We start from the raw sequence: 72,089 nt of genomic DNA on the forward strand, positions 1-72,089 counted from the left end.
CAATCTGATGATAACTCATTATAACTCTCAGAGAGGAGGTCTCACAATCCTGAAGAGGACTGGTCTGGTCCCATATCAATCTGATGATAACTCATTATAACTCTCAGAGAGGAGACCTCACAATCCTGAAGAGGACTGGTCTGGTCCCATATCAATCTGATGATAACTCATTATAACTCTCAGAGAGGAGACCTCACAATCCTGAAGAGGACTGGTCTGGTCCCATATCAATCTGATGATAACTCATTATAACTCTCAGAGAGGAGGTCTCACAATCCTGAAGAGGACTGGTCTGGTCCCATATCAATCTGTAAATAAGAAGAGGAAACACCATTATATTAAAACGTTTAAACACAAAAGCAGAGTAGAACTACTGTTGACCTGCAGTGCTGGGGATTTAAATTGACAATATAATGACATTCTGTAAGGCATTTTGTACCGAATGCAATTGTGAAAAACACAGAATGTATTTATTTATTTATTATTATGTAAAAAAATAATAATAATAACCCAGCAATGTGGCATAATTCTAGTGATCATGTAATCAGGTTATTTCAATGTCTTTTTCGTATCGGTCTTCTTTCAGGATATTGTATTATGCCTAGGCTGGACACGCCCCAACCTGGTCATCGCTAGACGAGATACAGTTTATGCCAATTTGACATCAAAAGCACATTTTTCCATTTTTGTTACCCCTAACCCTTTTCTTAACGTTAACCTAATTTTCCCAAACTACTACGCCAATTATACTAACCTGCGAAGTAATTTCTCCTATCCTGCTAGGAAAAGTAAATCCTGTGGTCAATTCTGACATAAACTGTATCCCTTCTAACCAAAAGGCCTCAACGTGCCCCAACCATAGAGAACGTTAGAGGCCAAAAGGCTGTATCAGTATGGGCAGCGCTTCGACCAACTGGGTGGGACTTCCAACTTCATTGGCTTACCCTTCCTGGTGACCGTGTTGGAGTCATGTCCAGCCGGGTCATTAGGAGGGATCAGCCAGTCCCGAAGAAGAAAATGTACTACTTTAAAAAAGAGAGACAGCAGGGGCAGCGCCAGTGATGCTATCTCTATGGCCCAACGCAAAACAAAAGTGGCTGCCTTTTTAGGAATCCATTTTGTCATGGTTGGATGGGAGTCATAGGCTCTGTCCAAAATCTGTATTGCCTACTACTTACTAAAACGACATAATGTGTGTATATACTATTTAGAAACGTACTATTTGCTAAAAATGTATGCCGTAAGCACCAAATATCAACTACTAGACTCACCTTTAATTTGGGCACAGTGCGTCCTTCCTCAAAAGTGTGCAGCGAATTATAGCCGAAATTTGTACAACATCATTGCATTTAAAGCATACTCGATTTCCACATTTCACATATAAAACGTTATATTTTCGCATACCTAAAATGCCTAATATTTAGAATGCAAGTATGGGTATTCGGGCATAACAAATAAAAAACATTTAACGGGACTCAATTAGGCCTTTGACCGCCTATCAGAGTTCGGGAAGAAAAACATGTATAGAATACACACGATTGTCTATTGTTTCTTTCCTCATAAGCATCTCTTATTTTAGGATACATATATGAATATATCTGCTAAATAGCTTAAATCTCAGCGTCTGGTAGCTGTGTAAAAAGAGAACACGTTTCGTGGTCTTCCTTGTGCGCACTCCGCCATTATGCCAGTGGGCCAAGTGGGGTACTAGATTTATTTACTTGCCATTTATTAGAAAAAAATGAAAAATCGGGCCTGTATTAAATATGTTTCGTTGGATAATAATGGACGCACAAAGAATCTTACACCTGACTTTAATAATAAAAACATGAACCTACCATTTCTCCTGCTGTCTTGCAAGTCGAAAACCCTGGGCTGAAGCCACAGAAAGAGAGAAAAGTGGTCGAATTTACTTTCAGTTTCTAACAGGAAAGAATTTCAGGAATCGGAATAGGCACAAAGAAACAGAATAAAAATATAGCATTTAGTTATAAAAGAACCGTCATTTGTCATAAATTAATATTCAATTGTTGAGGTTGATTTACTTCGTATAATCTGTGTAAATCATTAGAATGTGTCCACAGATAATCCTTAGACGAACTGTGAATCAAACACCAAGCAACCAACCAGCAACCCAGCAACAAACCAGCCAACCAGTCAAAATAATGACAGATGGTAATGTTACAGACTCAGTGTACACAGCATCCCCTTGTTTTACTACTTCCCTCTCTCTCGAACATATAATTGGTGTCGTGGCTTGTTCTCCAGCAGTAAACAGGAACAGGCAAAGCAGAGACACTAAGTAAAGTCAGAATATTGACTGATATATTAATATAGACTAAATATCAGCACTGTTAATTATTGACTCTCATTGAGTCCTGCATCTATTCACTACATCTTCCACTGTAGTTCCCTCCACTGCCATCAAAACTGTACTTTCAACACCAAATTATGCGATTATTTTGGAGACAGGTTTATAGCAGTGATCGTCATCTATTCATTTACTCGTATAGTATTTCTATGTAGAAACCATATCAACCAGGGAAACTAATAGTTTTCACTTTATGATAGAACATTCAGATTTGTCTGCCTGCCTTGTGATCACAACTAGGTATTTTGCTCAAATAGAGATATAATTCAATTGTATTTTCTTTGAAAAGATGTTCCTGGCTGAGAATATAACATTCAGTGTGACCCTGTTTACTGTAATTTTCTGGATTATCTTGTGTCCAGAACAAAATTACTTATTTTCCTCAACTAGAGATTGAAATAAATGATGTTTCAGAAAAGTAACATAATTAGGCCTACAGTAACACAGAGAGGTCAAACAGGTGTAGCCTGAGGGCCATGGACCGTGACTGAGTACACCCTGGCTTTAGACCTGGACGTGCCTGGCCCAACCCCACCCAGCCCCACTCTACCTGATACCTGCCTGTTGCTTCCCCTCGAGAGAGCATGACTAAGACTAAGATAGTACACCATATGCACTGGGGGTAGAGAGTAAACAGTAGTGTTGTTGTGGACACTGGATAACATGACTAACACACACCTGTTTGACCTCTGTGATGCTGTATTCCTACTTATGTTACTTTTCTGAGTTAGTTCAGGTATCATTCAATGTCCTGTGTTACATTTTTTTAAAGAAACACCATTTATTTCAATGTCTAGTTGAGTAAAATAAGAAGTTTTGCAGTAAACAGCGTCACACTCAGGCAGAAAAGTGAGAACAATCAGTTTCCCTGGCTCATATGGCTTCTACATAGAAATACTATATGAGTAAATGAATAGATGACATTCACTGCCATAACCCCGTCTCCAATATAATCACATCATTTACCCACTGCAGACCTTGGTCTGAAAAGACGTTCCATGGTCTGTTTTGTCAACGAGCTCAATGTATTCCAAACCCTAGTGGTGACCAGATGATCGCAATAATGTAGGTAGCCTTGTAAACTATGACCTCCTCTGGTATGTTCTATTGTGAACTGGGACTTGTTGTTTCCCTGCAAAACGAGGCTTTTCATCATATTAAAACTTGTCCCAGTCCAACATGCCTAGCTCTGCCCACTAGGGGCGTGGCTTACGGAGAGCTCTCTGAAATCAGAGCTTCTATCATCGTTTCCATCGGATTGAGTTCTCTTCACACCGGAGTCTGCGGCTTAAACATCTCCCATCCACAACACCCTACCTGGTTATGTTTTCATTGGTTCTCAGAGCAGCTCTTATCCACCGGGTGATGACCTGAGGAATACTGACTAATCAGCTGTTATTCATGGTATGCAGCCAGGTGATACAATCACAAATCACATTAGTTCTGCCCTAATCAGATTGACTAAAGATAAACTCCACTGAGCAAGAAAAATGTGATGGGGGACTAATGATTCATTAAGCATCCGACCCATTTCAGTTGAGAGGAAGGTAATGTTCCAGGTCATCTGTTTTTTGCAGTCTTGTTGAGCACATTATCTGATGTCACAACACCTGGAGAAGTGTTTTCAGCAACCCCATTCATGTGATATAACACTCTTCTGAGACATTCACGTGACTCCAAAAAAGATTATCAGGAAAGCCACCAATGCCTTGTACTGTTAATAGAGTCTCACACATGGCTAAACAGTTGCAAGTGAAATCAAATCATCATCTTTTATTATTATTTTTTGCTAGTCAGCTTGTAGGCACCCGGCCCTGTCACAAGGAGTAGCTAGACCATGGTGAGCCAAGGAAACCCCACCTGCCAAACCCTCCCTTACCTGGACGGGCCGCTGGTCCGAACCCCAGGCTGTAGTGGTGCCTCAGCACTGTGGTGCAGTGCTTTTGATCGTTGAGCCACCCGGGACTCAGCCCAAATCATCTATTAGATTAAAACCAATTCATTGAATAACACAATCCATTTGAGATGATTTGGGTATGACATTTAAAACACGCTCAACAGAGGAGATTGACTTGCAAAGGAATTGATCCTAAAATACAGTTTTGTTTTTTAGTTTAACAAAACCAGTGTGAATTGTAGTCGCTCATTCTCCATAGACTGCTTTATGGGTAAGAAAACACATTTCTAAATATAAAAAACATCTGGCCTACTCTATAAAGGGTGCATGAAGGGTGAAATAACAGCCCCCTCTGAAGGTTGCACTGACAAATGTGACATAACCCACTATGTACATTTTCAAAAAGCTGTGCTTTACAAAGGGTGACTTAACACACGTTAACTAATGCCTTGAGTATTTATTTTACAAGTACACAACCCATAAAGTACGCAACGTACAAAAGCTTTCATTTTGTGTTGCACACTTGCATATTTTTGTGATGCAACTACACTAGACAACCATGCATAGCTAATTGGATTCTGGCAACACACACCTGCATAATAGTGGAGGTGCATAAAGATGGCGACCCCATGCACTTACCACAACTTCCTTGTTTCCTAAATTCTCTGTATTGTATATTGCTCTCCGTTACTCTTTATTTTCTATGGTCATTAGCAGAGTATACATGATCCCAAGTTTAGCTCCAAGAGGGCTGCAATTTGAAAAAGACGAGAGATTATGCTGCTTTATTAGCACATTGAACCATGTCGCACGCCATAGTTTAAAAACTCTATGAACAGAGCTAAAACAATGACTTCATATCTGAATTCTGCCATCTTTATGCACGTTCACCATTGGTCTAAAAGCTTTGCTTGCAGAGCCTATTGCTTCTTCAACAGGTTCCATTTGGAGCCTCCATTTGCTTTACTAGTGTGTCTCCAGCCCTCTTCTCTGGTCCCTGCTGAATGAAGCTCATTTACCCTTTAGACTATGGAATCTAGATCACAGTGTCTAAGAATGAGTCAGCACAGCATCAGCCTTTATATACAGACATTATTATTGCTGACATGAAAAGTACAGTACCTGATAACATGTTCAGTGTATGTCATCATAGCTGCCCATATAATCATGAAGCCATCTGAACACATGATAACTTTACCATGTCTTCTATGATTCCGATTAGGTAAAGCAATGATATGTCAAAAGTATTTTAACATATTAAGAAATATTATTTCTAAATATAAGGCTTTGACCAATAGTTTTATTTATGAGGGAATAAAGTAAAAATGAACTTAATGTCAAAACAGTTTTTATTCATAAAGTCCTTCAATGATGTGTTATACATATTTGTTCATATGACGATAAGTAGAAAAATCATAGAATTGTGTTACAAGCATTTTTCGTCAATAAAATAATGCTGAGATTTGTAAATTAAAATATAGGTGTATACATTCTTACATTTGACAACGTTAACATGAAAGACTATACTCCAGTCCAGGTGATATAGTGTGATCATATCTTCTAACGTTAACATGAAAGACTATACTCCCGTCCAGGTGATATAGTGATCTACAGCAGTTATGACAACTTCACCTTCCCTTCTATGTCAGCCTGCTGGTAGCTGTCAGACAGTGATGTCACTATCCTTACAGCCATCACGGATTGTCACAGGTGGCTGTGACTGATTTTCACAGTTCCTTTCTTTAAAGCTACAGTTTGATATTTGGGAAGCTGTTAATGGTCATTTCAGATTTGTATATTTACCCAGTGATTGAATATAAATGCCTCATGACCAGAACTGTCTGTCTTAATCACAACCCAAAATGTAATGTTTTATTAGTCATTTCCATAGCCCCATCCATCAGCTGAATACCAACAAGTAATGTTTTATTAGTCATTTCCATAGCCCCATCCATCAGCTGAATACCAACATGTAATGTTTTACTAGTCATTTCCATAGCCCCATCCATCAGCTGAATACCAACAAGTAATGTTTTATTCGTCATTTCCATAGCCCCATCCATCAGCTGAATGTCAAAACTAGTGTCGGGGGCCCCTTTTTGTTGTTTTTCAAATCACTAATTGTTTTGGAAGTGCTATTTATTTCAAAAGTTCTTGATTGATTGAATGGCTCTTGGCTTTGTGTTGCCATGTTCATGCTCGGTGAGTTATTTCTGGTTGCCATGTTTGATATCTTTGATTGGCCAATTTTATGTTGGCCAATTTTATGTTTAGGTCAAATAAAATTTGATTTGATTTGAAGAAGAGTCATGCTATCATTTTCCACTTTATTTCATGTTGAATATGTTTTTCAAGCTCTTCATTGCATCATCATGTGTTAATACCTTCCAGTCCTCTGGGATGTCTGCAGGGAGTGCATCTGTGTCTTTAGCAATTGTCTCATTGAATGTGGCCATCACATACTTCCAGTAGTCTGAAGCCTCAATGCTGGAATCTCCAGTTATGATCCAGTCAGGGTAATATGTCTGGTAGTCCTTGTAGGGGTGAAGTTTGTCTCCTGTCAGGGAGGTCCTGAATGTGGCATCACTAATTACATCAGAGGAACATATATTAGTCCATAACACGTTTGTCTTTAAATTCCTCCAACCACTGACACCTTGTGGACGGTGAATGGAGGTGAAGTGTTTGGCATGCTCCTTACCTCCTGCTTCACAGGGTGCACTGCAGAAAGGACATACCTCACCACAGCCAAACTGGCTGGTGAACATATTGTCCTGAGGCTTGAATGGCAGAGATCTGAGCCTCTCTTTGATGTCAGTCCTCTGTTCATACTCTGATGTCACGGTCTGCTTCATTTCCCCCACAAACTCGGTGAGGTAGTCAGCAAACTGATCTGTGTTTGCAGAGTTCAGAATCATAACGGAATCCAGAGCATCCTTTGGAAAGACAAGCTTCTCTCCAAGAGCACTGCAGATGTTTTGAATGAAAGTCTTGATGCATTCTATAGTGCTGTGTGTTTTTCTGATAGAAATGGCATCAGTGATTATCTTGACTATCTCTGAAAGATGTTTCTTCTCTGATTTCTCCAGTCTGCTGTCCTTTGAGAGTTGTTGGACAATCTGGTCAAACAGCCAGTCCTTCACAAACTTTTCATAATTCCTTATGTACTTTCTATATTTCTCATATTCTCCATCAGTCAGGAGCTGTTTCAGAACAGAGAACTGGAAGGACGTCCGTGTGCTGTAATCCTCTGACCCTTTACCAGTCTTCATTTCATCAACTACATCAGGACCAATCATTTTGGTCACATAGTCCTGTACAGCTGGCTGTACGAGCTTTGAGAACTCCTCAGCTTTCTTTAGGCACTGGTCTCGGTTATGAAATAAGTCTTTGAAATCAGTAAGGTACTTGTTCTTAGACTGTTCCAGACACATTCGGGGGTCGTTGGATACAATGAATTGATTATGCATCTTCTGGAACTCTCTGGCTGCTATGCCACAGATGTGTAGCTTCAGATGGATCTCACACTCTTCATTAACTTTACGTTTCTTGTATTGTTTAATTGTTTCATCAATCCTGTTCAGCAGCTCTTTGATGTCAGTGTCATGGTAATCTGTTTTACTTTCCACCTTCTGGGTTATCAACTCATGACACTGTGTTATGATGTCATCACAGAAGACTTGTAGTTTTTTCCTGTGATGGTAATGATCCATGTGCTTTGCCAAGCCTTCAGCATTCTGCCACCAATGAACTGATTTCACAACAAAGTCTGTCTTCCCACAATCCACCAAATTGTTTCTTACCAATATACTATTTACATGACTCCCCCTTCGTGAAAGATTTCCACTTAACATGAGGAAGGCATCCTGAGCCACATCTCTCCTTGGCAGTCCACTAAAGTTGATCTCAGACAGAGTTTCCTCCCACATACTTTCAAACTCTTCTTGGAGTTTCTTATCTGATAAATCAGTTTTTTTCTGTCTACAGGTTTGCAGCAAAGCCAGCACCTTTCTCTCCATTGTTTTTGCCTGAGAACTCTTGATGTTGTTCAGTTCTGTCATTCCCTCTTTGATCTCAACAGCTCCATGCAGGTTGTTCCTCACGGTGTTTTGTGTCTCTCGTCTCAGTGTTTTGGCACTGGACATAAAGTCCTCCCTGTATTTTTCCACCAGACTAACATGGCCATCTTGCTTTTCAAAGTATTTTACTAGATTGTCTTGGATTTCCTTTTCTCCCAATGACAGTTTCTCAGATGCCTCTATCATCAAGTATTTTAGCACATCTCTTATGGACCTCTGGGGATTTAGATCTGTTATACCAAAGTTTGACATTTTGGTTTCAGAACTTACAATCCAGGAATACATCTCCTTCTGGAAGTTCCATTCCCAACCATTGTATTCAGAGCATAATCTGGAGTATGCATCTGCAACCAAGCTGTTTCTGAAACTGAAGATGAATTTCTCAAATTTCACGGACTCCCACAAGCTTTGTGTCCACTTCAGGAAATGTGTAATGTCATCATTACTCTGGCATTTGATGAAATCTTGCATCAAGCTCTTTTTGAAATCACACACAGCCTCACTGTATCCAGCATTGACTGGAGCCATAGGGGGAGTCCCATGCCAGAGTCCTGGAATATACCAGCTGCTTGTGTCTGGATCATACTCCATCACATCAGTGAACTTGGTGATATTCTCCTTCTTCTCCATTCTGGCTGCTGCCTGGGTCATTTCATTCAACTGTTCCAACAACTTCTTTCTGTCCCTCATGTTGTTGTCATGAGCAGACATGTCTGACACATTCTGGTGCACAAAATGACATATCGGCTTCTTCCCCACTTCCTGCATCCTGATAAAAGCATGAACAGCAATCTGAAGAATGTCTTTCATCTCTGTGGAGTTCTCCATGGACATGTTGATGATAGTGACATCACTGAGTCCTATCACCAGTGTGGCCAGTTCATTGTCATGTTCATGACTATCATCTAGTTGAGCCAACTCTGGTGATTTCAACCCCTCTGTGTCAATCACCATGATGAAGTCACATTTCAGCTCCTCCTTGAGGTCTTTGTTGACTTTAATCAGCAGCATGAAGGCCCCTCTGGTGCATCTTCCACTGCTGACAGCAAACTGGACCCCAAACATGGTGTTGAGGAGAGTGGACTTCCCTGTGCTTTGGACCCCTAAAACTGTGACGACCCGGATTTTGCTGTTAGAGTCCACAAGAGTATGAAGCTCAGTCAGAACAGCTGATATCCATTTCAGAGGGATATTTGATGCATCTCCATCCACAAGCTCAATGGGGAAACCATCCAACAGCATCTGAGCACATAATCCAGGGAGATGCTCCATCTGTTTCCTTTGAGGACTGTCTTCAGGGAGGGAGCAGGCAGCTTCATATAACTGGCCCAACTCACGCAGGAAGTGTTCAAGTCCCAGGGAACAGTCACACATTTGCCTATCCAAATCGGCAATGTCTTTTTTCTCTGGATGATTTTGGCAAAGCTCTTTGTACTGCTTCCGCAAATCAGATAAGTTCTGCCGAGACAGATTGTCCAAATTAATCTGCATCCATTTGAGGAAATAGGATCGCTCCACTTTTGAGCTTGACATGCCAGTTATGTTTTTTATTGCTTTTGTCATCTCAAATCTTTGTTGCTCCTCTCTCAGTTCTATTTCCCTTTTCTTCAGAGAGCTCTTGTAGTGTTCAATTTCCTGACCCCCTGCTTTTCTCAGTCTACATCTCTCTTTCTCCAACTGGGAAAGCTCTTTCCAGATTTGCCCTTGTAAGGGTAGCTGTTCATCTTTGAATTTAATTGTGTCTTTGATGTTCCTGGTGATTTCATTTGCTGTCTTCCTGGCACTCTGACACTCATCACTGTCTTCATCAACCAGAATCCCACTCTGACGAGCCACGTCAGCCATGTTTTCAATTGGCAGTTTGTTTGGACTTGTTTCGGTGATGTCACCGACAGATGACTGCAAGGTTTTTACAAATTCTGCATCATTTTCATTTTCCTTAACAATCACATTTGTTGGCTTGATACTGAATTCTGTGGTGAGTTTTCTCAATGTGTTTTCTGTGATTTTATTTTTCTGAGAGTCAACAACCTGAAATAACTCTGCTTTTCCAGTTCTGCGTTCCAAAATCTCAGAATATGCATCTAATTCATTACAAAAAATGTAAACTGCAGCTGATGTTTGACACAGAAAGGAGAACTTTGTTTCAAAGGACCTGATGTCTCCTCTGAGATTGGCCACCGCCACAGGCTTAGTGAAGATGTCTATGTTTCTGTTCCCACATGGAAAGTACCAGCTGATTTCAACCAGACCATCTGAGATTTGCCGAGGGACATCTCCACATTCCATATCATGATGAACAAATGTGTCATTGTACTGTTGAGGGTTACTAAGCAACTTGTTCAAAATCTGAGACTTGGACAAGCTGCTCTCTCCTAACCTAACAAAGGACACCATAGGAATATCAGAGACAACAATTCTCTCCTCTATGATGGACTTTGAGTCAGCTTGTGAAGACGGCCTGAACTTCTTCACTATGTCCCTCAAGGCCCACAGCATCAAAGTGGTTTGTTCTGTGTCACAGTTGGGCAGCAGAAGAGGAACAGCAAACTGACACATGGACATTTTCTGGACCATCTCCTGCTGCAGGAAACCATCTGAGCACAGAAACAGGGCTGTGATCAGGTCTAGGGGGTTTACCTTCATATGATCCTTCTTATCAGTGGGGGTGTACTTTACATCCCTTGCTGAGACGTTCATCCTCATCAGTTCTTTCAGAAAACACCACGGTAGAGATTGAGGAGTTACCGTATGGTTCTTTCCTAACGTTAGGCCATCGATTGAAAGCACGGCATTCAACGACAGTTTCTCCTCAAAATGTTGTGTCAGTCCCAACTTCTGCATAAAAAGTTTCAAAGTGAGCTCTGCAATAACAAAGGAAGATGTTTGAGTTTACTAAAATATTCAAGTTTATTTCATCTTGAAGCTGCAGTTGATTACTTACTTGTATGTAGGGTAGTACAGACTGGGTCACTCTCCATATTTCTCTTGTCAATGGTGCAGACAGTGATGGTGTACTCCGTCCCTGGCGTCAGACCAGTGACAATTCCACAGCTTTCTTTGATAGCGAAGGACTCACTTGGACTGGTATTGTCAGACCATGTCACCCTGAAGTGGTGCAGGATGTCCTCCATGCCATCAGGATGATCCCAGATCAGTTTAGCAGAGGTCGCACTATAGGACCATATAACAAGATTTCCTGGAGGCGAAGGGTCTGTGTAACAGAAATAACACAAAACAGAGTTGTATTAGATTATTAAAAACATGGTGATTTGTAACATACAGTGGTGTTTGAAATGATTGACCCTCTTGATAAAGATGAGCAATAATGACTGTATAAAATACATCCAATACTGGCCTATATTGCAAACAAATGTGGATATTATTTTATACTAATACAACTGCTCATAGAAATATACATATTATTTTCTCAAAAAAGTTAGGGGTCCAACTTATTGACACCCCTAAAGATTCTTATAAAGTGGTCAAAGGTTTAGCATTTGGTCCCATATTCCTAGCACCCAATGACTACATCAAGCTTTTGACTACAAACTTGCTGGATTGTTTGGTTGTTTCAGAATATCTTGTGCCTAATAGAAATGAATGGTAAATAATGTATTGTGTCATTTTGGAGTAACTTTTATTATAAATAAGAATATAATAACATATCTACATTAATGTGGATGCTACCATGATTACAAATAGTCCTGAATGAATCATGAATAATGATGAGTGAGAAAGTTACAGAGGGTCAAACATCATACCCCCAAGATATGCTAATCTCTCAACATTACCTATAACAGGGGAGATTAGCTTGCCTTGGGGGTATTTAAAAACAAGTACCCTTGTACTGGGTCACTACACCACTCATCTCTTTAGCCTTTTACAACACTAGGCTCTAACAATTAGAATTCTAAACTTCTTAGACTACCAAAATAATACTTTTTGGACAGCTAAAACAAGCACACAATTCCTCTTCAGAAAAATGGTTCAGTCTAGTTCAGATTTGTCCAATTCCACCCCCAAGAAGTGAAGTGAGTCGGTATGAGGCTTACTTGTGCAGATGGTTGTAGAGAGACGTTTGCTCTGTTCCCCATTGTTCAACACAGTTGAGACACTGATGGTGTACTGAGTACCAGGTTGCAGGCCAGAGAGAGTTCTGTAGGAGTCCTCAGTATTGGCAGAGCGGGTCTCTGTTCCCAGGCTGCAGTAGGATATGAGAAAGCATTGTGGGACTTTCTCCAATTCTTCAGCCTTGGACCAACTGACAGTGAAGGAGGTCGCTCCAGACTGTTTTATGTGTAAGTCCATGGGTGCTGGGACCACTAGAAAGAAATATAATTTGTTTGACAAAATATAAGATGTCTTGTTTGTTAATGTCTTGTTTGGACATCACATGAAAACAACAACATCCCTAGAAGCACATAACCAAAGACCAACTCAAGTTACTGTACCAGTGAATACAGATGCTGAGATCCATCTGCTTTGTCTGCCATCTTCTCCCTCTGTAGCCACGTTGAACTGGTACTTTTCACCAGGCTGGAGTCCATCTATTTCAACATTACACCCATCTTCCACCCTCAGGCTCCTCTCTTCTCCATCACATCCCCAAGTCACTCTGAACTTCTGTGGTCCTGTCAGTCCCTCAGGAGAACCCCAGCTCAGAGACACAGAGCCTGATGTCACTGACGAGAACTGGATCTCACCAGGAAGGGGGAGCACTTAAAGAAATAATGGAAGAGAAAAATTATTACTTTAATTGCATCGAAACAAAAAATAAAAATACATATTAATCAAACAATCATTATGGAATAAGAATTATTAATCTAAACAAATTCATCTTCCTCTTTTAATGGTCTTAAAATTGTATGTATGTTGTTGAACACCATGTAAAGGTCTGAAAATACAATGTTTGGGAAATGTATTTCTTGATTGTACAAACACCTACCGTCAATTGAGGCCAGCTTTAGTCCTCGACATTGATCTCTATCAAAAGTCTTGAAAACAGAGTAAGAATCCATTATTTTGATGAAAAACACTTGTTTTACAGAACATACGATGAAAAAGCTTGTATGACTGAACATCATTATTATCAAATTCAATATCTTCTTTAAAGAACATCATCAGGTACAAGAAAAGAGAACAGAACCTACCTGTTTTCCAGCTTGTTTTATCTCTTCAATGATTGTGTCATGACCTTTGTGCTTTGTCACTGAACACTCCAAGCAGATCAGCTTCTGGTCTGTCCTGCAGAACACCTCCAGAGCTCTGTGGTGTTCCTGACAGAGTCTCTCCTCCAGGTCTCCAGTCACCTCCACCAGGGTGTGTCTCTGTAGTTTAGGTAGTGTGTAGTGCTTCTTAACGTGGGTCTCACAGTAGTACTGGTTACAGGTCAGACAGGATTTCACAGCTTGGACCTCACATACATCACAGACCACCTCTCCTGGCCTGAAGTGTAAGACAATTACACACATTAAAATGTAAACACTAAAACATAACAAAATACATGAATTTATTAGATTGGCCAAGCAACTTTAAATTTCACAAGAAAAATGTACTTTATATACATGTCAATCATGTACACTATATATACAAAAGTGTGTAGACACCCCTTCAAATGATATTTCAGTCACACCCGTTGCTGACAGGTGTATAAACCTGAGCACACAGCCATGCAATCGCCATAGACAAACATTGGGAAAGGATGGCCTTACTGCAGAGCTAAGTGACTTTCAACGTGGCACCATCATAGGATGGCTTTCCAACAAGTCAGTTTGTCTGTGGTAGGTCTGTGGAGGCTCGGCCTCTTAGTTCCAGTGTTAGGGATGGGGCCCCGTTTTCTCAATTTCCGCCTAAATGACATACCCAAAGCAAACTGCCTGTAGCTCAGGCCCTGAAGCCATGATATGCATATTCTTGGTACCATTTGGAAGGAAACACTTTGACGTTTGTAGAAATGTTGTTAAACTATTGTAGGATAATATAACACAATAGATATGGTAGAAGAAAATCCAAAGAAAAAAACTATTGCTTTTTGTTTATGTTGAGAGACCATCTTTGAAATGCAAGAGAAAGGTCAAACAGCAAGATACAATCTGAATTGCATCCAGGAGGCTGTCCACGGGGTGGCAGCAGTGTATGTGCAAAGTTTCAGACTTGTAACTTCAAGAACAAGCAAGAAATATGACATTTTGTATAAAGACAGTCTTCAAAAATCGGTGTCCTTGCGCGCCATGATGCAGTTGCAATCGGTGTCCTATTGAACATACTTCTTTCCGAAAGATATATTCAAGTTTGATAATATTTTAGGGTGTCTGAGGAACAAATACAAACACATTTTGACTTGTTGAAACAAAGTTTAGGGGTAGATTTTCAGATTCCTTTCTTTGTAAGTTGAACGAGTGGATTTCCCAAATCGATGGAGCCAACTATAGGGACTTTTTGGGATATGAAAAATGATTTTATCTAACAAAAGCGAGACAACATGTCTCTGGGACCCTTTAGAAACAAATCAGAGCAAGATTTCAGAATTTAAGTAAATATGTGGAGGTGAAAAATAATATATATTTTGTTGTTGCATGCTCTCCTCAAACAATAACATGACATGTTTTCGCTGTAATAGCTACTGTAAATCAGACAGTGCAGCAATCATTTCAGCTTTCAGCCGATATAAGACACTTATGTACCTAAACGTTTAACCACAAAAAAAAATACTCGAATTACGTGTCATGCTGCTTGGGTAGAAATTGTACAGTTAGCGGTACACCCATCCCCAACAGGTTTCACTACAGCATACAGTGGAATTCTAGACAATTCTGGGGAAATCCCAACCTGTTTCAGCATGACAACGCCCCCGTGCACATAGCGAGGTTCATACAGAAATGGTTTGTCGAAGTCAGTGTGGAAGAACTTGACCCCATCAAACACCTTTGGGATGAACTATTAAAAAATTAAATATCACATTACTCAGTACTTTGTTTAAGCACCTTTGGTAGCGGTTACAGCATTGATTATTCTTGGGTATGACGCTACAAGCTTGGCACACCTGTATTTGGGGAGTTTCTCCCATTCTTCTCTGTAGATCCTCTCAAGCTCTGTCAGGTGTAATGGGGAGTGTTGCTGTACAGCTATTTTCAGGTCTCTCCAGAGATGTTCGATCGGGCTCAAGTCCGGGCTCTGGCTGGGACACTCAAGGATATTCAGAGACTTATTACAAAGCCACTCCTGCGTTGTCTTGGCTGTGTGCTTCGGGTTATTGTTCTGTTGGAAGGTGAACCTTCGCCCCAGTCTGAAGTCCTGAGCACTCTGGAGCAGGTTTTCATCTAGATGATCTCTCTGTACTTTGCTCCGTTCAACTTTGCCTCGATCCTGACTAGTCTCCCAGTCCCTGCCGCTGAAAAACATCCCCACAGCATGATGCTGCCACCACCATGCTTCACTGTAGGGATGGTGCCAGGGTTTGTCCAGACGTGACCCTTGGCATTCAGGCCAAAGTGTTCAATCTTGTTTTAATCAGACCATAGAATCTTGTTTCTCACGGTCTGAGAGTCCTTTAGGTGCCTTTAGGCAAACTCCAAGTGGGCTTCTGTCTAGCCACTCTTCCATAAATGCCTGATTGGTTAAGTGCTGCAGAGATGGTTGTCCTTCTGTAAGTTTCTCCCGTCTCCACAGAGGAACTCTGGAGCTGACCATTGGGTTCTTGGTTACCTCCCTGACCAAGGCCCTTCTCCCCTGATTGCTTAGTTTGGCCAGGCGGCCAGCTCTCGGAAGAGTCTTGGTGTTTCCAAGCTTCTTCAATTTAAGAATGATGGAGGCCACTGTGTTCTTGAGAACCTTGACTGCTGCAGAAATGTTTTGGTAGCCTTCCACAGATCTGTGCCTTGACACAATCTTGTCTCAAAGCTCTATGGACAATTCCTTCGACCTCGTGGCTTGGTTTTGGCTCTGACATGAACTGTCAACGATGGGACCTTACATAGACAGGTGTGTGCCTTTACAAATAATGTCCAATCAATTGTATTTACCACAGGTGAACTCCAATCAAGTTGTAGAACATCTCAAGATGATCAATGGAAACAGGATACACCTGAGCTCAATTTCGAGTCTCATAGCAAAGGGTCTGAATACTTAAGTAAATAAGGTATTCCTATATTTATTTATTTTTTAATTTACATTTGCTAAAAATTTTACTTTGCCATTATGGGGTATTGGTCAGTACAGGTGCATCAAAGCTGGGACCGAGAGACTGAAAAACAGCTTCTATCTCAAGGCCATCAGACTGTTAAACAGCCACCACTAACATTGAGTGGCTGCTGCCAACACACTGACTCAACTCCAGCCACTTTAATAATGGGAATTGATGGGAAATGTAAAATATATCACTAGCCACTTTAAACAATGCTACCTTATATAATGTTACATACCCTACATTATTCATCTCATATGCATACGTATATACTGTACTCTATATCATCGACTGCATCCTTATGTAATACATGTATCACTAGCCACTTTAACTATGCCACTTTGTTTACATACTCATCTCATATGTATATACTGTACTCGAAACCATCTACTGTATCTTGCCTATGCCGCTCTGTACCATCACTCATTCATATATCTTTATGTACATATTCTTTATCCCCTTATACTGTGTATAAGACAGTAGTTTTGGAATTGTTAGTTAGATTACTTGTTGGTTATTACTGCATTGTCGGAACTAGAAGCACAAGCATTTCGCCACGCTCGCATTAACATCTGCTAACCATGTGTATGTGACAAATAAATGATTTGATTGTGTATAGATTGATGAGGAAATTGTTTTATTTAATACATTTTAGAATACGGCTGTTCTGTAACAAAATGTGGAAAAAGTCTGTTTTGAATACTTTACGAATGCACTGTATCACACTGACAAGGCATATGAACTAACGGGTTATAGAGCAAGCAACACAATTATTACAACACATAGATTGTAATTGTAATATGGCTTTTTTTTTCATGGCTGGTCTTCCCCAGTGATTTTATCCACGTACCGCTACTGCTCGAGCAGTTCAAGAATTGCCTTCACGAAAGGCGTGCCACTGCTACTGTTGAGGGAGGTTAAGAAACAAGCAGAAGGCTCATTTTCTTGTTTGCTAATTTAATAAAATGCACTTACATAAAACAAATTATCTTATGTGGAGTGGTGAACAAATATGGATACTTAAAGCTACAATGTTTACCTTTTTGGGCAACCCAACCAAAATTCACCAAGAAATGTGAGGTACAGATATTTTATTCCCATTGAAAGCAAGTCTAAGAAGCAGTATATCTATTATATTTCTATGCTTTGCGTTCTGAAGTTTCATTTTTGTATCCTTTACTTTCGGTTTTGTACACCAGCTTCAAACAGCTGGATATCCAATAGTTATCGTTATGGAAAAGTTATTTCACAGTGGTACAATGATTCTCCACATTATGACTGCTTGTTTTGTCACAAACTGAAAGTAGGCAAACTATTAGAGTTTTAGCAACCAGGAAATGGCAGAGCGATTTCTGCATAGTGCATCTTTAATGTGGTGATGCCATTTGGCACCCCTGGTTCTTTAATAAGAGACACCTGCTGATCAATTGACAGTTTTCTCAACCAATGAGAAGTTACAAAAGGTTTAGAGAAAAGAGGTGTATCTAGTGGATAACAAAGGAAGACGAAATGAGAAGACATGCATGTAAGACTATTTAACAAGAGCTGCAGAGTTAAGAAGTGTATTTTGAGCTGAGAAAGTAACTACATTATAAAGGTAAATTAAAGGTGTACTGACAGCATTTTAGCATGAAATTAATTTAACATGAAATCTCATTCCAATCTGTTTTCTGAGCGTTTTGCTCTCTGAGCGTTCAGAGCACATACTGAACTATTGACACTGGACACTCTGGCCGTGGAGTAGGGTTGATCCGAGCGTTCAGACCTCACAACAGCAGTCAAGCACCCAAACTAACTGACTTCCATCCAGACACAAAAAGAGAACACCTCACTCTGACCATTTTATTCGCTCTAGCAAAGCTGGTTAGGCTGTTTTAATGTTATCTAGAGCATTTGTAACTGTGCTGCTGGCAACTATTTAACTGTTTTTTTGAAAACTGTTTACTGACACCGGGCATATTCAACGAGTATTGCGCATTTATAAATCCATCAGTTATGTAGTCTGCCTCAATTTAAGCAGCACACAATGTACCAGACCAGATGTGATTTACATCCTGACTGCAATCAATATTTTTGGGACTACCAAAAAATGTATTTGTGAATTATATTAATCATGCATTGAACTGCATCCATCTACTCTGCCAACAATCATCGTGACCATCGTTAAGTTTGGAGGAAAAAGGGGAAGGCTTGCAAGCCAAAGAAGACCATCCCAACCGTGAAGCACGGAGGTGGCAGCATCATGTTATGCGGGTGCTTTGCTGCAGGAGGGACTGGTGAACTTCACAAAAAAGATGGCATCATGAGGCAGGGAAATTATGTGGATATATTGAAGCAACATCTCAAGACATCAGTCAGGAAGTTAAAGCTTGGTCGCAAATGGGTCTTCCAAATGGACAATGACCCACAAGCATACTTCCAAAGTTGTGGCAAAATAGCACTGTATACAGCAACTCCTCCCTTTTAAGCATTCCGGTGAGAGAGCCAAGCCTTTTGGTTCGTAGCTTCAAGCCTGCAGCGCGCGCACACACACACACACACCAACTGATTAATGGACTGAAAATAGCCCATATTAATATATGTAGCCTTAGAAGTAAAGTTCATGATGTCAATAACTTGCTAACATCAGATAACATTCATATATTAGCAATTTGAGACTCACTTAGATAATTCCTTTGATACAGCAGTAGCAATACAAGGATATAAGATCTATAGACGAGACTGGAATGCGTTCCTGGGTAGCTTGTCAGAGATAGACATAATATGGAAAAGAACAGACTAAACAAGAGAAACAAATATTCAGCAGTCCATTAATCAGTTGGTGTGTGTGTGTGTGCGCGCGCTGCAGGCTTGAAACTACGAACCAAAAGGCTTGGCTCTCTCATCCCTTCCAGGCTTTTGGGAGGGAGGGTGGACAATGAGCCTTTCATAGCTGAAGTAAGCAATGTCCCCACGCGCTCTTGCAGCTTTCATGGCTGGGATAACTTCTTTCCTCTTTTGGCGCACAGCTTCAGGATAGTCCTCGTTGAGGAAGACGTATGTTCCTCTCAAGGTCTTGGCTCTTTCCACAACAGCTACCTTTTCATTGAAACTCAGAAATTTGACCACTATCGGGCTTTTCACCTAGGACTGTGGTGGGTTTTCCACTCCTGTTGGCACGCTCCACCTCAATCTTCCTGTGGTTCATCTTCAGTTTCTCTGAGATTCTCTCTCTCACTTTGTCCTAAGACTCCAGGTCTCATGGAGATTCTGCAATTTCATCCACAACAAACGATGTTCCGCCTTGATTGTCCCTCGATTATCTGATTTCTCCATCATTGTTATCATGGATTAACATAAAGAACTGATGTCCTCTCTAAATGACTTACATATTGCTGTCATCTTGCAGTTTTCCTGATTAAACTCATTGAGCTGACCCTGGGAGAACTGCAAATTGTGGTCCTGGACCTCTCTGGTCCTGGACCTCTTTGTAGCAACTGATACTGTAATAACAGTGAATTATGTAATACCTGAAAATAACGTAATAACTTTTGCATTTATAATGTAATAAATGCTGATAATGTAATATTCTGACCGCATAACTTAATACCGTTTTTGTGCTTAATGTAATAATTATTATAATTATATTACATTTCCGTTGATTACATTATAAAGTGGTAACTTTTTTCATCAATAGTGTTATAACTTAAACCAATAATGTAATAACCTAAAAACACAATTTCTTTAATATCATGGATACTAAGTGTCACACACTTGAGAAACACTTTGCATTTGTATCCATTGCCACAACAGACCTGCACCATTACAGATTGTAGATGGAACCAGACTCATGTCCAGATCTCCCTCTCTCTTTTACACATACAGACAGACTCACTGGGTGTGTATTGGGGGGGGTGATATTACTATTAGAGTCAGGTTTAGAGCTAGGATTCAGGAATATGGTTTGGTGCACAGTCAGTTATTACGGAAGCATGACACTTGCTAAGCATTCAAATCAAATAAAATGTTGTTTTAGATTGTTATTACATTATTGGTTAAAGTTACTACACTATTCATGAAAAAAATGTTACCCACTTCATAATGTAATAATCAACCCGTAATGTAATAATATAATAATTATTACATTATGCACAAAAATGTTGCCTGGTTGCCATTGTATTACATTATCAGTTGCCAGTGGTGTAAAGTACCTAAGTAAAACACTTTAAAATACTACTTAAGATATTTTTGTGGGTATCTGTACTTTACTATATATATACGTTTTACAACTTCTACTTCACTATGCACTTTTTACTATTGACTCCATACATTTTCCCTGACACCCAAAAGTACAGTCGTGGCCAAAAGTTTTGAGAATGACACAAATATTAATTTCCAAAGTTTGCTGCTTCAGTGTCTTTAGATATTTTTGTCAGATGTTACTATGGAATACTGAAGTATAATTACAAGCATTTCAATAGTGTCAAAGGCTTTTATTGACAATTACATGACGTTGATGCAAAGAGTCAATATTTGCAGTGTTGACCCTTCTTTTTCAAGACCTCTGCAATCCGCCATGGCAGGCTGTCAATTAACTTCTGGACCACATCCTGACTGATGGCATCCCATTCTTGCATAATCAATGCTTGGAGTTTGTCAGAATTTGTGGGGTTTTGTTTGTCCACCCACCTCTTGAGGATTGACCACTAGTTCTCAATGGGATTAAGGTCTGGAGAGTTTCCTGGCCATGGACCCAAAATATCAATGTTTTGTTCCCAGAGCCACTTAGTTATCACTTTTGCCTTATGGCAAGGTGCTCCATCATGCTGGAAAAGGCATTGTTCGTCACCAAACTGTTCCTGGATGGTTGGGAGAAGTTGCACTCGGGGGATTATTCATGGCTGTGTTCTTAGGCAAAATTGTGAGTGAGCCCACTCCCTTGGCTGAGAAGCAACCCCACACATGAATGGTCTCAGGATGCTTTACTGTTGGCTTGACACAGGACTGATGGTAGGGCTCACCTTGTCTTCTCTGGACAAGCTTTTTTCCGGAATCCCCAAACAATGGGAAAGGGGATTCATCAGAGAAAATTACTTTACCCCAGTCCTCAGCAGTCCAATCCCTGTACCTTTTGCAGAATATCAGCCTGTCCCTGATGTTTTTCCTGGAGAGAAGTGGCTTCTTTGTTGCCCTTCTTGATATCAGTCCATCCTCCAAAAGTCTTTACCTCACTGTACGTGCAGATGCACTCACACCTGCCTGCTGCTATTCTTGAACAAGCTCTGTACTGGTGGTGCCCCGATCCCGCAGCTGAATCAACTTTAGGAGAGGGTCCTGGCGCTTGCTGGACTTTCGTGGGCGCCCTGAAGCCTTCACAACAATTGAACCGCTCTCCTTGAAGTTTTGATGATCCGATAAATGGTTGATTTAGGTGCAATCTTACTGGCAGCAATATCCTGGCCTGTGAAGCCCATTTTGTGCAAAGCACAAGTATATGCAAATTGCCATCATACAAGCGGAGGCAGCAGACTTTGAAAATGAATATTTGTGTCATTCTCAAAACTTTTGGCCACGACTGTTACATTTGCAATGCTTAGCAGGACAGAAAAATTGTCCAATTCACACACTTATCAAGAGAACATCCCTGGTCATCTCTACTGCCTCTGATCTGGCAGACTCACTAAACACAAATGCTTTGCTTTGTTTGTAAATTATGTCTGAGTGTTGGAGTGTGCCGCTGGCTATCCGTAATTTTAAAAAACATAAATCGTGAAAATTTGGTTCCCTTAATACAAGGAATTTGAAAGTATTTATACTTTCGATACTTATTTGAGTATATTTATATTTGAGCAATTACATGTACTTTTTCCACCACTGTCAGTTGCTACAAGGTCATTTTTATTAGTTGACTCCACCAGTATTTGGACACAACACTTGAAGCTATTTTCTTGTTGTTGTAACAACTGCTTGTAGAACTATTTTTGTTTGTTTAAAAGATCCTTCCCCTGTGATAGACACCACCGTCCTCAATGGTACTCACAGCCAGTCAGTGGTACTCACAGCCAGTCAGTGGTACTCACAGCCAGTCAGTGGTACTCACAGCAAGTCAGTGGTACTCACAGCAAGTCAGTGGTACTCACAGCAAGTCAGTGGTACTCACAGCAAGTCAGTGGTACTCACAGCAAGTCAGTGGTACTCACAGCAAGTCAGTGGTTGTAAGCTTGTAACGCTAATGTTATGTTGCATGCAAACAACTCGCTTGTGAAAATACACTCATTGAAAATATTCAATGCGAGTTGCATCTAGCTACCGGAAATATTTATTGCAGGACATGAACGGATAAGGCTCTGGAAGGATGTGTCTACAGAGACTACTCCGCTTGTGTCAAGTCATTTTGAATGAAAGTTAACCCGTAACTGGTTTGGTTCTGGTATATTAACTGGAAAGTGTTAACTCCAAACTTGTCCGCCACGAGTGGGTGGGAGTTTTAATGTTGAATCCAAATTATTCATGGCCCATAATGAAGACACTCCCAAAGAGCTTGTTTTATAAGTCTGATTACCAAAAACTGCCATGTGCTTCATTCCAAAAACACTTAGGGAACGTGTAGGCCTCTTTCTTAAAGGGATAGTACAATATTTGGGCATTTTGACGAGTTGCTAACTAGTATTAGCGCAATTGTAAGTTGTCTGCACACTTCCAGTCATTGCGCTAATGCTAGTTAGCAATGGCTCACAAAACAGCCTTCAATTTCCTTCCAACTGCACTCAAGAGACATAGCAATGCTATCCTGGAGTTCATATTGAAGTGTAAATGGATCCTTAGTTGAATGAAATACCCTGAAAATAAGATGGAGTGGCAGGGTTGCTAAAAACATTGTGTATCTCTTCCCAATAGCATGAAAAACTAACCTTCTGCACATGTGCAGGATTCTCTACTTTTTTTGCTCCCAACTCTGCCAATTCCCTCTCCTGTGTGTGTGTGTGTGTGTGTGTGTGTGTGTGTGTGTGTGTGTGTGTGTGTGTCCTTGTGTTACATTGGGAGAGTTAGTTAAGTGTTCAAGTGTAATTTATTGACCATTTTGGGATACAATGTTAATGCCATATTTCCTGTGAAATATCACCACAACCTAGCAACCACTGTTGCTTGTACTTTAGCTATTGCCTTGATTAAGTGGCTACAATAGCTAGCTAGCACTTTCCTTGCCATGATGTTAACAGAACTATTCAACGGTGGATAAACCCCCACAAAGGACACTGTGAGCCGACTTGCCGTGCATGCTCTCCCCACTGAATAGACTGTATCCCGGTGACATCCAGATGGTTACCAATACCCATATTAGAATATTTCTCATGAAGAGATCCTACTTGGAATAAATAAATAAAAGAAGAGGAAAACAGTTAGCCAAGACACTACTGACAGTGACACTGTCTCTGATCCTGTCTCAGCTCGCATGTCTCACAGCCTCTGTAACACATGCACAGAACGTGATTTGTTTCTTGGGCTCTGGGTAAGAAAAGCCTGATTTGGTCATGCAGCCTCTGCTTAAATAAAATGTATGACCTTACTTCTCTTTTGGAGCCGAGTTCTCCTCCTCGTCTTCCTCATCCGTATCCATTGACTGGTGACTGTTTGCTGATGCATAACTCAGAGTCGGAGACTCTGCTCTCTCCAGAAGGACTCTGAAAGTACAATAATTCATAACTTCGAGGAGTAGAAGCGTCAAAAGTCCACTAATTAGTATTGCTATCAACTTCAACAAAATCCCATAAAGTGGGTGAATATTTTACCTGCCGATTCAAAAGGTTATTATTAGGCCTTAGGGATCAAAATGGTTTAAGTTTAGGATTAAGGTTAGGTTTAGATTTAAGGTCAGGGTTGGGGCCGTGAGATCGGGGGTCAAATCTTTTTGAGAAAAGTCTTCTTTGAAAAGAATAGTAAAACAACACTATGAGAGGTGGATATAACAAAACAAAAAATGAATTGACGTCAAACTGAATAAAGTCAATCTCTTACCCCTTGAATTTCTAAAAACCTGTTTTCGCTTTGTCATTATGGGGTATTGTGTGTAGATTGATTAAATAAATGTTTTTCCTCATCAATTACATTTTTGGTCTGGATACTGTCCGAAAGTGTTCAGACCCCTTGAATTTTTCCACATTTTGTTACGTTACAGCCTTATTCTAAAATGTATTAAATTGTATTTTTTCCTCATCAATCTACACACAATACCCCATAATGAAAAACTGGTTATTAGAAATGTTTGCTAATTTATTAAAAATTAAAAACTGAGGTATCACATTTACAATTTTTCGGTTACTACATGATTCCAATTGTGTTATTTCATAGATTTGATGTCATCACTATTATTCTACTATGTAGAAAATAGTCAAAATAAAGAAAAACCCTGGAATATATACAGTGGGACAAAAAAGTATTTAGTCAAGACACCAATTGTGCAAGTTCTCCCACTTAAAAAGATGAGAGGCCTGTAATTTTCATCATAGGTACACTTCAACTATGACAGACAAAATGAGAAAAAAAAATCCAGAAAATCACATTGTAGGATTTTAATGAATTTATTTGCAAATTATGGTGGAAAATAAGTATTTGGTCACTTACAAACAAGCAATATTTCTGGCTCTCACAGACCTGTAACTTCTTCTTTAAGACGCTCCTCTGTCCTCCACTCGTTACCTGTATTAATGGCACCTGTTTGAACTTGTTATCAGTATAAAAGACACCTGTCCACAACCTCAAACAGTCACACTCCAAACTCCACTATGGCCAAGACCAAAGAGCTGTCAAAGGACAGCAGAAACAAAATTGTAGACCTGCACCAGGCTGGGAAGACTGAATCTGCAATAGGTAAGCAGCTTGGTTTGAAGAAATCAACTGTGGGAGCAATTATTAGGAAATGGAAGACATACAAGACCACTAATAATCTCCACGCAAGATCTCACCCCGTGGGGTCAAAATGATCACAAGAACGGTGAGCAAAAATTCCAGAACTACACGGGGGGTCCTAGTGAATGACCTGCAGAGAGCTGGGACCAAAGTAACAAAGCCTACCATCAGCAAGGGCATTGAAGATGAAACGTGGATGGGTCTTTCAGCATGACAATGATCCCAAAGACACCGCCCGGGCAACGAAGGAGTGGCTTCGTAAGAAGCATTTCAAGGTCCTGGAGTGGCCTAGCCAGTCTCCAGATCTCAGCCCCATAGAAAATCTTTGGAGGGAGTTGAAAGTCCGCGTTGCCCAGCAACAGCCCCAAAACATCACTGCTCTTGAGATCTGCATGGAGGAATGGGCCAAAATACCAGCAACAGTGTGTGAAAACCTTGTGAAGACTTACAGAAAACGTTTGACCTCTGTCATTGCCAACAAGGGATATATAACAAAGTATTGAGAAAAACTTTTGTTATTGACCAAATACTTATTTTCCACCATAATTTGCAAATAAATTCATAAAAAATCCTACAATGTGATTTTCCCTCATTTTGTCTGTTATAGTTGAAGTGTACCTATGATGAAAATTACAGGCCTCTCTCATCTTTTTAAGTGGGAGAACTTGCACAATTGGTGGCTGACTAAATACTTTTTTGCCCCACTGTATATATAAAAATATATATCTTAATTTCCATAATTAACTAATAATATGCGTAATAATGTAGGCAGTTCATGAGAAGGATTATTACCAAAAACCAAGACTGCCATTACAAAAATAAAAATTGGCACAATTATTATTTTATCATACAATTATTGTGATTTTTTAAATTGAACCTTTATTTAACTAGGCAAGTCAGTTAAGAAAAAAATCTTATTTACAATGACGGCCTACCTACAGGGTCAGCCCCTGGAGCAAATTAGGATTAAGTGCCAAGGACACCGACAGGTTTTTCACCTTGTCGGCTCGGGTATTCAAACCAGCGACCTTTCGGTGACTGGTCCAACGCTCTAACCGCTAGGCTACCTGCTGTCCGTCACCGAACACACACACACACACACACACACACACACACACACACACGAGGTCGACCGATTAATCGGAATGGCCGATTAATTAGGGCCGATTTCAAGTTTTCATAACAATCGGAAATCGGTATTTTTGGACACCGATTTGACCGATTAAAAAAAAATGTACACCTTTATTTAATATTTATTTAACTAGGCAAGTCAGTTAAGAACACATTCTTATTTTCAATGACGGCCTAGGAATGGTGGGTTAACTGCCTCGTTCAGGGGCAGAAAGACAGATTTTCACCTTGTCAGCTCGGAGGATCCAATCTTGCAGCCTTACAGTTAACTAGTCCAACGCAATAACAACCTGCCTCTCCTTGCACTCCACAAGGAGACTGCCTGTTACGCGAATGCAGTAAGCCAAGGTAAATTGCTAGCTAGCATTAATTTTGCACGCCCAATTTTTCAGTTTTTGATTTGTTAAAAAAGTTTGAAATATCCAATAAATGTCGTTCCACTTCATGATTGTGTCCAACTTGTTGTTGATTCTTCACAAAAAAATACAGTTTTATATCTTTATGTTTGAAGCCTGAAATGTGGCAAAAGGTCGCAAAGTTCAAGGGGGCCGAATACTTTCGCAAGGCACTGTAAAAAACAATCAATCATAATCACTAGTTAACTACATATGGTTGATGATATTACTAGTTTATCTAGCGTGTCCTGCGTTGCATATAATCTGACTGAGCATACAAGTATCTGACTGAGCGGTGGTAGGCAGCAGCAGGCTCGTAAGCATTCATTCAAACAGCACTTTTGTGCGTTTTGCACTAAGTACAGAGCGTTGTACGAGATCTTCCGTTTCTTGGCAATTTCTCACATGGAATAGCCTTTAATTCTCAGAACAAGAATAGACTGACGAGTTTCAGAAGAAAGGTCTTTGTTTCTGGCCATTTTAAGCCTGTAATCAAACCCACAAATGCTGATGCTCCAGATACTCAACTAGTCTAAAAAGAAGGCCTGTTTAATTGCTTCTTTAAATCAGGACAACAGTTTTCAGCTGTGATAACATAATTGCAAAAGGGTTTTCTAATGATCAATTAGCCTTTTTAAATGATACACTTGGATTAGCTAACACAACGTGCCAATGGAACACAGGAGTGATGGTTGCTGATAATGTAGATATTCCATTTTTAAAAATCAAGTTTCCAGCTACAAGTAATTTACAACGTTGACTCTGTATTTCTGAACAATTTTATGTTATTTTAAATGGACAAAAAAATGCTTCTTTCAAAAACAAGGACATTTCTAAGTGACTCCAAACTTTTGAACGGTAGTGTATATCTATAATTGATTTTAAAATGTATATCCCATATCTACACAAAATTGAAAGCTCTCACAACCCCTGCTCGCAGACACACATTCAATTGTTTCCATACACAGCTGGCGAGTCTGTTGCTAGGTAACTAGATAACGTTAGCTAATTGTTTGCTAGCTGGTTAAAACTAACAAGCATTGTATGCTAGATTAAAAATGTTTTAATTCAAATGAAAACTTCACAAAAAGTCAGAACATTGAACTATTATTAGTTTGAGGTCAATGGTAACTTGCTTATCTTGAAATAAAGCTCACATTTTTGTTAATTAGGAGTTTTGCAATTGTGTCTTCATAGTTAAACTTTGCTTGCTGTTCTCAACTGCCTGAAATCTCTAGCGTGATCTTACAGAAGACACAACCTTTAGTCCTTCCAGGATTTAGTGATTCTGCGTTTACAATCAACGCAATTCAAAAAGAGGGCTCTCAATTTTAACCAATCACCACACGTTTGCTGCATAAACTGGTTCAATCAAGCAACACGTCAACAAACGTTTTCCCTTGTCAGCGCATTTTCGTGACAAATTACACAAAATCATTGCAAATTGCAATGCAAAGTGTTATTATTGCCAAAGCAGAATCAAGCATTTTGGCCTGAAACTATGACAAAAACAAACTGTGATATCCTGGGTGGACTGTCATAACAAGGCAAGTGGGGACCTCTTGTGGCGGACACACAATGAACAAAACCCTTTTCTACAGACTTGAATAGGATAATAACAATATAATTGGTTACTCTTCTATATACTACTGCATATAACCAATTATAGCCTCCTACAAGCGACAAAGGTAAATAGATTCATTAGTGACAGCAAATTGGATAAAATGCCATAAATAAAATGTGTGATCTTACTCCTCTTTTTGAGATAAGTTTCCCTCTTTGAATCCAAGAGGGATAACCATAGATTGATCACTTTTCATGGATATATAACTGGGGGCTGGTGACACTGGTCTCCGCAGATGGACCCTGCAAGCAACAAAAGACAGTCCCACAATTCAATTGAACCTACAATAAACATGTACATCACATGATACATGTATATGTCACACAGCTATACTACTCTGTATAGGCTGTACTGGTTTACCTTTCATCGATGATTTGGTCTCCATCATCACTTGGGTCTCTGCTTGAAGTCACTGACTGGTCACTCATAGACAAATGACTAGCTGGAAGTAGCTGGAGATGCTTCAAATTGTTTCTGTGAACATAAAACAAAGTAACTGTGAGGTAATCAATAAAAACGATCAGACAAGCAACAAATAATAATTAGAACACCTTAGTTCTCCGTCACTCTCCAGTGTTCTAGTGGACTCACAGCTGGGTGTAGAAATGTCTGTTTTATGCACATGGACACTGAACAGAGTAGAATTTTATTGCAGCTTTTGCGTTTGAGAACCTTCTGATAGTGAACCAGGGATTGGAACGGTTCAGGGAACCGAACTGAAAACCGTAATGGAACAAAAACATTTTTGAGGAACGTAAACAAAACCGTGGACGAAAGTGGCTTCTACTGTTCCGGAACAGAACCATTATTTTATGGGAACCTATTAATAACGTTCTTTTAAATTTGGGGAAATGGCATGAAAGCGCCTATGAAAAGCACTTACTCTGTCACACAGAAACCTCTCCTTCCAGTGTCTGCCTGCCTGCTAGTTTTCTAGGCTAGTTACGGATACTATAGTCATCACATTTCACCATTGGATTTAACAGAAAGGAAATACTTATTTTGAATTCTGGTGCCGCTGCACAAACAAGCTTGTTAGCTAGCTCTGGTCCAGGGCGTTGAGCCTCAGTGTTCAGCCAACTCTTGGACATTCAAAGTTCCTCCATTTTAGCCGCTCCTCCGTAGCTAGGTACAGTGCCTTAAAAAATAATTCACATCCCTTTACTTTTCATGCATTGTGTTACATCCTGAATTTAAAATGTCAAAGTGGAATTTGTTTGACATTTTTACAAATGTATTAAAATGAAAAGCTGAAAGGTCTTGAGTCAATAAGTACTCAACCCCTTTGTTTAGGCAAGCCTAAATAAGTTCAGGAGTACATATTACAAATGAAATAAAATAAAATAGTTTTAGTCACATGCGCCGAATACAACAGGTGTAGTAGACCTTACAGTGAAATGCTTACTTATGAGCCCCTAACCAACAGTGCAGTTTCAAACAATACAGATAAGAATAAGAGTATAAAGTAACAAGTAATTAAAGAGCAGCAGTAAAAAAATAACAATACAGGGTGGTGCCGGGACAGATTCAATGTGCACCGATTATTTGAGGTAGTATGTACATGAAGGTAGAGTTAATTAAAGTGACTATGCATAGATGACAACAGAGAGTGGCAGTGGTGTGGAGAGCAGACAGGGGCAATGCAAACAGTCTGGGTAGCCATTTGACTAGATGTTCAAGAGTCTTATGGCTTGGGGGTAGAAGCTGTTTATAAGCCTCTTGGACCTAGACTTGGCGCTCCGGTACCGCTTACCGTGCGGTAGCAGAGAGAACAGTCTATGACTAGGGTGGCTGGAGTCTGTGACAATTTTTAGGGCCTTCCTCTGACACCGCCTGGTATTGAGGTCCTGGATGGCAGGAAGCTTGGGCCTAGTGATGTACTGGGCTGTTCGCACTAACCTCTGTAGTGCCTTGTGGTCGGAGGCCGAGCAGTTGCCATATCAGGCAGTGATGCAACCAGTCAGGATGCTCTCGATGGTGCAACTGTAGAACCTTTAGAGGATCTGAGGACCCATGACAAATCTTTTCAGTCTCCTGGGGGGGTATAGATTTTGTTGTGCCTGCTTCACGAGTGACATTGTGTGCTTGGACCATGTTAGTTTGTTGGTGATGTGGACACCAAGGAACTTAAAGCCATCAATCTGCTCCACTGCAGCCCCGTCAATGAGAATGGGGGCATGCTCTGTATTATTTTTCCTGTGGTCCACAATCATCTCCTTTGTCTTGATCACGTTGAGGGAGAGGTTGTTGTCCAGGCATCCACACGTCCATGTCTCCGACCTCCTCCCTATAGGCTGTCTCGTTGTTGTTGGTGATCAGGCCTACCACTGTTGTGTCATCGGCAAATTGAATGATGGTGTTGGAGTCATGCCTGGCCGTGCAGTCATGAGTGAACAGGGAGTACAGGAGGGGGCTGAGCACGCACACCTGAGGGGCCCGTGTTGAGGATCAGCGTGGCGGATGTGTTGTTACCTATCTTTACCACCTGGGGGCGGCCCATCAGGAAGTCCAGGGTCCAGTTGCAGAGGGAGATGTTTAGTCCCAGGGTCCTTAGATTATTGATGGGCTTTGAGGGCACTATGGTGTTGAACGCTGAGCTGTAGTCAATGAATAGCATTCTCACATAGGTGTTCCTTTTGTCCAGGTGGGAATGCAATAGTGCAATAGACTGCATTATCTTGGGGCGGCAGGGTAGCCTAGTGGTTAGAGCGTTGGACTAGTAACCGGAAGGTTGCAAGTTCAAATCCCCGAGCTGACAAGGTACAAATCTGTCGTTCTACCCCTGAACAGGCAGTTAACCCACTGTTCCTATGCCGTCATTGAAAATAAGAATTTGTTCTTAACTGATTTGCCTAGTTAAATAAAGGTAAAAAATCTGTGGATTTGTTGGGGTGGTATGAGGTATGCAAATTGGAGTGGGTCTAGGGTTTCTGGGATGATGGTGTTGATGTGAGCCATGACCAGCCTTTCAAAGCACTTCATGGGTCGGTAGTCATTTAGGCAGGTTACCTTCGTGTTCTTGGGCACAGGCACTATGGTGGTCTGCTTAAATAATGTTGCTATTATAGACTCGGACAGGGAGAGGTTGAAAATGTCAGTGAAGACACTTGCTAGTTGGTCAGCGCAACATCGCAGTACACGTCCTGGTAATCTGTCTGGCACTGCGGCCTTATGAAGGTTGACATGTCTTACTCACATCGGCTGCTGAGAGCGTGATCACACAGTCTTCCGGTACAGCTGCATGTTTGTGTTATTTGCATCGAAGCGAGAACAGAAGTAGTTTAGCTCGTCTGGTAGGCTCGTGTCACTGGGCAGCTCTTGGCTGTGCTTCCCTGCCACATCCGTTGAGCATCGGAGCCGGTGTAGTACTACCCGATCTTAGTCCTGTAATGACGCTTTGCCTGTTTGATGGTTCGTCGGAGGGCATAGCGTGATTTCTTATTCTTCCGGGGTAGAGTCCCGCTCCTTGAAAGCGGCAGCTCTAGCCTTTAGCTCAGTGCGGATGCTGCCTGTAATCCATGGCTTCTGGTTGGGGTATGTACGTACGGTCACTGTGGGGGGGACGTCATCGATGCACTTATTGATGAAGCCAATGACCGATGTGGTGTACTCCTCAATGCCATTGGAGGAATCCTGGAACATATTCCAGTCTGTGCTAGCAAAACAGTCCTGTAGCTTAGCATCTACTTCATCTGACCACTTTTTTATTGATCTAGTCACTAGTGCTTCCTGCTTTAATTTTTGCTTGTAAGCAGGACTCAAGAGGATGGAATTATAGTCAGATTTGCCAAATGCAGGGCGAGGGAGAGCTTTGTATGCATCTCTGTGTGTGGAGTATAGGTGGTCCAGAGTAATTTTCACTCTGGTTACACATTTAACATGCTGATAGAAATTTGGTAAAACTTATTTAAGTTTCCCTGCATTCAAGTCCCCGGGTACTAGGAACGCCGCCTCGGGTGAGCGTTTTCTCTTGTTTGCTTATGGCGGAATACAGCTCAGTCAAAGCTATCTTAGTACCAGCCTCTGACTGTGGTGGTATGTAAACAGCTACAAAGAATATAGATGAAAAATCTCTCGGTAGGTAGTGTGTTCTACAGGTTATAGTGAAAAACTCTACCTCAGGCAAGCAATAGCTCGTGGCTATAGCTCGTGACTACCTCATATCTGTACCCTACACATACAGATAATTGTAAGGTCCCTCATTCGAGCAGTGAATTTCAAACAAAGATTCAACCACAAAGAACAGGGATGTTTTCCAATGCCTCGCAAAGAAAGACACCTATTGGTAGATGGGTAAAAACAAAAACGCAGACATTGAATATCCCTTTGAGTATGGTGAAGTTATGAATTACACCTTGGATGGTGTATCAATACACCCAGTCACTAGAAAGATACAGGTATCTTTCCTAACTCTGTTGTCAGAGAGGAAGGACACTGCTCAGGGATTTCACCATGAGGCCAATGGTGAGTTTAAAACAGTTACATAATTCAATGTCTGTGATAGGAGAAAACTGAGGATGGATCAACATTGTAGTTACTCCTCAATACTAACATAATTGACAGAGTGAAAACAAGCCACTAAAGTAATACCGGCAAAAGAAAATTAACAAAGAGATTAACTTTTTGTCCTGAAAACCAATTATTTGGGGCATAAATATGCCACTCTCCATATTTTCAAGGGTAGTGGTGGCTGCATCATGTTATGGGTATGCTTGCAATAGTTAAAGACTGGGGAGTTTTTCAGGATAAAAAATAAACTGAATTGAGCTAAGAACAGGCAAAATCCTAGAGGAAAACCTGGTTCAATCTGCTTTCTACCAGACACTGGGAGATTAATTCACCTTTCAGCAGGACACTAACTTAAAACACAAGGCTAAATCTACACTGGAGTTGCTTACCAAGAAGACAGTGAATGTTCCCGAGTTACAGTTTTGACTTAAATCTATGGCAAGACCTGAAAATGGTTGTCTCGCAATGACCAACAATCAATTTGACAGACCTTGAAGAATTTTGAAAAGGAAAATTGGAAATGTTGCACAATCCAGGTGTGGAAAGCTCTAGAGACTTACAAAGAAAGACTCACAGCTGTAATCGCTGCTATAGGTGCTTCTACAAAGTATTAACTTAGGCGTGTCAATACTTATGTACAGTGCATTCGGAAAGTATTCAGACCCCTTGACTTTTTCCACATTTTGTTACGGTACAGCCCTACTCTAAAATTTATTTTGAAAAATTTGTCTCATCAATCAATCTACATAATGATAAAGTGAAAACAGATTTGTATTTTTATTACAAATAAAAAACGTATCTTGTTCACATAAAAATTCAAACACTTTGCTATGAGACTCGAAATTGAGCTCAGGTGCATCCGGTTCACATTGATCATCCTTGAGATGTTTCTACAACTTGATTGGAGTCCACCTGAGGTAAATTGAATTGATTGGACATGATTTGGAAAGGCACACACCTGTCTATATAAGGTCCCACAGTTGACAGTGCATGTCAGCACAAAAACCAAGCCATGAGGTTGAAGGAATTGTCCGTAGAGCTCCGAGACAGGACTGTGTTGAGGCACAGATCTGGTGAAAAATGTCTGCAGCATTGCAGGTCGCCAATAACAACACATTGGCCATCATTCTTAAATGGAAGAAGTTTGATACCACCAACACTCTTCCTAGAGCTGGCCACCCTGCCAAACTGAGCAATCGGGGGAGAAGGGCCTTTGTCAGGGATGTGACCAAGAACCTGATGGTCACTCTGACAGAGCACCAGAGTTCCTCTGTGGAGATGGGAGAGAAGGACAACCATCTCTGCAGCACTCCACCAATCAGGCCTTTATGCTAGAGTGGCCAGACGGAAGCCACTTCTCAGTAAAGGCAACATGACAACCCACTTGGAGTTTGCCAAAAGGCACCTAAAGGACTCTTAGACCATGAGAAACAAGATTCTATGGTCTGATGAAACCAAGATTGAACTCTTTGGCCGGAATGCCAAGCGTCACGTCTAGAGGAAACCTGGCACCATCCCTACGGTGAAGCATGGTGGTGGCAGCATCATGCTGTGGGGATGTTTTTCAGCGGCAGGGACTGGGACACTAGTCAGGATTGAGGGAAAGATAAACGGAGCAAAGTACAGAGAGATCCTTGATGAAAATCTGCTCCAGAGCACTCAGGACCTCAGACTGGGCAGAAGGTTCACCTTCCAACTGGACAATGACCCTAAGCACACAGTCAAGACAACGCAGGAGTGTCTTCAGGACAAGTCTCTGAATGTCCTTGAGTGGCCCAGCCAGAGCCCGGACTTGAACTCAAATCAAACATCTCTGGAGAGACCTGAAAATAGCTGTGCAGCGAACCTCCCCAAATACAGGTGTGCCACGCTTGTAGCGTCGTACCCAAGAATACTTGAGGTTGTTGTTGTTCAACTTGTTGTTGATTCTTCACAAAAAAATACAGTTTTATATCTTTATGTTTGAAGCCTGAAATGTGGCAAAAGGTCGCAAAGTTCAAGGGGGCCGAATACTTTCGCAAGGCACTGTAAAAAACAATCAATCATAATCACTAGTTAACTACATATGGTTGATGATATTACTAGTTTATCTAGCGTGTCCTGCGTTGCATATAATCTGACTGAGCATACAAGTATCTGACTGAGCGGTGGTAGGCAGCAGCAGGCTCGTAAGCATTCATTCAAACAGCACTTTTGTGCGTTTTGCACTAAGTACAGAGCGTTGTACGAGATCTTCCGTTTCTTGGCAATTTCTCACATGGAATAGCCTTTAATTCTCAGAACAAGAATAGACTGACGAGTTTCAGAAGAAAGGTCTTTGTTTCTGGCCATTTTAAGCCTGTAATCAAACCCACAAATGCTGATGCTCCAGATACTCAACTAGTCTAAAAAGAAGGCCTGTTTAATTGCTTCTTTAAATCAGGACAACAGTTTTCAGCTGTGATAACATAATTGCAAAAGGGTTTTCTAATGATCAATTAGCCTTTTTAAATGATACACTTGGATTAGCTAACACAACGTGCCAATGGAACACAGGAGTGATGGTTGCTGATAATGTAGATATTCCATTTTTAAAAATCAAGTTTCCAGCTACAAGTAATTTACAACGTTGACTCTGTATTTCTGAACAATTTTATGTTATTTTAAATGGACAAAAAAATGCTTCTTTCAAAAACAAGGACATTTCTAAGTGACTCCAAACTTTTGAACGGTAGTGTATATCTATAATTGATTTTAAAATGTATATCCCATATCTACACAAAATTGAAAGCTCTCACAACCCCTGCTCGCAGACACACATTCAATTGTTTCCATACACAGCTGGCGAGTCTGTTGCTAGGTAACTAGATAACGTTAGCTAATTGTTTGCTAGCTGGTTAAAACTAACAAGCATTGTATGCTAGATTAAAAATGTTTTAATTCAAATGAAAACTTCACAAAAAGTCAGAACATTGAACTATTATTAGTTTGAGGTCAATGGTAACTTGCTTATCTTGAAATAAAGCTCACATTTTTGTTAATTAGGAGTTTTGCAATTGTGTCTTCATAGTTAAACTTTGCTTGCTGTTCTCAACTGCCTGAAATCTCTAGCGTGATCTTACAGAAGACACAACCTTTAGTCCTTCCAGGATTTAGTGATTCTGCGTTTACAATCAACGCAATTCAAAAAGAGGGCTCTCAATTTTAACCAATCACCACACGTTTGCTGCATAAACTGGTTCAATCAAGCAACACGTCAACAAACGTTTTCCCTTGTCAGCGCATTTTCGTGACAAATTACACAAAATCATTGCAAATTGCAATGCAAAGTGTTATTATTGCCAAAGCAGAATCAAGCATTTTGGCCTGAAACTATGACAAAAACAAACTGTGATATCCTGGGTGGACTGTCATAACAAGGCAAGTGGGGACCTCTTGTGGCGGACACACAATGAACAAAACCCTTTTCTACAGACTTGAATAGGATAATAACAATATAATTGGTTACTCTTCTATATACTACTGCATATAACCAATTATAGCCTCCTACAAGCGACAAAGGTAAATAGATTCATTAGTGACAGCAAATTGGATAAAATGCCATAAATAAAATGTGTGATCTTACTCCTCTTTTTGAGATAAGTTTCCCTCTTTGAATCCAAGAGGGATAACCATAGATTGATCACTTTTCATGGATATATAACTGGGGGCTGGTGACACTGGTCTCCGCAGATGGACCCTGCAAGCAACAAAAGACAGTCCCACAATTCAATTGAACCTACAATAAACATGTACATCACATGATACATGTATATGTCACACAGCTATACTACTCTGTATAGGCTGTACTGGTTTACCTTTCATCGATGATTTGGTCTCCATCATCACTTGGGTCTCTGCTTGAAGTCACTGACTGGTCACTCATAGACAAATGACTAGCTGGAAGTAGCTGGAGATGCTTCAAATTGTTTCTGTGAACATAAAACAAAGTAACTGTGAGGTAATCAATAAAAAACGATCAGACAAGCAACAAATAATAATTAGAACACCTTAGTTCTCCGTCACTCTCCAGTGTTCTAGTGGACTCACAGCTGGGTGTAGAAATGTCTGTTTTATGCACATGGACACTGAACAGAGTAGAATTTTATTGCAGCTTTTGCGTTTGAGAACCTTCTGATAGTGAACCAGGGATTGGAACGGTTCAGGGAACCGAACTGAAAACCGTAATGGAACAAAAACATTTTTGAGGAACGTAAACAAAACCGTGGACGAAAGTGGCTTCTACTGTTCCGGAACAGAACCATTATTTTATGGGAACCTATTAATAACGTTCTTTTAAATTTGGGGAAATGGCATGAAAGCGCCTATGAAAAGCACTTACTCTGTCACACAGAAACCTCTCCTTCCAGTGTCTGCCTGCCTGCTAGTTTTCTAGGCTAGTTACGGATACTATAGTCATCACATTTCACCATTGGATTTAACAGAAAGGAAATACTTATTTTGAATTCTGGTGCCGCTGCACAAACAAGCTTGTTAGCTAGCTCTGGTCCAGGGCGTTGAGCCTCAGTGTTCAGCCAACTCTTGGACATTCAAAGTTCCTCCATTTTAGCCGCTCCTCCGTAGCTAGGTACAGTGCCTTAAAAAATAATTCACATCCCTTTACTTTTCATGCATTGTGTTACATCCTGAATTTAAAATGTCAAAGTGGAATTTGTTTGACATTTTTACAAATGTATTAAAATGAAAAGCTGAAAGGTCTTGAGTCAATAAGTACTCAACCCCTTTGTTTAGGCAAGCCTAAATAAGTTCAGGAGTACATATTACAAATGAAATAAAATAAAATAGTTTTAGTCACATGCGCCGAATACAACAGGTGTAGTAGACCTTACAGTGAAATGCTTACTTATGAGCCCCTAACCAACAGTGCAGTTTCAAACAATACAGATAAGAATAAGAGTATAAAGTAACAAGTAATTAAAGAGCAGCAGTAAAAAAATAACAATACAGGGTGGTGCCGGGACAGATTCAATGTGCACCGATTATTTGAGGTAGTATGTACATGAAGGTAGAGTTAATTAAAGTGACTATGCATAGATGACAACAGAGAGTGGCAGTGGTGTGGAGAGCAGACAGGGGCAATGCAAACAGTCTGGGTAGCCATTTGACTAGATGTTCAAGAGTCTTATGGCTTGGGGGTAGAAGCTGTTTATAAGCCTCTTGGACCTAGACTTGGCGCTCCGGTACCGCTTACCGTGCGGTAGCAGAGAGAACAGTCTATGACTAGGGTGGCTGGAGTCTGTGACAATTTTTAGGGCCTTCCTCTGACACCGCCTGGTATTGAGGTCCTGGATGGCAGGAAGCTTGGGCCTAGTGATGTACTGGGCTGTTCGCACTAACCTCTGTAGTGCCTTGTGGTCGGAGGCCGAGCAGTTGCCATATCAGGCAGTGATGCAACCAGTCAGGATGCTCTCGATGGTGCAACTGTAGAACCTTTAGAGGATCTGAGGACCCATGACAAATCTTTTCAGTCTCCTGGGGGTATAGATTTTGTTGTGCCTGCTTCACGAGTGACATTGTGTGCTTGGACCATGTTAGTTTGTTGGTGATGTGGACACCAAGGAACTTAAAGCCATCAATCTGCTCCACTGCAGCCCCGTCAATGAGAATGGGGGCATGCTCTGTATTATTTTTCCTGTGGTCCACAATCATCTCCTTTGTCTTGATCACGTTGAGGGAGAGGTTGTTGTCCAGGCATCCACACGTCCATGTCTCCGACCTCCTCCCTATAGGCTGTCTCGTTGTTGTTGGTGATCAGGCCTACCACTGTTGTGTCATCGGCAAATTGAATGATGGTGTTGGAGTCATGCCTGGCCGTGCAGTCATGAGTGAACAGGGAGTACAGGAGGGGGCTGAGCACGCACACCTGAGGGGCCCGTGTTGAGGATCAGCGTGGCGGATGTGTTGTTACCTATCTTTACCACCTGGGGCGGCCCATCAGGAAGTCCAGGGTCCAGTTGCAGAGGGAGATGTTTAGTCCCAGGGTCCTTAGATTATTGATGGGCTTTGAGGGCACTATGGTGTTGAACGCTGAGCTGTAGTCAATGAATAGCATTCTCACATAGGTGTTCCTTTTGTCCAGGTGGGAATGCAATAGTGCAATAGACTGCATTATCTTGGGGCGGCAGGGTAGCCTAGTGGTTAGAGCGTTGGACTAGTAACCGGAAGGTTGCAAGTTCAAATCCCCGAGCTGACAAGGTACAAATCTGTCGTTCTACCCCTGAACAGGCAGTTAACCCACTGTTCCTATGCCGTCATTGAAAATAAGAATTTGTTCTTAACTGATTTGCCTAGTTAAATAAAGGTAAAAAATCTGTGGATTTGTTGGGGTGGTATGAGGTATGCAAATTGGAGTGGGTCTAGGGTTTCTGGGATGATGGTGTTGATGTGAGCCATGACCAGCCTTTCAAAGCACTTCATGGGTCGGTAGTCATTTAGGCAGGTTACCTTCGTGTTCTTGGGCACAGGCACTATGGTGGTCTGCTTAAATAATGTTGCTATTATAGACTCGGACAGGGAGAGGTTGAAAATGTCAGTGAAGACACTTGCTAGTTGGTCAGCGCAACATCGCAGTACACGTCCTGGTAATCTGTCTGGCACTGCGGCCTTATGAAGGTTGACATGTCTTACTCACATCGGCTGCTGAGAGCGTGATCACACAGTCTTCCGGTACAGCTGCATGTTTGTGTTATTTGCATCGAAGCGAGAACAGAAGTAGTTTAGCTCGTCTGGTAGGCTCGTGTCACTGGGCAGCTCTTGGCTGTGCTTCCCTGCCACATCCGTTGAGCATCGGAGCCGGTGTAGTACTACCCGATCTTAGTCCTGTAATGACGCTTTGCCTGTTTGATGGTTCGTCGGAGGGCATAGCGTGATTTCTTATTCTTCCGGGGTAGAGTCCCGCTCCTTGAAAGCGGCAGCTCTAGCCTTTAGCTCAGTGCGGATGCTGCCTGTAATCCATGGCTTCTGGTTGGGGTATGTACGTACGGTCACTGTGGGGGGGACGTCATCGATGCACTTATTGATGAAGCCAATGACCGATGTGGTGTACTCCTCAATGCCATTGGAGGAATCCTGGAACATATTCCAGTCTGTGCTAGCAAAACAGTCCTGTAGCTTAGCATCTACTTCATCTGACCACTTTTTTATTGATCTAGTCACTAGTGCTTCCTGCTTTAATTTTTGCTTGTAAGCAGGACTCAAGAGGATGGAATTATAGTCAGATTTGCCAAATGCAGGGCGAGGGAGAGCTTTGTATGCATCTCTGTGTGTGGAGTATAGGTGGTCCAGAGTAATTTTCACTCTGGTTACACATTTAACATGCTGATAGAAATTTGGTAAAACTTATTTAAGTTTCCCTGCATTCAAGTCCCCGGGTACTAGGAACGCCGCCTCGGGTGAGCGTTTTCTCTTGTTTGCTTATGGCGGAATACAGCTCAGTCAAAGCTATCTTAGTACCAGCCTCTGACTGTGGTGGTATGTAAACAGCTACAAAGAATATAGATGAAAAATCTCTCGGTAGGTAGTGTGTTCTACAGGTTATAGTGAAAAACTCTACCTCAGGCAAGCAATAGCTCGTGGCTATAGCTCGTGACTACCTCATATCTGTACCCTACACATACAGATAATTGTAAGGTCCCTCATTCGAGCAGTGAATTTCAAACAAAGATTCAACCACAAAGAACAGGGATGTTTTCCAATGCCTCGCAAAGAAAGACACCTATTGGTAGATGGGTAAAAACAAAACGCAGACATTGAATATCCCTTTGAGTATGGTGAAGTTATGAATTACACCTTGGATGGTGTATCAATACACCCAGTCACTAGAAAGATACAGGTATCTTTCCTAACTCTGTTGTCAGAGAGGAAGGACACTGCTCAGGGATTTCACCATGAGGCCAATGGTGAGTTTAAAACAGTTACATAATTCAATGTCTGTGATAGGAGAAAACTGAGGATGGATCAACATTGTAGTTACTCCTCAATACTAACATAATTGACAGAGTGAAAACAAGCCACTAAAGTAATACCGGCAAAAGAAAATTAACAAAGAGATTAACTTTTTGTCCTGAAAACCAATTATTTGGGGCATAAATATGCCACTCTCCATATTTTCAAGGGTAGTGGTGGCTGCATCATGTTATGGGTATGCTTGCAATAGTTAAAGACTGGGGAGTTTTTCAGGATAAAAAATAAACTGAATTGAGCTAAGAACAGGCAAAATCCTAGAGGAAAACCTGGTTCAATCTGCTTTCTACCAGACACTGGGAGATTAATTCACCTTTCAGCAGGACACTAACTTAAAACACAAGGCTAAATCTACACTGGAGTTGCTTACCAAGAAGACAGTGAATGTTCCCGAGTTACAGTTTTGACTTAAATCTATGGCAAGACCTGAAAATGGTTGTCTCGCAATGACCAACAATCAATTTGACAGACCTTGAAGAATTTTGAAAAGGAAAATTGGAAATGTTGCACAATCCAGGTGTGGAAAGCTCTAGAGACTTACAAAGAAAGACTCACAGCTGTAATCGCTGCTATAGGTGCTTCTACAAAGTATTAACTTAGGCGTGTCAATACTTATGTACAGTGCATTCGGAAAGTATTCAGACCCCTTGACTTTTTCCACATTTTGTTACGGTACAGCCCTACTCTAAAATTTATTTTGAAAAATTTGTCTCATCAATCAATCTACATAATGATAAAGTGAAAACAGATTTGTATTTTTATTACAAATAAAAAACGTATCTTGTTCACATAAAAATTCAAACACTTTGCTATGAGACTCGAAATTGAGCTCAGGTGCATCCGGTTCACATTGATCATCCTTGAGATGTTTCTACAACTTGATTGGAGTCCACCTGAGGTAAATTGAATTGATTGGACATGATTTGGAAAGGCACACACCTGTCTATATAAGGTCCCACAGTTGACAGTGCATGTCAGCACAAAAACCAAGCCATGAGGTTGAAGGAATTGTCCGTAGAGCTCCGAGACAGGACTGTGTTGAGGCACAGATCTGGTGAAAAATGTCTGCAGCATTGCAGGTCGCCAATAACAACACATTGGCCATCATTCTTAAATGGAAGAAGTTTGATACCACCAACACTCTTCCTAGAGCTGGCCACCCTGCCAAACTGAGCAATCGGGGGAGAAGGGCCTTTGTCAGGGATGTGACCAAGAACCTGATGGTCACTCTGACAGAGCACCAGAGTTCCTCTGTGGAGATGGGAGAGAAGGACAACCATCTCTGCAGCACTCCACCAATCAGGCCTTTATGCTAGAGTGGCCAGACGGAAGCCACTTCTCAGTAAAGGCAACATGACAACCCACTTGGAGTTTGCCAAAAGGCACCTAAAGGACTCTTAGACCATGAGAAACAAGATTCTATGGTCTGATGAAACCAAGATTGAACTCTTTGGCCGGAATGCCAAGCGTCACGTCTAGAGGAAACCTGGCACCATCCCTACGGTGAAGCATGGTGGTGGCAGCATCATGCTGTGGGGATGTTTTTCAGCGGCAGGGACTGGGACACTAGTCAGGATTGAGGGAAAGATAAACGGAGCAAAGTACAGAGATCCTTGATGAAAATCTGCTCCAGAGCACTCAGGACCTCAGACTGGGCAGAAGGTTCACCTTCCAACTGGACAATGACCCTAAGCACACAGTCAAGACAACGCAGGAGTGTCTTCAGGACAAGTCTCTGAATGTCCTTGAGTGGCCCAGCCAGAGCCCGGACTTGAACTCAAATCAAACATCTCTGGAGAGACCTGAAAATAGCTGTGCAGCGAACCTCCCCAAATACAGGTGTGCCACGCTTGTAGCGTCGTACCCAAGAATACTTGAGGCTGTAATTGCTGCCAAAGGTGCTTCAACAAAGTACAGAGTAAAGGGTCTGAATACTTATGTAAATGTGATATTTAAATTTTTTATTTGTAATAAATTAGCAAAAATGTCTGAAAATCTGTTGTATTGTGTGTAGATTGATGAAGGTTAGAAGAATTGATCCATTTTAGAATAAGGCTGTAACGTAAAAAAATGTGGAAAAGTCAAGGGGCCTGAATACTTTCCAAATGCACCGTAAATGAGTTATTTATATATTTAATTTTCAATTCATTTGCAAAAAAAATCTAAAAAACATGTTTTCACTTTGTCATTATGGGTATTGTGTGCAGACACGTAAGAACAAAAATAAATGTCATGTATTTTGAAATCAGGCTCAAACAACAAAATGGGCTATAAGTCAAAGGGTATGAACACTTTCTGAAGGCTCTGTATCTAGCTAGCATACAATTATGTAATTCAGTGAAGTAATGATAGGCCTACTACTAATATCCGAAACACATTATAATGCATGTTATATCATGATACCGAGCACTTCAAGGCAGCACCCCTCTCTCACTCTCTCCCAATCCCGCAAAATGTAAGTCACATCTCGCTCCCTACACTTGACTGTCATTCAAGGATGTAAACAACTAGCTGCTCTCTCAGCACTGATTGGTGGAGTAATTTAATGAGCTAAATGTAAAAACTGTCTACTTCACAAGTTAACAAAGGAACAGAAGGAACAATATGAATCACTATTTCTTTCTCAGTCAGACCTGTTCAGAACTTTATTATAGTGGTTGGAACAGCGGAACGGGACATATTGGGGTTCTGTTCAGAAAAAAAACAATTGGAAAATAATGTTTGTTCCAACCCATGTGGTGAACACAAATAGAGTATTAGTTTGATTGAAATGAAAGACTGCAGTGCATACTGCAGGGGTTAAATTAGGGGAAACTGAGTTCCACCATTATCTGACTGGAAACAGCATTCAGTTGAAATAGAATTTTCATTTTCCAGATGCATTTTGCAATTGAATCTATTACTATACCTTGTAATGTCAGTAAATACTATAATAATCACTTACCCTGATTATTACTTGTTGGAATTAGCTAAACTTTGTACACTGAGATAGCAAATAAATGATAGAGAAGCCTTAAATAGAAAGACTGGGTTGTGTGTCAGAAGTTAATGGTTTTCTGTGGGAAGACAGATAGATTTGGAATGTGTTGGGTGGAAGGGAGTAGAGCAACGGTTGAGATAGGGGAGACAGATGGACATCTGTGGACTAGGGGAAGGAGGTCAGGAGGTGAGGTCAGTTCCCCTTGAGGGAGTAATCAGGGTTTAGTATCTGATTACCTTCTTCCTGTTGAACAATAAGATGTAAGGATTGGAGAGAAGGAGGAGTGTCCTAAAGTGGGGTGTATATAACTGTGATGGTGAGAAATGTTTTGCTGTCTGAATACAGCTGTACAGAACCTTTGGGAAGTATTAACCTTGGATAAGCTGCTCTAGTGTCCATGAGTCATTTACTCTGAAAAATAAGAACCTAACATACTATAATATACAGTTATCCTGAAAATTACTATAATAAACAGTTATCCTGAAAATCACTATAATACACAGTTTTCCTGAACATTACTATAATACACAGTTATCCTGATCCTTACTATAATACACAGTTATCCTGAAAATTACTATAATAAACAGTTATCCTGAAAATCACTATAATACACAGTTTTCCTGATCATTACTATAATACACAGTTATCCTGATCATTACTATAATACAGTTATCCTGATCATTACTATAATACACAGTTATCCTGATCATTACTATAATACACAGTTATCCTGATCATTACTATAATACACAGTTATCCTGATCATTCCAAAAATACAGTTATCCTGATCATTACTATCATATCAGGGTCCATGGTCTCATCAAGATCCTTGTTTGGTGACCCATCCTTCTGTCTTTTTTTAGGGATGGCTCACCCTCAGCCCCTGATGACTCATGATAACTCATTATAACTCTGAAGAGGACTGGTCTGGTCCCATATCAATGCTAAAGAGGATGCTGGTCTGGTTCCATATCAATCTGTAACTCATTATAACTCTCAGAAGAGTCTCACAAAAGGACCATCAAATTAATATTAAAACGTTTAAACACAAAAGCTGAGTAGAACTACTGTTGACCTGCAGTGCTGGGGATTTATATTGACATTATAATGACATTCTGTAAAGCATTTGGTACCGAATACAATTGTGAAAAGCACTAAAGGTTGAATGTTTTCTTTTGTATTATTATTATTATTACAACAACAAAAAAAGATTTAGCCCAGCAATGTAGCATAATTATAGTGTTTATGTAATTATGTTATTTAATTGTCTTTTTTGTGTCCGTCCTCTTTTAGGATATGGTATTATGCCTAGGCTGGACACCAAACCGCCCCAACCTGGTCATGGCTAGACAGAACACAGTTTATGTCAAAAGTACATTTTTGCATTTTAGGTAACCCTTACGCTTTCCTTAACTTTAACCTAATTTTCGCAACCTACTAGGTTAATTATACTAACCTGCAGAGTAATTTCTCTTAACCTGCTAGGAAAAGTCAATCCTGGTCAATTCTGACATAACCTGTACCCCTTCTAGCCAAAACGCCTCAACCTTCCCCAACCAAAGAGAATTATAGATGCCTCTAGTGGCCAAAAGGCTGCATTAGCATGGGCAGCGCCATTAACAGCTTCCACCATTTTTATGTAGTCAACTGGGTGGGACTTCCAACTTCATTGTCTTACCCTTCCTGGTGTCATGTCCAGCCGGAAAATGTACTACTTCAAAAATGAGATAGCATCAACGGCTCCTGAGTGGCGCAGTCTAAGGCACTGTATCACAGTGCAAGGTGTCACTACAGTCCCTGGTTCAAATCCAGGCTGTATCACATCTGGGAGTGATTGGGTGTCCCATAGGGCCCACCGTCGTCCAGGTTTGGCCGGGGTAGGCCGTCATTGTAAATAAGAATTTGTTCTTACCTGAATGCCTAGTTTAAAAAAAAAATGCTGCTGCTATCTCTATGGCTCAAAACCAAAGTGGCTGCATTTTTATGAATCAATTTAGTCAATGTTGGCTGGGAGTCAGAGGCCCTATCCGAAATCCATATTGCCTACTACTTTCTAAGACAATGTGTACTACTAATCGTACTAGATACTATTTGGAAACGTACTGTTAACAAACAATGCATGCAGTAAGCAACAAATATAAACATACTCCCTCAAAAGTGTGCAGCGAAGTATAGCCGAAATGATTATAACATCCTGGCATTTAAAGCATACTGGATTTTCCACATTTCACATATAAAACGTTGCATTTTCGCAAAAAGCTAAAATTCCTAATATTAAGAACGCAAGTATGGGTAGCCGAAATGATTATAACATCCTGGCAGTTTTTAAAGCATACTGATTGATTTTCCTTTTCACATATAAAACGTTGCATTTTCTCAAAAAGCTAAAACTTTTCGTGGTCTTCCTTTCCGCACTCCGCCATTAGCGGGCCTAGTGGGGTACTAGAACATGCCGTTTATTAGAAAGTATGGGTATTCGCCCAAAGAATCTTACACCTGACTTTCATAATAAAAATATTAACCTACCATTTCTCCTGCTGTCTTGCAAGTCGAAAAACCTGGGATGAAGCAACAGGAAGAGAGAAAAGTTGTCGAATTTACTTTCAGTTTCTAACAGGACAGAATTTGGACAAACAACTCCCGCTTTAAAAAAAACAGGTCTACATTTTTTAAGAGGCAGAATATGTAGTTCTAATACTGAAATATTTGTGATGTCAAATATTGTTAGGGTCAAATTAATTCAAAACATTGAAATAACACGACACATCTGATACATCTTGGTATTGGCATACGCCGCAAACTCCATAAAGAAAATATTTATTGTCCATTAAAATTATTTGATAATGTGTGAATGTCTTCAGATCGTGCTTATTAAATGCAGTGAAGATACAAACAAGCATAGATCAGAAAACATACAGTATTACATTTGCATAATATTTTTGTCATTCCTGTGATAGTTGTAATCACTCCTTTGTTCCTCTAGGTGGAGACAGATGACTTTGTAGAGCTGATGGGTCCTGAGACCTTAGCAGAGACAGTGGAAATTAAAGGAGTGAAGGGACGCTTTCAGAGGTACAGAGACCATAGGAAGTAGTTTGGGGGTGGTGATGGGGTGCTGCGATTTTTTTTTGGGGGGGGGGTAAACTGAACACAATAGGGCATTTAGTTATTTAAGAACAGTAATTTGTCATCATTTAATATTCATTTGTTGAGGTTGGTTGATACTTCTTCTAATGTGTGTAAATCATTAGAATATGTCCCCAGATAGTCCTTAGATGAACTATAAATCAACCAACCAGCAACCCAGCAACAAACCAGCCAACCAGTCAAAACAATGACAAATGGTAATGTTACAGACTCTCATTGTACACAGCATTCACCTTGTTTACTACTTCCCTCTCTCAGCCTCTTGAAACATCTCATTGGTGTAGTGGCTTGTTGTACTGCACTGTAACAGGAACAGGCAAGGCAGAGACACTAAGCAAGGTCAGAACATTGACTGATATACACAGTGTACAAAACCTTAGGAATACCTTCCTAATATTGATTTTCAGCCCCCTTTTGCCCTCAGAAAAGCATCAATTTGTTGGGGCATGGACTCTACAAGGTGTTGAAAGCATTACACAGGGAAGCTGGCCCATGTTGACACAAACCGGTGTGCCTGACACTTACTACCATACCCTGTTCAAAGGCACTTAAATATTTTGTCTTGCCCATTCACTCTCTGACTGAAACACACACACAATCCAAGTCTCAATTGTCTCAAGGCTTAAAAATCCTTATTTAACCTGTTTCCTCCCCTTCATTTACACTAATTGAAGTGGATTTAACAAGTGACATCAATAAGTGATCATAGCTTTCACCTGGATTTACCTGGTCAGTCTATGGAAAGAGCAGGTAATTGTTAATGTTTTGTACTCTCTATAGATATCAAATAATGAAGTCAAACAACTTGTATTATGTACAGCAACCTCTTAAGGATCGGACCCTTCAATTTTCACCTAAAATGACATTCCCAAATCTAACTGCCTGTAGCTCAGGACCTGAAGCAAGAATATGCATATTCTTGATACCATTTGAAAGGAAACACTTAAGTTTGTGGAAATGTGAAATTCGTGTAGAAGAATAAAACATTAGATCTGGTAGAAGATAATACAAAGAAAAAGCATGTGTTTTTTTGTCACATCTTTTAAATGCAAGAAAAGGGACATGATATTGCTTAGGAGAACAGGCACAATTTAGATGTTGGCCACTAGATGGAAGCAGTTGTAGTAAAACGCCAAATGGATCTACCTCCTGGCCCTCTTCCCCTGCCTTACCCACCAATGGTAGAGACAGAGATGACCACGCCTACTGAAATGCCGGATTGGACAGCGTCACCAGAAGATGACTCAAGCCAACCCACTACTGAACAAGACTGGTGTCAGGAAGAACCACCCTCTGCCTCAAGTGACACCTCTGAATAGGAACAGCTGTTAGACTCATTGCTGATATAGTAAGGGCACTGTCCTAAACGGATGCCCATATATGTACTGTTATAAGAGTAAGGGCACGATCATAAACGGATGCCCATATATCAACTGTTGTTAATATGTGGTAATCCAGCTGTGTGTCCTCCAAAGTTTGTAGAGGGGAGGACACTCACGTGACCTCGAGTGAGAGATAAAAAAGGTATATATAGAGAAACTGCCGATACTTCAGCGCTGCCTTCTTGAATTCATTTAGACAACCATTTGACTTAGGGTAATTGGCACCTGACTCAAATTACTTAAAGATTCTAACTTGTTGGATCTGAGAAGTGTCTCTCCGATATACCGTTTAACTATTGAACAGCTGTTCTGTCGCCTGCGGCCTTGTGTGTGTGTATACTGACGCAAATTACATCTAGAGAAAGTCTCAGTAACTTATCCTCTCGATTGAGCTCAGTACCTCGCCCTCGTTGTATGGCACAGATTATTCAATATTCCAGTGGGGCAGGGAATCACCAGCGGGTTCTCTCATCCAGTCCAAACTTGAATCTCTAAATTTAGTAAAGCACCGACTCCAATTCAACCTCTCAGCCAGTAGAGGGGAGTCGCTACCTACCTAAATTCTTAAAAGAACTCTGACCGACTGAAACTCTGCTCCTGATACCGTGGGTCTCCCTGTCATCTTTTAAAGGTAATTAAGTTGAAATATTATATTTTATTAGAGATAAGTCTTATCATTGTACCAGGTATTATAGAGCATTAAGGCATTTGCATGTTTTTGATTAACGCTGTGTGTAACCGAGTAACAAATTGTGTATTTTGAAGTGTGTTTGATTGTAAAAGACAAAAAACAGAGTGTTTACAAAAATAAACGGTAGCCATATTTTGTCTCGAGTAAAACGTCCTCCCAAGACAAATTTGACACTCCCCTCTACCGGGACACTGGAAACGGAGACTAATACTCTATGACAGAATGAGTTACCATTAAAAGACAAGGAGGAAAGTGTGTCCAGTAGTGATTCATTAATTGTCTTGTCGATCTAAGTTTTATTATCCAAGCGATACATAGCCGACGGGCAGAGTAGTGAGACTAAGTTGACTAAAGGTCTTCACACTTTAAACTAGATACATCACAGAGGGGAAACACTCACCACAGGGAAATCATACAGAGACTGGTAGGACTAGTGCTTAATAACAACTCAAGGACCAATTAGTGGTGTAAAAGGAGTCTAGAGGATAAACGTGGGGTTCACACATCCCAGCTAGAGCTAGACCGTTGAGAGTGACAAGGCAAAAGACCTCCCTACGCGGACAACGTATCGATATAGAAAGAGAGGCAGGGCTACGCAAGCGGTCCTGGTTATACCGATATACCCTGAAGTATCTATAGTGCCCTGTCCAATCCAGGGAACGGGACGCTAACCACCTCTAGCACCCCGCTGCCGGCCAAGGGGCGGGGCTGAAGGTTTCGTATCGCGACACAGTGTATGTGAAAAGTTTTAGAGATATCCAATGAACCATTGCATTACTGTTCAAAATGTTGTATCAGATCTGCCTATTGGTTTATTGATACATTTTCAAGTGCAAAACTGTGTACACGTTTCCATCCCCCTCAGGATCCTCTCTCTCCTCTCTTCCATCTCTCTCTCTCAGGATCCTCTCTTCCATCTCTCTCTCTCAGGATCCTCTCTTCCATCTCTCTCTCTCTCAGGATCCTCTTTTCCTTCTCTCTCTCAGGATCCTCTTTTCCTTCTCTCTCTCAGGATCCTCTCTTCCATCTCTCTCTCTCAGGATCCTCTCTTCCTTCTCTCTCTCAGGATCCTCTTTTCCTTCTCTCTCTCAGGATCCTCTTTTCTTCTCTCTCTCAGGATCCTCTTCCTTCTTCATTCTCTCTCTCAGGATCCTCTCCTCTCTTCATTCTTCTCTCAGGATCCTCTCCAGTCTTCTTCATTCTCTCTCTCAGGATCCTCTCCTCATCTTCTTCATTCTCTCTCTCAGGATCCTCTCCTCATCTTCTTCATTCTCTCTCTCAGGATCCTCTCTTCCATCTCTCTCTCAGGATCCTCTTCTCGTCTTCTTCATTCTCTCTCTCTCAGGATCCTCTTCTCGTCTTCTTCATTCTCTCTCTCTCAGGATCCTCTCCTCGTCTTCTTCATTCTCTCTCTCTCAGGATCCTCTTCTCGTCTTCTTCATTCTCTCTCTCTCAGGATCCTCTTCTTCTTCATTCTCTCTCTCTCAGGATCTCTCTCCTCGTCTTCTTCATTCTCTCTCTCTCAGGATCCTCTTCTCGTCTTCTTCATTCTCTCTCTCTCAGGATCCTCTCCTCGTCTTCTTCATTCTCTCTCTCTCAGGATCCTCTCCTCGTCTTCTTCATTCTCTCTCTCTCAGGATCCTCTCTCGTCTTCATTCTCTCTCTCTCAGGATCCTCTCCTCGTCTTCTTCATTCTCTCTCAGGATCCTCTCCTCGTCTTCTTCATTCTTCTCTCTCTCAGGATCCTCGTCTTCTTCATTCTCTCTCTCTCTCAGGATCCTCGTCTTCTTCATTCTCTCTCTCTCAGGATCCTCTCCTCGTCTTCATTCTCTCTCTCTCAGGATCCTCGTCTTCTTCATTCTCTCTCTCTCAGGATCCTCGTCTTCTTCATTCTCTCTCTCTCAGGATCCTCGTCTTCTTCATTCTCTCTCTCTCAGCCTCCTGGAACATCTCATTGCTGTAGTATCTTCCTCCATTCATCATGACCATCTTGTTTATCTTCTACAGCAGCTCAGTGACCTGAGAGGGATTCTGATCTTCATTGTTGAGAAGACATGATATCTCCCTGAGTAAAATGAAGATCTGGATTACAATTATCCACAATGTATATATACTGAACAAAAATATAAACGCAACATGTAAAGTGTTGGTACTATGTTTCACGAGCAGAAATAAAAGATACCAGAAATGTTCCAAACGCACAAAAAGCGTATTTCTCTTAAATGTTCAAATGTAAATCATCCCTGTTAGTGAACATTTCTCAGTGTCCATCCACCTGACAGGTGTGGCAGATCAAGAAGCTGATTAAACAGCATGATCATTACACAGGTGCACCTTGCGCTGGGGACAATAAAAGGCCACTTTAAAATGTGCAGTTTTGTCACACAACACAATGCCACTGATGTCTCAAGTTGAGGGAGTGTGCAATTGGCATGCTGACTGCAATAATGTCCACCAGAGCTGTTGCCACAGAATCGAATGTTAATTTCTGTAACATAACCCTTCTCTAACGTTGTTTTAGAGAATTTGGCAGTACGTCCAACCGGCATCACAACCGCAGACCAAGTGTAATCACGCCAATCCAGGAACTCCAAATCCGGCTTCTTCACCTTCACCTACACCTGATTGGCTGGGCCTTGCTCTCCAGTGTGTGGGCCTGAATCCCAAGTGGGTGGTGCTATGCCCTCCCAGGCCCACCCATGGCTCCGCCCCTGCCCAGTCATGTGAAATCCATAGATTAGGGCCTAATTTATTTATTTCAATTGACTGATTTCCTTATATGAACTGTAACTCAGGAAATTTGTTGAAATTGCATGTTGAATTTATATTTTTGTTCAGTATATAGCATCTAAACTTTTCCCATCCACCTGTCACGTCTGCTCCCGCTCTTCCCTTCCCCTGGCGCTTGAGGGCGCCAGATTACCCTGCATCACACGCTCCTGCCATCAATCATGCACACCTGCCTTCCCTCATCACTCGCATCAGCATTATTGGACTCACCTGGACTCACTTATCTCCTGTTGATTTCCTCCCCTATATTTGTCAGTTCCCCAGCTCTGTTCCCTGCTGATTCATTGATTGTTTTTTGTCTTTGTTTTCTGTTTGCTGACGCTGTTCCTGGCTCGTTATATGTCCATTATTTATTCAATGTTACTCCCCGTACCTGCTTCGTGTCTCTCCAGCGACATCTCATGTGACACCACCTCTCCTTCTGTCTTTCTAATGTAACAGTCACGAGATGCATTTGTTTCAAAATCTTTCCAGGATGGTGGTTCCTGCTGCACTCTTTCCAACTCCAGTCTTCCCCACCAGAACAATCCAGACCTCATGTTCTGTTGGATTACAATGAAAATGTTGTTGCCTTTGACATGAGTATAACCTTGATGTTCTTCCTGTTGGCACATTTACAAACAATTTTTCTGTTAAATAGTTTTCCCTCCAAATTGAGTGGAACAAGGGAGGGTATCAGTTCCTGGTGTGACCAGACAAGAGGATGTATTTCTGTTAAATGGCTTCAGTAAAACATTTTGAAGTGAAACAGTTTTCCCTCCAAAAAATAAATATTGTGACATCACCACATGAGAGCTGTGAGGACTCAAGGTCAGTTACTGAACTGATTAAGTTGATGCAGATCTCTTACTAGTGTAGATAGTTGAATGAGGGCCATGCTTTAACCCTGATAGTAAAACAGAACCACTTGATCAGTTCAGGGTCAGATAATGACATGATGGTTTTAGAGTCCATTGATGGTGAGAAGTTGCCAACCACAGATCTAGGATCAGATTTCACCGCTGTCAGTACAAACCTTAACAATAGGAAGTGTATATTCAGTTGGCAGATCCAAAGGTTAGGGTTATTAGGGATACAATTGGTTAGGTTTAGGTTTAGAGTTAATGTTACTCATAGTGTTGTAGGTTTAGGGTTACACAGTGTTAAAGGATTAGGGTTACACAGTGTTATAGGATTAGGGTTACACAGTGTTATAGGATTAGGGTTACACAGTGTTATAGGATTAGGGTTACACAGTGTTATAGGATTAGGGTTACACAGTGTTATAGGATTAGGGTTACACAGTGTTATAGGATTAGGGTTACACAGTGTTATAGGATTAGGGTTACACAGTGTTATAGGATTAGGGTTACACAGTGTTATAGGATTAGGGTTACACGGTGTTATAGGATTAGGGTTACACAGTGTTATAGGATTAGGGTTACACAGTGTTATAGGATTAGGGTTACACAGTGTTATAGGATTAGGGTTACACAGTGTTATAGGATTAGGGTTACACAGTGTTATAGGATTAGGGTTACACAGTGTTATAGGATTAGGGTTACACAGTGTTATAGGTTTAGACAATATTTCCATATTGTTCAGTTATAGGCGTTCATTCAACTCGGAAACGATCCTGTCGACGGTTCTATAGAACCCTTTTTTAACCTTAATAAATTTCGCAGGTTCCGATAACTTTTTGCAATAAAAATCACGGTCCTTATCTTTGATATTATACCAGCTATGGGGGTATGTAAATCTCGCTGAGACCTACTTCCCAGGCCTCTGATAATTCTATAGGCTTTGGAAAATTGGTTGTATAATTCAAACCCTGATTATTACGATATACATGTGCGGACGCATTACTGGGGAGAGTCAGGTAGAAGCCGCTGTGTTCCATGATGCACTCCTGTGTACACGCGAATGATGATGTATTTTATCATGCATGGGGGTTTAAATTAACCCCCGATGCCTCCACCACATCGTGCTCTAATACCCAACTGTTGAACTTTTGGGGCCAGTTATTCCAGCCTACCAGCACCCATTTTTGACCCTTTTCTCTCTTTTGATCTAGAATCTCCTCCATGTGAAAGACTTTGTCTTTACCCAACTGTACCTTCTGTAATTCCTTCTCATAAAAAGATCCCTCTATAAGTTCCCCGTCATAATCTTTTAATTGTAGACCGGGGGTATGCGCGGCAGACATTCTGTAACCGTGAACAACTCATCGCTGTAGCCTTGCTCATATTTTTTGTCGAAAACACCCCTCAACTTGGATATACGCACCAAGTCCCCCACATTGAATTTAAAATGTATTTTTTTCTTACGGCAAAGGGGGAACAAACCATACATATTTTTAAAGACTTGAAAAGAGTTTTCAGAAGAGACCTCGGAGGGTTTCATCCGTATACTCTTATGGTAACTATTGCTGTACCCCATTACTAAATCTTGAACTAAATCGATATATCTACGCGTATTGTGAGCTGTAAAATAGCGCCACATCCGCTCCTTCAGAGTTCTGTGAAAGCGTTCAACAACTGAAGCTTTCAAATCCGAGCCTGTAGCAAAATGTACTATATTGTGCTTCTTCATGAGTTTCTGAAATGTATTATTAAATTATTTTCCGCCATCAGTCTGCACTCTCTTGGGGGCTCCTCCTTCCTTCAAGATAGAGTCAAAGGCTCGGGTCACCTCTGCCCCGCTCTTATTTTGTAAGACCCTGACAAAAGCTATTTTAGAGAAAATATCTATAACCGTTAGCATGTAGTGATTTCCAAGGGCCTGCACGTCACATAGATCCGCCTGAAATTGGGACAATGGTTGGGTAGAAAAAACTCTATTTCTTGGAAATTGTTTTCTTACAGGTTTATGTAGAGTGTGTGCATCCTGCTCTGATAACCATTCATTCACTTTAGCATCGCTTAACCGGCTACCTGTTTCTTCGGCTATAGCTCTCTGTAAACGTTCCTTACCCCCATAAGACCCGGGGTTAGACCCAGGGATTATAATTAATATTTTTCAACATCTGCTCTGCCATCCTTCTTACCTCTCTGAGGTACAATAACGTTAATGAGCCACTTTCAAATAACGACATTTCATTTTTGGGATTTTTATTTTCAAGAAAACATTATGTATTACGTATACAGACAATTCAGAATTCGTTGCAGGATACATGTCCCCGTTTTCTCAACGATCACATCATGCAACACCCCGTATATTTGGTTTAGATTAACAGGCTTGTGTCGCTGAATTTTTAAAACACACACTTCCGCTATATAAGTATATAAACAACAAATATGATAGTCCACTCCTAATGTCTGGTCGGTATATTCTTCTCCTTCAGCTACCGTATAGAGGTTCACTCTACAGGCCAAGTAATCAAACAGATACCCCCATTACTGTCCATTAGACATCAGCACTTGATCTTTCAGCTCAGTTGCGGGCGGTATCTGGGTTCTATACACATTTAGAAACCGCTTTTTTGGCGCATCGTATATTGCAGCTTTATACTTGGCCCTTTCTCTATGCTTCAGCCGCGGTCCTGCTTCCGTTGTTACAGTCATCACAGCTTTGCCACTGATCACAAAATCCATGTCTTGTTTACTGTTCTGGGGTCGCATGCCTTGTTCTGGACTTTTATTTATAATGCGTATGCCACAGCCAATACCCCGGACATTCCTGCTTCATTAGATAACAACCATAAGGGCAAAGCTGGGGGTGGGGGGCCATACTCTTTCAAAAGTTCAAACACTGAACCCCGCCAGTTCAACCAGGTCCCTAGACATCAATCAGCATGACAACTTCAAAGGAATAGATGCAATATAGATATAAAATAACACACCCTCTAACACGTGACAACAGGAACAGGATGTCCTGGCCGGAGGCCCATATTTGGACATGTACACGTTATCTGGACACAGGGTCATCAATCAACATTTTGACCCGTGCCGTCTACTTTATTCTCTCTTGTCTGCATGTCTGTATGGTCAAAAAACTATACCGCTCCCGCATCTAGCAAGGACTCCCTCCCCCGAAGGCCCAACTTCCTGCCTTTATCCTAACACACTTATCACAATACAATGAATGGGCAAGAGGGGAGGCCAAAAACTGAGTTATATTAATTTGTTAGTGTATCTCAATCAGGTAAATATAAATCATAAAAAGGTACGTACCTAATATTCCATCATATACATTCATATTTAATATATTTACACAAATATACATGGAGCTCCGTATGTTCAGTCTTTTATACAAATATGTCCAAATCGGCTCGAACAGGGGGTACTAGAGGACTGGAGTTGGGCTGTTGAGGGTACAGGAGGACTGGAGTTGGGCTGTTGGGGGTACAGGAGGACTGGAGTTGGGCTGTTGGGGGTACAGGAGGACTGGAGTTGGGCTGTTGGGGGTACAGGAGGAGGGCTGTTGAGGGTAATTGAGGACTTGCAAAGAAAAAGCCATATCTCCGACTGGCCAATAAGAAGAAAAGATTAAGAAGGGCAAAAGAACAGACACTGAACAAAGAAACTCTGCCTGGAAATCCAGCATCCCGGAGTCGCCTCTCCACTGTTGACGTTGAGACTGGTGTTTTGAGGATGCTATTTAATGAAGCTGCCAGTTGAGAACTTGTGAGGTGTCTGTTTCTCAAACTAGACACTCTACTGTACTTGTCCTCTTGCTCAGTTGTGCACCGGGGCCTCCCACTCCTCTTTCTACCTGGTTAGAGACAGTTTGCTCTGTTCTGTGAAGGGAGTAATACACAGCATTGTACGAGATCTTCAGTTTCTTGCCAGTTTATCACATGGAAGAGCCTTCATTTGTCAGAACAAAAATAGACTGATGAGTTTCAGAAGAAAGGTCTTTGATTCTGGCCATTTCGAGCCTGTAATCGAACCCACAAATGCTGATGCTCCAGGTACTCAACTAGTCTTTAGAAGGCCAGTTTTATTGCTTTAAATCAGGACAACAGTTTTCAGCTATGCTAATGTAATTGCAAAAGGGTTTTCTAATGATCAATTAGCCATTTAAAATTATAAACTTGGATTAGCTAACACAACGTGCCATTGGAACACAGGAGTGATGGTTTCTGATAATGGGCCTCTGTACCCCTAGATATTCCATAAAAAAATCAACCATTTCCAGCTACAATAGTCATTTACACCATTAACAATGTCTACACTTTATTTCTGATCAATTTGATGTTATTTTAAATGGACAAAAAAATGTGCTTGTCTTTCAAAAACAAGGACATTTCTAAGTGACCCCAAACTTTTGAACAGTAGTGTACATCAAGCATCCATGAAGAGTTTTAATGAAGTTGCATTACTGATTTTCACTGATTAGGAATTACACTGTATCCAAACTAATGTCTTCAAAGCAATGAAGTCATTGAACAAATCACTATTAGAAGGTGTGATCAATTAAAAACAGATTTAAAGTCTACGTAGTAATCATTCTTGAAGTAAATTATTTAAGAGACCAATACATGTGTAATACCTGTATATGAAACAACAAATTATTCTCTACATAAAAAATTACATTAAGATGAAAAGGTCAAATAACAAATAAAAACAAAGGGCAAGTCAACCACTAAATGATGATCCTTCATAATCTGTGATTAAGGCATATCAAGCCCTACTGTAGGACAGATGGAAAAGTACATGAGAGAAATATAATTATTAGAATTGAAAATAAACAAACAATGTCAGACTAGTTAATTAGTTACCTGTGTAATGTGTTTATCTAGACTAGCTCCTTAGTTACCTGTGTATTGTGTTTATCTAGACTAGCTCCTTAGTTATCTGTGTATTGTGTTTATCTAGACTAGTTCCTTAGTTACCTGTGTATTGTGTTTATCTAGACTAGTTCCTTAGTTACCTGTGTATTGTGTTTATCTAGACTAGTTCCTTAGTTACCTGTGTAATGTGTTTATCTAGACTAGTTCCTTAGTTACCTGTGTATTGTGTTTATCTAGACTAGTTCCTTAGTTACCTGTATTGTGTTTATCTAGACTGTGTTACCTGTGTAATGTGTTTATCTAGACTAGTTCCTTAGTTACCTGTGTATTGTGTTTATCTAGACTAGTTCCTTAGTTACCTGTGTATTGTGTTTATCTAGACTAGCTCCTTAGTTACCTGTGTATTGTGTTTATCTAGACTAGTTCCTTAGTTACCTGTGTATTGTGTTTATCTAGACTAGTTCCTTAGTTACCTGTGTATTGTGTTTATCTAGACTAGTTCCTTAGTTACCTGTGTATTGTGTTTATCTAGACTAGCTCCTTAGTTACCTGTGTATTGTGTTTATCTAGACTAGTTCCTTAGTTACCTGTGTATTGTGTTTATCTAGACTAGCTCCTTAGTTACCTGTGTATTGTGTTTATCTAGACTAGCTCCTTAGTTACCTGTGTATTGTGTTTATCTAGACTAGCTCCTTAGTTACCTGTGTATTGTATTAATAAGGTCAAAAGGCTCAATCTGTTGGTTAACACATTGGTGTTCACATTTACTTTTCTTCCATTTGTTTGATTACTACATTTATTAATAATGATTTTCTTACTACATCATGAGTTGTATAGATGTACTTAGATTATAATATTGTGTTCCTTTCACATACAACTCAACATGTTAGCTCTTTCATTATGGAACATCAGATCTGTAAATTGCTAACAGGTCATATAGTTTATGAATGTATTTGTAAATATGACTTTCTGTGATCCAGTTGTGTATTTCCAGATCTGCACATTATTTCAACAACTCTGGGTGACTGGCTCCTTATATTTTGAATCTGTGATATATTCATGTCATGAGAGTTATTTCTGGTTGTCAAGTCTTTGAATGTTCAGTTATATGGTAACATGTTGGTAAACAACAGTCATTATATCCAGTAAAACTCCACTTTATTTCATGTTGAAATGCTCTTTCAAGCTCTTCATTACATCATGAGTTGTTAATGCCTTCCAGTCCTCTGGGAGATCATGTTCCCTTTACATTTCTCATATTCTCCATCTGTCAGGAGTTGTTTCAAAATGGAGAACTTGAAAGCCCCTCGGGTGCTGTAATCCTCTGACCCTTTACCTGTCTTCACTTCATCAACCACATCAGGACATATCATTTTGGTCACATAGTCGTGTACAGCTGGCTGTAGACAGAGCTTTGTGAAGTCCTCAGCTTTCTTAAAGGCACTGGTCTCAGTTATGAAATAAGTCTATGAAGAGTGTACGGTACTTGTTCTTAGACTGTTCCAGACACTTCCGTGGGTCATTGACTTCAATGAAATCATCATGCGTCTTCTGAAACTCTCTGGCTGCTCTGCCACAGATGTGTAGCTTCAGAGAAACCTCACATTCCTCACTGACTTTTACATTCTTGTGTTGTTGCAATGTTTCATCAATGTTGTTCAGCAGCTCTTTGATGTAAGTATCATGGTAATCTGTTTTGCTTTCCACCTTCTGTGTTATAAACAACTGACACTGTGTTATGATGTCATCACACAACTCTTGAAGTTTCTTCCTGTAATGGTTGATGTCCCAGTGCTTGAAAAGGCCCCCACATTTCTCCACTAAACCCCCAGATTCCACAGAAAATTCTTTTTTACCACAATCCACCAGATTGTTTCCAACCACCATGCTATTGACGTGCCCACCCCTTGTTGATAGATTTCCATTTAACATAAGGAAGGCATCATGAGCCACATCTCTTCTTGGGAGTCCTTTGAAGTGTATCTCAGACAGAGTTTCCTTCCACATGTTTTCAAACTCTTCACTGAGGGCCTCATCTGATAGAACAGATTCTTTCTTTCTACAGATCTGCAGCAGAGTCAGAACCTTCTTTTCCATTGTATTTGCCTGAGAACTCTTGATGTTGTTCAGTTCTGTCATCCCCTCTTTGATCTCAACAGCTCCTAGCAGTTTGTTCTTCACTGTGTTTTGTGTCTCTCGTCTCAGTGTTTTGGCACTGTACATAAAGCCTTCCCTGTATTTTTCCACCAGACTAACATGGCCATCTTGCTTTTCAAAGTATTTTACTAGATTGTCTTGGATTTCCTTTTCTCCCAATGACATCTTCATAGATGCTTCTATCATCAAGTCATTTAGCACATCTCTTATGGACCTCTGGGGATGTTGATCTGTCATGACAATATTGGATATTTTCGTTTCAGCACCCACCATCCAGGAATACATCTCTTTCTGGAAGTTCCATTCCCAACCATTGTACTCAGAGCATAATCTGGAGTATGCATCTGCAACCAAGCTGTTTCTGAAACTGAAGATGAAGTTCTCAAATTTCACTGCCTCCCACAAGCTTTGTGTCCACTTCATGAAATGTGTCAAATCATCATTTCTTTGGCATTTTCTGAAATTTTTCATCAATGTCTTCTTGAAGCTGTACACAGCCTCACTGTATCCAGCATTGACTGGAGCCATAGGGGGAGTCCCATGCCAGAGTCCTGGGATGTAGCAGCTGCTTGTGTCTGGATCATACTCCATCACATCAGTGAACTTGGTGATATTCTCCTTCTTCTCCATTCTGGCTGCTGCCTGGGTCATTTCATTCAACTGTTCCAACAACTTCTTTCTGTCCCTCATGTTGTTGTCATGAGCAGACATGTCTGACACATTCTGGTGCACAAAATGACATATCGGCTTCTTCCCCACTTCCTTCATCCTGATAAAAGCATGAACAGCAATCTGCAGAATGTCTTTCATCTCTGTGGAGTTCTCCATGGACATGTTGATGATAGTGACATCACTGAGTCCTATCACCAGTGTGGCCAGTTCATTGTCATGTTCATGACTATCATCTAGTTGAGCCAACTCTGGTGATTTCAACCCCTCTGTGTCAATCACCATGATGAAGTCACATTTCAGCTCCTCCTTGAGGTCTTTGTTTACTTTAATCAGCAGCATGAAGGTCCCTCTGGTGAATCTTCCACTGCTGACAGCAAACTGGACCCCAAACATGGTGTTGAGGACAGTGGACTTCCCTGTACTTTGAACCCCCAAAACTGTCACAACACGGATCTTGCTGTTAGAGTCCACAAGAGTATGAAGCTGAGTCAGAACAGCTGATATCCATTTTAGAGGGATATTTGATGCATCTCCATCCACAAGCTCAATGGGGAAACCATCCAACAGCATCTGAGCACACAATCCAGGGAGATGCTCCATCTGTTCCCTTTGAGGACTGTCTTCAGGGAGGGAGCAGGCAGCTTCATATAACTGGCCCAACTCACGCAGGAAGTGTTCAAGTCCCAAGGAACAGTCAGATAATTGCTTATCCAAATCTTTAATGTCGCCTTTTTTCTCTGGAGAATATTGGCAAAGAGCTTTGTACTGGTCCCGCAAAGCAGACAGGTTCTTTGGTGACAGATTGTCCAGATTTATCCGCATCCATTTGAGGAAATAGGAACGCTCCGCTCCTGAACCTGACAATCCTAAAATGAAGCTTACCATTGCATCTGACATGTCACATTTATATTGTTTCTTTCTCAGCTCTTCCTCCTCTTTCTTCAGAGAGCTCTTGTAGTGTTCAATGTCTTGATCACCTGCTTTTCTCAGTCTACATCTCTCTTTCTCCAACTGGGAAAGCTCTTTCCAGATTGTTCCTTGTAAGGGTAGCTGTTTGTCTTTGAATTTAATTGTGTCTGTGATGTTGCTGGTGATTTCATCTGCCATCTTCCTGGCACTCTGACACTCATCACTGTCTTCATCAACCCGAATCCCAAACTGATGAGCCACATCAGCCATGTTTTCAATTGTCAATCTGTTTTTACTTTTTTCGATGATGTCACCTACAGAGGACTGCAGGGTTTTGACAAATTCTGAATCATTCTGCGTCTTCTTCACAATCACATTTGTTGGGTTGATACTGTAGTTTGTGATCATTTTCTTCAATGTGTCCACCCTGAATGTTTTTTTCTGAGAGTTGACAACCAGAAATAACTCTGCTTTTGTGATTTTTCCTTCCAAAACCTTGAGATCTGCCTCAAAATCATCAGTGAAAATGTAAACTGCATCTGATGTTTGACACAGAAAGGAGAACTGTTTTTCAAAGGACCTGATGTCTCCTCTGAGATTGGCAACAGCCACAGGCTTAGTGAAGATGTCTATGTTTCTGTTCCCACATGGAAGGTACCAGCTGATTTCAACCAGACCATCTGAGATTCTATGAGGGATGTCACCACATTCCATATCATGATGAACAAATGTGTCATGGTACTGCTGAGGGTTACTAAGTAACTTGTTCAAAATCTGAGACTTGGACAAGCTGCTCTCTCCTAACCTAACAAAGGACACCATAGGAATATCAGAGAGAACTATTCTCTCCTCCACAAAAGCCTTTGTGGCCATTTGGGAAGAGGGTCTGAACTTCCTCACTATGTCCCTTAAGGCCCACAGCATCAAAGTACTTTGTTTTGTGTCACAGTTGGGCAGCAGGAGAGGAACAGCAAACTGACACATGGACATTTTCTGGACCATCTCCTGCTGCAGGAAACCATCTGAGCACAGAAACAGGGCAGTTATCAGGTCCAGTGGATTAATGACATCGCTGCTATCAGTGGCAGTGTCCAGGTTGTCTACTCCACAATAGGAAACCTCCTGGTCAGTGTCCAGGTTGTCTACACCACAATAGGAAACCTCCTGGTCAGTGGTCAGACATTTAACACTCCTAGCATTCACATTTGCCATCATTAATTTCTTCAGGAAGGCCCCTGGAAGTGACTGCATGGTGGTAAGAGGTTCATCTGATGTAGTATCAGCATTTATCTCAAGGACAGTACTTAACATCAGCTTGTTTTCATAATGATCTTCTAGTCCAGTCTTTGACAACAGATCCATGAGACAGGATCCTGTAAATAGAAAGGAAAAGAGAGCCATGATTACAAATCCTCTTCAACATGTAGCAGAAAAGCAGACTAACAGGTGTTTTACACTGTAGTTTGGATGAAGTTAAAGCAGGCAGAGGAAGACCATCTCTGAGACACAGTGACTCACAGAAATGAAAGCGAGCGTGTGAATTCAGATACCTTATGAGCTGTGAATCCATTGAGCTTCTTAATAAATCCTAAGGGAGCTATTATGATATCAGATAAGGTAGGGTCATTTTACTGCAATTTTACGGCAACACCAACAAAATATCCATTCAATGGAGAAATTGTCAGCAAACTGTTTATTGTGATAGATCTATATCAGTATCTCTACATTACAGCATGGAATAAAGGTACAATAACATGTCCTGTTTCTAGAACTATATCAGTATCTCTACATTACAGCATGGAATAAAGGTACAATAACATGTCCTGTTTCTAGAGCTATATCAGTATCTCTATACATTACAACATGTCCTGTTTCTAGAACTATATCAGTATCTCTATACATTACAGCATGTCCTGTTTCTAGAACTATATCAGTATCTCTACATTACAGTATGGAATAAAGGTACAATATAATGTCCTGTTTCTAGAGCTATATCATTATCTCTACATTACAGTATGGAATAAAGGTACAATATAATGTCCTGTTTCTAGAGCTATATCATTATCTCTACATTACAACATATCCTGTTTCTAGAACTATATCAGTATCTCTACATTACAGTATGGAATAAAGGTACAATATAATGTCCTGTTTCTAGAGCTATATCAGTATCTCTACATTACAACATATCCTGTTTCTAGAACTATATCAGTATCTCTATACATTACAACATGTCCTGTTTCTAGAACTATATCAGTATCTCTATACATTACAACATGTCCTGTTTCTAGAACTATATCAGTATCTCTATACATTACAACATGTCCTGTTTCTAGATCTATATCAGTATCTCTATACATTACAGCATGTCCTGTTTCTAGAACTATATCAGTATCTCTGTACATTACAACATGGAATAAATGTACAACAACATGTCCTGTTTCTAGATCTATATCAGTATCTCTATACATTACAACATGTCCTGTTTCTAGAACTATATCAGTATCTCTGTACATTACAACATGGAATAAATGTACAACAACATGTCCTGTTTCTAGATCTATATCAGTATCTCTATACATTACAACATGTCCTGTTTCTAGAACTATATCAGTATCTCTATACATTACAGCATGTCCTGTTTCTAGAACTATATCAGTATCTCTGTACATTACAACATGGAATAAAGGTACAATAACATGTCCTGTTTCTGTAGTGTGAGGCAGCTTGATGTACAGGTAGTGAACACGCTCTGGACAGGAAGACAGTCTATCGCAGGGCCTTACCCTCAATATATCTCCTTAATGCTGAGTGCCAAGCAGAGACTCATTTAGTCCCAGTTTTACACTGTTTGGTATGACTCAACCAAGGATCAAACTCCCAACCTACCAATCACAGTGCGGACACTCTTACTACAAGTCAAGTGGTTGGTTGAATGAGACACCAAAATATTCTTGACATTCCTCGCAAACACTGTTTTCCCTTCACTTTGGGTTGTTGTTGCGTCACATGCAATATTGTCAGAAAATGACTTCCTGGATCAGCTGATGATGAAAAGTGTCCCGATGTAACTGAACATCTGGACACCAAATACTCATCCAAATATTATGTGAAATAATTGAGGAACAACGTTAATGACAGTAGCAATTTTGGTTTTATGAATCAAGGATTAGATAGTACAGGTGGTTAGACATAGCTACAGTTTAGTTGCAGTTCTGGGAGGTTTGTTAGTATACTGTATGTTGTGTTATGTTATGTGATGGTATGTCATGGCTGAGCTGCAGCATTCTGTCTACTCTCTGTACGATGTCTTCTGTTATATCACCATGTATTCTTTTCCATTACAAATGTCCATCAGCTTAGTGCAGTGTTTCTTTATCATGGTCCAACAGAAGGGATTCAGTTCATTGTCTAGTCTGCTCCGGATCCATCTCTCTGCTAATCTCATGGCCTACAGAAGGGATTCAGTTCATTGTCTAGTCTGCTCAGGATCCATCTCTCTGCTAATCTCATGGCCTACAGAAGGGATTCAGTTCATTGTCTAGTCTGCTCAGGATCCATCTCTCTGCTAATCTCATGGCCTACAGAAGGGATTCAGTTCATTGGATAGTCTGCTCAGGATCCATCTCTCTGCTAATCTCATGGCCTACAGAAGGGATTCAGTTCATTGTCTAGTCTGCTCAGGATCCATCTCTCTGCTAATCTCATGGCCTACAGAAGGGATTCAGTTCATTGTCTAGTCTGCTCAGGATCCATCTCTCTGCTAATCTCATGGCCTACAGAAGGGATTCAGTTCATTGTCTAGTCTGCTCAGGATCCATCTCTCTGCTAATCTCATGGCCTACAGAAGGGATTCAGTTCATTGGATAGTCTGCTCAGGATCCATCTCTCTGCTAATCTCATGGCCTACAGAAGGGATTCAGTTCATTGGATAGTCTGCTCAGGATCCATCTCTCTGCTAATCTCATGGCCTACAGAAGGGATTCAGTTCATTGTCTAGTCTGCTCCGGATCCATCTCTCTGCTAATCTCATGGCCTACAGAAGGGATTCAGTTCATTGGATAGTCTGCTCAGGATCCATCTCTCTGCTAATCTCATGGCCTACAGAAGGGATTCAGTTCATTGTCTAGTCTGCTCAGGATCCATCTCTCTGCTAATCTCATGGCCTACAGAAGGGATTCAGTTCATTGGATAGTCTGCTCAGGATCCATCTCTCTGCTAATCTCATGGCCTACAGAAAAGAGGACAACATGCACGTCAAAGAGTATCTCTACTCTCTCAATAGCTTTGTCCAAGTTAAGGCAACCTAGTTGTGTTTACATTCTGCTTTTCCAGAGGTGGTCCATATGATAACTTTTATGGGTTCTTCAGTCTGAAATACACAAAATGTTCCTTCCCTTTATGCATGATCTCTTAAGTTGTGTTTGCATTATGGACACTCACATGTTAACCGTACTCTCATACACCCCTAGATAAATAATTAGCATGGAACATCAGTCGTCATCACTAGAACCAACACTGCTTTGTCCTCTCATGTTATGCTACCTGCATACTGAGCATCTGTTCAACATTGATTCTAGCAGCCAATGAAAATATACTGGAACTCATCACGGTTCTGGTTCCTTCGTCAACGCTGGCCGCTAGCTCTGGGTTATGGGCTCTGGGCCACTCAATTCTGCAGCAACGCTGATACTGCTTCTCTTTTAGTCCCGGTTTCACCCTCAAGATCAGGGCCCATGATCCTCTGCTCTACGATGTTACATTTGACTGATTCTGAGATTGTGGAGCTACATGACTTCCTGCAGTACAGCTTTATGATCATGATGTCAGCCCCGAGGTCCAGTAGCTATGTTACATAGGCAGAGTATCCTTCTATATCAAGATGACAGCTCATCCTGCCTCAGAAAAGCCCCCCAGTGGTGCATCTATTGGTCACTAAATCCGGAGACCTAGGACCATGAAAGAATGGCTAGCTGAAGCTGAAAATATTTGCCATGGGTCCCCAGATCCTCAAAAAGTTCTACACCTGCACCATCGAGAGCATCCTGACCAGTTGCATCACCGCCTGGTACGGCAATCGCTCGACATCTGACTCTAAGGCGCTACAGAGGGTAATGCGTACAGCCCAGTATATCACTGGGGCCAAGCTTCCTGCCATCCAGGACCTACATACTAGGTGGTGTCAGAGGAAGGCCCAAATATTTGTTAAGGACTCCAGTCACCCAGGTCATAGACTTGTTCTTGCTTCTACCGCACGGCAAGCGGAACCGGAGCGCCAAGTCTAGATCCTTAAAGCTCCTTAACAGTTCTACCCCCAAGCCATAAGACTGCTGGCCTATTGATTAAACAATTAATCAATAGGCCACCAGGACTGGTCATTCTGGGACCTATAGAAATGTGGAAATGGTGCCCTTTACTACAGCAGTACCATCTAAGGCAATACATTACAGTGGTAACATTAATATACAAACAATACAAACCTTGCTGATACACATGCTTAATAGGCAGCAATTATAACGACTGTAACAATTATAAAAAATACAGTAATGATAACCACACTAAAACGAGGTAGCATGCACAGGGTACACACAAACAATGCTAGCATTAACTGGAAGCTAGCGAACCAAAACTGCACAATTATACCATTTACAATTACTACGGTAGGCTGCTTCCTACAGTTCTACAATAGCTGCCGGGGACTGACACTCTTGTTGTCCATTTGGGGTAAAATGACAGGAGAGCAGCTCAGAACTGCTGAAACTGGATTTTAAAGAGCCGATTCTAAATCTGAAAGACTCCAAAAAAGCGGTCGGTTATTTCAGGTCCTGTGAATTTGCTCAGCAGCAACAGCGGAAGATTCAGCAGGCTACTGGCATTACACATCTGGCTAAAAGACTACTGTAGACCTGTTGGCATAACTTTTATAGGTAACTTCAACACCTTTTGGAAACAGAAGATGCTCTACAGGAATGACAGAGTCCATCAAAATCATCTTAGTGCCTGGGCCCTGTCCTCGTAATTCAAGAGCGTGTTGAGACAATGACTTATCAGTGACCCAAGCCCTGCTCAGATAACCCCTACCATTGTGTCACTGAGCTGTCATAATGCTGCTGTAAATATACATTTTCCCAGGGATGTTGTCAATCGTAATGTAAGTAACTTATTTTTATCCTACAGCTACTGTCAGCAGTAATCATCTGCCTATGAACCTGACTTATAGGGGTAGTAGGTTGGTGGTCTGTTGATATCCCTCTGGTTGTGTTGGGGATGTGCTTTGGCAAAGAAGATGGGGTTATATCCTGCCGGGTACAGTGTCTCCCGACCCCCCGTCTCAGCGTCTAGGATCTATGCTGCAGTAGTCTATGTGCCGGGGGGCCAGGGTCAGTTTGTTATATCTGGTGTTATTATCCGGTGTCCTGTGTGAATTTAAGTATGCTCCCTCTAATTCTCCCTCTCTCCCATCCTCCCTCCCCTCCCAGAGGACCTGAGCGCTAGGACCATGCCTCAGAACTACCTGTCCTGATGACTCCTTGCTGTCCCCAGTCCACCTGGACGTGCTGCTGCACCAGTTTCAACTCTTCTGCCTGCGGCTATGGAACACTGACCTGTTCACTGAACGTGCCACCGAGTCCCAGACCTGCTGTTTTCAACTCTCTACCATACCTGCTATTTCAATATCTAAATGCCAAGTGACATTTACTCCTGATGTACTTACCTGTTGCACCCTCTACAACCACTGGGATTATTATTTGACCCTGCTGGTCATCTATGAACGTTTGAACATCTTGGAGAAAGATCTGGCCTTAATGGCCATGTACTGTTATAATCTCCATCCGGCACAGCCAGAAGAGGACTGGCCACCCCTCAGAGCCTGGTTCCTCTCTAGGGAGTTTTTCCTAGCCACCATGCTTCTACATCTGCGTTGTTCACTGTTTGGGGTTTTAGGCTGGGTTTCTGTACAGCACTTTGTGATATCGGCTGATGTAAAAAGGGCTTTATAAATACATTTGATTGATTGCTGTCTTCTCCCAGTAAAGCAATAAAAAACTATCAAGCAACCCAGAAAGGTGCTAAAAATAGCCACATTAACATATGTAGCCTAAGAAACAAGGTTAATGATACAGATAACTTGCTAGAAACCGAAAGCATTCATATACTGGCAGTGGAACTTAAAAGTACTACTTAAGTAGTTGTTGAGGGTATATGTACAGTACTTTACTACTTATATTTTTGACTACTTTTACTCCACTACATTCCTAGAGAAAATATACTTTTTACTTCATACATTTTCCCTGACACCTAAAAGTACTCGTTACATTTGAAATGCTTAGACAGGACAGCAATATGTTCCAATTCACGCACCTATCAATGTAACGCATTGGCATCCCTACTGCCTCTAATCTGGCGGACTCACTAAACACAAATACTGTGTTTGTAAATGATGTCTGAGCGTTGGAGGGTGCCCCTGATTGACCGTAAATACATTTTTTTTAAATGAAAATCGTGACGCCTGGTTTGCTTAATTTAAGGAATTTGATGTATAGTATTTACTTGCACTTTTTACTTTTACTTAAGTATGACAATTGAGTACTTGTTCCACCACTGTACTTAAGTACATTTAAAACCAGATACTTTTAGACTTTTACTCAAGTAGTATTTTACAGGGTGACGTTCACTTTTACTTGAGTCATTTTCTATTAAGGTATCTTTACTTTTACTCAAGTATGAAATCTGAGTCCTCTGAAACTCACTTAGATAATTCCTTTGATGATACAGTGGTAGCAATATATGGTTATAACATCTACATGGTGTTGCTGTTTACACTGATTGTACAAAACATTAAGAACACCTTCCTAATATTGAGTTGCACTCCCCTTTTCCCTCAGAACAACCTCAATTTATTGGGTGACAGACTCTATAAGGTGTAGAAAGAGTTCTGGAGCAATGCTGGCCCATGCTGACTCTAATGCTTCCCACAGTTGTGTCAAGTTGGCTGGTAGTGGATCTCTACTCTGAATAGTTCATTCCATTTCATTGGATTGAGATCTGGTGACTGGGCAGGCCACTGCAGTAAGCTGAATTCACTGTCATGTTCGTGGAAACATTCCTGGACAATCCTAGCCTTGTGATATGGGGCATTATCCTGCTGAACAAATCCATTAGCAGATGGATACACTGCTGCCATGAAGGGATGAACCTGATCGACAATGATGTCCAGATATCCTGTGGCATTCAAACGTTCCTCTAATGGCAATACACTCTGTAAAGTGCCTTCGGAAAGTATTCAGACCCCTTGACTTTTTCCACATTTTGATAAACCCAAAACAATGCAAGAAAGGCTTCGGGACAAGTCTCGGAATGTCCTTGAGTGGCCCAGCCAGAGCCCGGACTAAAAACACAGCCTGTCTCTCACTGTTCAAATAAACCTACCATTAAAATTATAGACTGGTCATTTCTTTGTCAGTGGGCAAACGTACAAAATCAGCAGGGGATCAAATACTTTTTTCCCTCACTGTACGTGGGGGTTCAGGTTGGCTAGACTTAAGGGAAAGTGTGTTTATACCTGTGCATAGTCCTGTAATCTTCACCTCTCGTTAAACTAGCTACATTGCATAGCTCGTTCACCATGGAACACACAAGAGTCTAGGCAAGATTGCTGCTCCCTGTGAGAGATGAAATGTGGTGCGCCTCGCAACACCTAGCTCATTCTCAGGGGAGGACTGCAAATCTGCCGGAGAGAAACATACAGTCTCCAGATCTGGCGGGGTAGGCGCTGTCCCCGAACCGAATGCTATACCTGGGAGGGTACCGTTGGACAGACAAGTCTCACAGACAAGTAAGACAAAACCTCAGCGCTGCAATGCTGGTAGACCAAACTGTGTATTGCCCAGGTTGGTACACTGTCACTAAAAGTCATTAAAACAGGGACAAAACGCTAACGAAATGGCACAAGCCAAACCAAGTGGGGGGACAGCAGAGCACTCAGAGGGTAAGACTAGCTAGCTGCTCCAAGCTATTGAATTGCTGCGGCTATGTCACAGCTGGCTGAAGGACTGGACCAAGGTGCAGCATGGTAAGCTTACATTTTCTCTTTATTAATTCAAAATGACGCCGACAAAACAAAGAACAAAACCAAACCGTGAAGCTTTGGGCTATGTGCCCTGAACAAAGACAAAGTTAACTTCCCACAAAACAGGTGGGGGAAAAGGGTACCTAAGTATGGTTCCCAATCAGAGACAACGATAGACAGCTGCCTCTGATTGAGAACCACACCCGGCCAAACACATAGAAATAGAAAATCATAGAACATAGACTGCCCACCCAAATCACACCCTGACCAAACCAAAATAGAGACATAAAACGCTCTCTACGGTCAGTGAGTGACAGGCTATGCTTCTGCACTGATTCACAGGCAGTAATGTAAGGGGGTCAGCCTTATCACCACCCGGTACACGGGATTCATCTGAGATCCTTACTCTGAATGTATTCTGCAGCGCAGAAGGATACCCTGTTGGAGTGATCCTATATTATGATACATAACCCCCTGGACTCCTTGGAAAAGAGCCGTAATGCTGAGATGTTTCATGTTCTGGCTAAGTGAAAAGGGAACCACTTTCTCTTTAGACAACTACAAAAGGGTTGAATACTATTCAGGGGAGTTTTATGGCAGTGTGAGGAATGTACAGGCTGAGCAGCTACACGGGTCTCTGTACCCAGTTAAACTGCTATATAACAACTCCCCTCTGAGCCTTTCCTGGTGTCTAATGAAAGACTCAACATCCAACAACGTCTTCGTGGACATCGTTAAGCAACTGCAGCGACAGGGGAAGGACAAGGCAATGCACCGTGCAGCCATCAGTGAGCAGGACCACGAGAAGATAAAGAAGTCAACAGCAGTAGAACCAGACACACCTGAGGGGCTCGTAATGAAAACTTTACAAGAAGAGGCACAGTGGGTATCTAACAACTGGCTTTTACCTGGACGATATTATCTGGTGAAAGGATGAAATAAAACTAAGTTACTCATTAAAAGTACATTTTTAATGAAAAGATGTAGTTAATATTTTATGTTATTATTATTATTATATTATTTTCATATGTTGGTAGCCATTTTATAAAAGCAATAAGGCTCTCGAAACTGGGAATTATCATGAATAACACCCTCCAAGAACAGCCCTTAGTCAGGAGTTATTCATGATAATCCACAGGTTCTCATGCCTTATTACTTAAATATAAATGAAAAGAATGCTGTGAATATAAATCCTGTCCACAATAACAAGTGTTTTATACTGTAATGCTGATAAAATTAAGTAGGGTACTTCCTTACTTGTAGTCAAAGTTGTTGACACCAGTTGACTTTGCTTTCCATTTTCCAGCACAGTGCAGACAGTGACAGAGTACTGAGGACCACATTGCAGGTCAGAGAGAGTGATGCTGTGTGAAGATGTGGTAGTGATGTGTGGTTCTGTCCCTGGACAGTGGTAGGAGATCTGGTAATGATGTCGGGTTTTGTCCAGTCCTGGTGGCTGGCTCCAGCTGACAGCAGCTGATGTGGTGTCCACTGAGTCAA

The 72,089-nt window shown here is 41.0% G+C and overlaps 2 protein-coding genes and 2 long non-coding RNA genes across 10 annotated transcripts in view; 1 reads left to right on the forward strand and 3 right to left on the reverse strand.

Moving 5' to 3' along the window:
* Window positions 1–18: 18 nt before the first annotated feature.
* Window positions 19–2,385, reverse strand: LOC121843897. The gene is made up of 3 exons (XR_006081785.1): window positions 2,046–2,385; window positions 1,839–1,875; window positions 19–308 (listed from the first exon to the last, which is right to left on the reverse strand). It is a non-coding gene; the product is annotated as an uncharacterized LOC121843897 (long non-coding RNA).
* Window positions 2,386–5,599: 3,214 nt separating this feature from the next.
* Window positions 5,600–44,955, reverse strand: LOC112261251 (interferon-induced very large GTPase 1). Of its 2 annotated transcripts, XM_042313760.1 has the most exons (12): window positions 44,857–44,955; window positions 36,914–37,029; window positions 36,682–36,795; window positions 28,929–29,042; window positions 28,697–28,810; window positions 24,080–24,193; window positions 13,501–13,795; window positions 13,296–13,344; window positions 12,802–13,068; window positions 12,403–12,672; window positions 11,292–11,561; window positions 5,600–11,211 (listed from the first exon to the last, which is right to left on the reverse strand). In XM_042313760.1, exons 1-12 carry the CDS (start codon window positions 44,869–44,871, stop codon window positions 6,596–6,598), a joined length of 6,354 nt encoding a protein of 2,117 aa, XP_042169694.1. In that variant the 5' UTR covers window positions 44,872–44,955; the 3' UTR covers window positions 5,600–6,595. The 2 variants fall into 2 exon arrangements, with proteins under 2 accessions (XP_042169694.1, XP_042169695.1); XM_042313761.1 differs by lacking the exon at window positions 44,857–44,955 and having other exon boundaries at window positions 36,914–37,693.
* A 3,645-nt stretch (window positions 44,956–48,600) lies between these two features.
* LOC121843898 lies at window positions 48,601–52,445 on the forward strand. The gene is made up of 2 exons (XR_006081786.1): window positions 48,601–49,218; window positions 51,800–52,445. It is a non-coding gene; the product is annotated as an uncharacterized LOC121843898 (long non-coding RNA).
* Window positions 52,446–57,338: 4,893 nt separating this feature from the next.
* LOC112262363 (up-regulator of cell proliferation-like) overlaps window positions 57,339–72,089 on the reverse strand; it is a 21,107-nt gene continuing 6,356 nt past the window's right edge. The window contains exons 8-11 of one of the 6 annotated variants that reach the window (XR_006081784.1): window positions 71,847–72,089; window positions 62,681–62,892; window positions 58,103–62,638; window positions 57,339–58,035 (exon numbers count right to left, since the gene is read on the reverse strand). The exon at window positions 71,847–72,089 is cut by the window's right edge and continues 27 nt beyond it. Coding sequence is in view for 1 of the 6 variants with exons in the window: in XM_024438026.2 (XP_024293794.2) it covers window positions 59,231–62,892; window positions 71,847–72,089 (3,905 nt within the window). In the remaining 5 variants the exon portion in view is untranslated. Of the gene's footprint in view, window positions 58,036–58,072; window positions 62,893–71,846 lie in introns of those variants that run through there. The other 5 variants (XR_006081781.1, XR_006081783.1, XR_006081782.1 and 2 more) reach the window with 5 other exon arrangements.

The sequence above is a fragment of the Oncorhynchus tshawytscha genome, unplaced genomic scaffold (genome assembly GCF_018296145.1).
Source record: "Oncorhynchus tshawytscha isolate Ot180627B unplaced genomic scaffold, Otsh_v2.0 Un_contig_7726_pilon_pilon, whole genome shotgun sequence".
Classification (NCBI taxonomy): domain Eukaryota; kingdom Metazoa; phylum Chordata; class Actinopteri; order Salmoniformes; family Salmonidae; genus Oncorhynchus; species Oncorhynchus tshawytscha.

Excerpts from the sequence above, each read along its gene's own strand:
- LOC112261251 (XM_042313760.1), bottom strand. Across the intron at positions 13,796-24,079 it reads AACTCGGCTCCAAAAGAGAA|GCCAGGAGAGGTGGTCTGTG; the intron begins GTAAGGTCATAC and ends CTTACACTTCAG. Across the intron at positions 12,673-12,801 it reads CTCAGCATCTGTATTCACTG|TGGTCCCAGCACCCATGGAC; the intron begins GTACAGTAACTT and ends ATTTCTTTCTAG.